The 72,089-nt window shown below is 45.8% G+C and overlaps 1 pseudogene; it reads right to left on the bottom strand.

The window, feature by feature from the left end:
* Positions 1-18,791: 18,791 nt before the first annotated feature.
* LOC129693882 (NACHT, LRR and PYD domains-containing protein 3-like) lies at positions 18,792-53,756 on the bottom strand (annotated as a pseudogene).
* Positions 53,757-72,089: the final 18,333 nt, after the last annotated feature.

Genomic DNA, 72,089 nt, shown 5'->3' with positions numbered 1-72,089 from the left:
GGCTTTGGAAGATGATTTTTAATTTACTATAGCAATTAAATAATCCAACAGTTTAAAAATAACTGCAGCGAACGAATGTCGCTGCGATTTTTCGTCAGCAACTAAGCAGGCTGAATAACATTGATTTCAATAGGGTGATTTCACCAAAGGTCAAATGAGCGTAGATCCCCCCTCACGTGACCGAAAATTCTGACTGGAGGACTTCTCTCAGTTTGGTACATGTAAGTGAATGGGGAAACGCGCACTTTCCCACCCGTTAAAAACATGGAAAACGGCCGATTTTTGAGCTGAAATTTTCTGTGCTAGTCGGGGTGACCCTGAAGCACAGCGACCTAAATTTTCAGGCAAAACAAAAGATAGAAAGTGAGGTAATTACAAGAGGGAACTGAAGGTAGAAAGCCGCGGAAATGAACAGCTGACAATTGCCGTGGTGATTTTAAGATCCAAAATATCGGGAATTATCGCATTTGCTCGCTGAATTTCATCAAAACTAAGGCATTATTAACGGGTGGGAAAGTGCGCGTTTCCCCATTCACTTACATGTACCAAACTGAGAGATGTCCTCCAGTCAGAATTTTCGGTCACGTGAGGGGGGATCTACGCTCATTTGACCTTTGGTGAAATCACCCTATAGCCTAGCGAAAACGGCGTTTTAAACCCGCCCCCCTCTCAAAGGCGCCAAAGTCGCGCACACGGGCAGTGACAGAACTGCAGTGCCGCTGAAGGTAAGTTTTGCAACATCCCTAAACATGGTGCCTTGCTGCAGCAGCACCAAGAGTATTAGATAACATTTATTAACATAAATAAGGAATAATATTGCATCAAGTTTCATCACACTGGTGTTGCCGTGTGTAGTGAGACCGATGCTCAGCCTCTGTTCTTTAATGTTTAGAGAAATGAGCGATGACCTGAATGAAATGTCCATAGATTGGATGTATGCCGGGTGTTATGTTATGCTGCATGCAAGCATTTAATTGTTCCATTCTACATGTGAGAATGTAACACTCTTGACTCCTGGTTTTTCCCCTGAGTGAAGAGTCCAGATCCAGGGGTCAGAATCTGTGACTGGGGTGGTGGTCGGAGTGTTTCTGGGGTGGCTTGTTTCTGACTCTGAGTAACGGTGGAACAATGCAGGGCTGCCCAGCTCCACCCAGTGTAAATGTGCTTGGGGTTCCAGTCTTCATCACTGTGTCTACGAGTGGTACCTCCAGCCCCCAGCTACTGTTGATCATTTGCGGTTTCAATACATTGAGGACAGAGGAAGCCAGTTATTTGACCCACAGTGTCTTTGCCGGTTGTGCAAGAGTTCATTGGCCAGATCCCACCTTCTGGTAACCAGTCTTCAAGCACATATTGTAGTGTATACGTTTCTTCACAGGTAATTTTAGCTGTGGAATTCTCTGCCACAGAAGGTAGTTGAGGCCACAGTTCATTGTTTATATTTAATAGGGAGTTAGATGTGGCCCTTGTGGCTAAAGGGATCAGGAGGTATGGAGAGAAGGCAGGGATGGAATACTGAGTTAGATGATCAGCCGTGATCATATTGAATGGTGGTGCAGGCTCGAAGGGCCGAATGGCCTTTACTCCTGCACCTATTTTCTATGTTTCTGTGAGTTCCAGATCTGTACTGATCCTGTGGTGGGGGAAACGTTTCACCAGGTCTACAACTTTCAGCTAATTCCTGTATCATTGTGCTAAACTGCTCCTCCTCCTTTCATCCCTCATCTCATTACTCTATACAGCTCAATTGATGCTCTCGTGAAATTTAGCCTTTCCAATAATTTATCAAAGTTCCAAATACAGTTAATAATTTCCAAACTTATTCCAATTAACCACCTAACAGCCGGTGACTTTGCCAATGTTAACCTTTCTTGGAATTAGAAATGTGTGGTAAATGTTTGAGTTGTGTTTACGTGTCGGAACAGCATTTGTTTTATTTGAGCAGAAGTTGTGAGCAGCCAATTCCACCCATGACGTGTGACATGTTCTGTTGGTGGAGAGAGTTCACCATTTGGACTCATCGATATTTTAAAGTAAAGGTGGTGTGCAACCTAAATGGGAACTTGAGGTTGTGTTATCCGGTTTGAGTTTAGACCTGCAGCATCTGTGGGTTTGATATTAGACCTGCAGCATCTGTGGGTTTGATATTAGACCTGCAGCATCTGTGGGTTTGATATTAGACCTGCAGCATCTGTGGGTTTGAGTTTAGACCTGCAGCATCTGTGGGTTTGTGTTTAGACCTGCAGCATCTGTGGGTTTGTGTTTAGACCTGCAGCATCTGTGGGTTTAGACCTGCAGCATCTGTAGGGTTTGTGTTTAGACCTGCAGCATCTGTGGGTTTGTGTTTAGACCTGCAGCATCTGTGGGTTTGATATTAGACCTGCAGCATCTGTGGGTTTGAGTTTAGACCTGCAGCATCTGTGGGTTTGATATTAGACCTGCAGCATCTGTGGGTTTGTGTTTAGACCTGCAGCATCTGTGGGTTTGATATTAGACCTGCAGCATCTGTGGGTTTGATATTAGACCTGCAGCATCTGTGGGTTTGTGTTTAGACCTGCAGCATCTGTGGGTTTGAGTTTAGACCTGCAGCATCTGTGGGTTTGTGTTTAGACCTGCAGCATCTGTGGGTTTTGCATCTGTGGGTTTGTTTAGACCTGCAGCATCTGTGGGACCTGCAGCATCTGTGGGTTTGATATTAGACCTGCAGCATCTGTGGGTTTGATATTAGACCTGCAGCATCTGTGGGTTTGATATTAGACCTGCAGCATCTGTGGGTTTGTTTGTTTAGACCTGCAGCATCTGTGGGTTTGATGTTTAGACCTGCAGCATCTGTGGGTTTGATATTAGACCTGCAGCATCTGTGGGTTTGTGTTTAGACCTGCAGCATCTGTGGGTTTGATATTAGACCTGCAGCATCTGTGGGTTTGTGTTTAGACCTGCAGCATCTGTAGGTCTTTATTTCACATTTGCAGCACTGGGGAGCGGCAGACAAAATACTCACAGATGGATGGATGGATGGATGGATGGATGGATGGATGGATGGATGGATGGATGGATGTCACTGCTGTCCTCCCTCCCCTGCCCTGAGTCTCCCCGCCCACCCAGACAGTGGGGCCCTGTTCCCCACAGCTTCTTGATGAACCTTTGGGTGGGTTTGATCCTGTAGACCTGCGGAGATTCTCCTGTGAAGTGGGACTGTGGTGGTACTGCATTTCAGACCATGGAGCAGATCTGTGGGTTCCTGATATTAGACCTGCAGCATCTGTGGGTTTTTATATTAAACCTGCAGCACATTATCTGTGGGTTCAACGACTTCCGACCAGTTGCACTTACCCCCATCATCACCAAGTGCTTCGAGAGGCTGGTCCTGGCACACCTCAAAAGCTGCCTACCCCCCACACTGGATCCCTATCAGTTTGCCTACCACAAGAACAGGAGTACGGAGGATGCCATCTGCAGCCTCTCCCGTGGGACACTTATGAGAATGCTTTAGACCTGCAGCATTCATTATTGGGTTTGATATTTGACCTGCAGCATCTGTGGGTTTGGACTTTTAGACTGCAGCATCTGTAGGTAGACTTTATTTCACATTTGCAGTCCTCAGGGCTGTGGGAGCTCTACTCCCTCTTCACATATGACTGCACACCTGTACATGGTACTAACACCATAATCAAGTATGCAGATGAAACAACGGTGATTGGCCTCATCAGCAACAACGATGAGCTGGCCTACAGGGAGGAGGTCCAGCACTTAGCAGCATGGTGCGCTGACAACAACCTGGCCCTTAACTCCAATGGGGAAGACCAAGGAGCTCATTGTAGACTTCAGGAAGTCCAGAGGCGGCACGCACACCCCCATCCACATTTACGGGACGGAGGTGGAACGTGTTTCTAGCTTCAGGTTCCTAGGAGTCAACATTGATGACCTCTCTTGGGTGGGATCAAGGGCTCAGCGTCTCTTCTTCCTGAGTAGAAGATCTGAGACTGGGATGATTCTCCTTACCAACTGCATGACAGTATGGTATGGCAACTGGTCTCCGACCGGAAGGCATTGCAGAGGGTGGTGAAAATTGCCCAAAGCATCACCGGTTCCACGTGGTGTCTGTACTGCATAGCATCGCCACTGCTCTCACCCCAACCATGGACTGTTTACCCTCCTACCATCCGGGAGGCGCTACAGGTCTCTCCGTTGCCGAACTGTTGTCGGTTTAGAAAATTCTTCTCCGGCCGCTGTCAATTCTGTTCAACGTACCTCGGTGACTGCCAATGTTACGGACACTTATTATTCCTACCGGCTAGAAAGGGTCAAAGGACATGCTAAATGCATTAAACGTACTTGACAATGACAATTAAAATACAGTGAATCTGAATCTGAATCTGAGAAGGTTGTCAAACAGGTTGGTCTTGGGTTCAGCAGCGAGACCGCTCCCTGTACTGAGGAATGTGAGGCTTGGAATCCACACTGCGGACAGGCAGCTGCTTGCATGCAGATACTGAGCACTGCACCCACAGAACTACAGCCGCACCTCGCAAATCAATATTCACCCGACTAGCTGCAACGAAGCAAGGAAGAAAGGCAATGCTACGCTTGTTATGGGAGATCTCAACATGTAGACTGGGAAAAACAGGTAGACTGGGAAAATCAGGTTGGGACTGGACCCCACGAAAGGGAGTTTGTGGAGTGCCTCCGTGATGGATTCTTAGAGCAGCTTGTATTGGAGCCTAGCAGGGAGAAGGCAATTCTGGATTTAGTGTTGTGTAACAAATCGGATTTGATAAAGGAACTTGAGGTTAAGGAGCCATTAGGAGCTAGTGACCATAAGATGGTCAGGTTTGATCTACAATTGGAGAGGGAGAAGGGTAGATTGGATGTGTCAGTGTTGCAGTTGAATAAAGGGGAGTATGGGGCCATGAGGGAGGAGCTGGCCAAAGTTGACTGGAAAGATACCCTAGCAGGGATGACAGTGGAACAACAATGGCAGGTATTTCTGGGTATAATAACCATATAACAATTACAGCACGGGAAACAGGCCATCTCGACCCTTCTAGTCCGTACTGAACACTTATTCTCCCCTAGTCCCATCTACCTGCACTCAGACCATAACCCTCCATTCCTTTTCCATCCATATACCTATCCAATTTATTTTTAAATGATAAAATCGAACCTGCCTCCACCACCTTCACTGGAAGCTCATTCCACACAGCTACCACTCTCTGAGTAAAGAAGTTACCCCTAAATTTCTGTCCCTTAATTCTCAAGTCATGTCCCCTTGTTTGAATCTTCCCTTCTCTCAGTGGGAAAAGCTTATCCACATCAACTCTGTCTGTCCCTCTCATCATTTTAAAGACCTCTATCAAGTTCCCCCTTAACCTTCTGCGCTCCAAAGAATAAAGCCCTAACTTGTTCAACCTTTCCCTGTAACTTATTGCAGAAACCCAGGCAACATTCTAGTAAATCTCCTCTGTACTCTCTCTATTTTGTTGACATCCTTCCTATAATTAGGCAACCAAAATTGTACACCATACTCCAGAATTGGCCTCACCAATGCTTGGTATAATTGTAACATTACATCCCAACTTCTATATTCAATGTCTGACGAAGGGTTTCGGCCCGAAACGTCACCTATTTCCTTCGCTCCATAGATGCTGCTGCAACCGCTGAGTTTCTCCAGCATTTTTTTGTGTACCTTCTATACTCAATGCTCTGATTTATAAAGGCCAGCACACCAAAAGCTCTCTTTACCACCCTATCTACATGAGATTCCACTTTCAGGGAACTGTGCACAGTTATTCCCAGATCCCACTGTTCAACTGCATTCTTCAATTCCCAACCATTTACCATGTACGTCCTATTTTGATTTGTCCTGCCAAGATGTAACACCTCACACTTATCAGCATTAAACTCCATCTGCCATCTTTCAGCCCACTCTTCCAACTGGCATAAATCTCTCTGTAGACTTTGAAAATCTACTTCATTATCCACAACCCCACCTATCTTAGTATCATCTGCATTCTTGCTAATCCATTTTACCAATCCATCATCCAAATCATTGATGTACATGACAAACAACAGTGGACCCAACACAGATCCCTGAGGCACCCCACTCGTCACTGGCCTCCAACCTGACTAACAACCATCCACCATTACTCTCTGGCATCTCCCATTCAGCCACTGTTGAATCCATCTTGCTACTCCACCATTAATACCCAACCATTGAACCTTCTTAACCAACCTTCCATGAGGAACCTTGTCATAGGCCTTACTGAAGTCCATATATACAACATCCACTGCTTTACCCTCATCAATTTCCTGAGGAACCTCTTCAAAAAATTCAAGATTAGTCAAACATGACCTTCCAGGCACAAATCCATGTTGACTGTTCCTAATCAGACCCTGTTTATCCAGATGCTTATATATATTATCTCTAAGTATCCTTTCCATTAATTTGCCCACCACTGACGTCAAACTAACAGGTCTATAATTGCTAGGTTTACTCTTAGACCCCTTTTTAAACAATGGAACAACATGCGCAGTACGCCAATCCTCCGGCACTATTCCCGTTTCTAATGACATTTGAAATATTTCTGTCATAGCCCCTGCTATTTCTACACTAACTTCCCTCAATGTCCGAGGGAATATCCTGTCTGGACCTGGAGACTTATCCACACTTTTATATTTCTCAAAAGTGCCAGTACTTCCTCTTCTTTGAATCTCATAGTTTCCATAGCTACTCTACTAGTTTCCCTTACCTCACGTAATTCAATATCCTTCTCCTTGGTGAATACCGAAGAAAAGAAATTGTTCAATATCTCCCCCATCTCTTTTCGCTCTGCAGATAGCTGTCCACTCTGACTCTAATGGACCAATTTTATCCCTCGTTATCATTTTACTATTAATAGAGCTGTAGAAACCCTTTGGATTTACTTTCACCTTACTTGCCAAAGCAACCTCATATCTTCTTTTAACTTTTCTAATTTCTTTCTTAAGATTCTTTTTACATTCTTTATACTCCTCAAGCACCTCAAGATTCAAGATTCAATTTAATTGTCATTTGGATCCCTTGAGGTCCAAACGAAATGCCGTTTCTGCAGCCATACATTACAAACAAATAGACCCAAGACACAACATAATTTACATAAACATTCCATCACATCGCTGTGATGGAAGGCCAAAAAAACGTATCTCTCCACTGCACTCTCCCCCCCCCCCCTCCCCCCCCGATGTCAGAGTCAAAGTCTCATTTACTCCATGCTGCCTATAAACATTGTAGATCTCTCTCTTTTTCCGAACCAAGTGTTCAATTTCCCTTGAAAACCATGGCTCTTTCCAATTTTTACTATTTCCTTTCAACCGAACAGGGACATAAAGATTCTGTACTCTTAAAATGTCACTTTTAAATGTCCTCCATTTCTCTTCCACTTCTTTCCCATAAAACAAACTGTCCCAATTTACTCCTTTTCAATCCTTTAATAATACAGAAGGTTCAAGATCAGTTCATTCCAAAGAGGAAGAAAGATTCCAAGGGGAGTAAGGGGTGACTGTGGCTGACAAGGGACGTCAGGTAAGTCATTTAGAACGGAGACGAGGAAACACATTTTCACACAGAGAGTGGTGAGCCTGTGGGACTCTCTGCCTCAGAGGGCGGTGGAGGCCGGTTCTCTGGAAGCTTTAAAGAGAGAGCTCGATAGGGCTCTTAAAGATAGCGGAGTCAGGGGATATGGGGAGAAGGTAGGAACAGGATACTGATTGTGGATGACCAGCCATGATCAGCACCCATCCCCCGCCCATGCATCCCATTGGCTGCCGGCGTCCCCGCGCGCTGCCTCTTCCCGCCAAGTCGGGTGGCCATTGAGAACGCGCACGCGCGGGGGTCGATTCTTGGCGCCATTTTGAATGGACTGCCTCGCGGCACTTCCTTCCATCCTGCCGACTGACCTGTTGCAGAGGCGGTGGATGAGGGAACTCAGGGCCGCTGTGGGGAGCGGGGCCAGACTGTCCGGGAACGGGGAGACTCGGGGTTGGGGAGCAAGGACATCGCTAAGTATTTTGTCCGCCGCTCCCCAGTGGACTCAACGGCTCCATTGAAGTCAATAGGGGTGAAGCCATAGGCGGCCATCTTAACTACTGGCAGTCTCCCATTGAAGTAAATGGGAGTGAAGCCATAGGCGGCCATCTTAAGTACTGGCAGTCTCCCATTGAAGTAGATGGGAGTGAAGCCATAGCCGGCCATCTTAACTACTGGCAGTTTCCCATTGAAGTCAATAGGGGTGAAGCCATAGGTGGCCATCTTAACTACTGGCAGTTTCCCATTGATGTCAATGCGAGTGAAGTCATAGGCAGCCATCTTAAATACTGGCAGTTTTCCATTGACGTCAATGTGAGTGAAGCCATAGGCGGCCATCTTAAATACTGGCAGTTCCCCATTAAAGTCAATAGGGGTGAAGCCATAGGCAGCCATCTTAAATACTGGCAGTTTCTCATTGAAGTCAATAGGAGTGAAGCCATAGGCGGCCATTTTGGGAACTGGCAGTCGTGTGGGGAGACTCGGGGCTGCTGTGGGGAGTGGGGCCCTACTATCCGGACGGGCGGGGAGACTCAGGGCTGGGGAGCGAGGACAGCAGATTGACATCCATCCATCCATCGGTGAGTATTTTGTCCGCCGCTCCCCAGTGGACGGCTCTAATCTTGGGGAGAGACTTGGGTTAAATTCCCCATTGAATGTGATTTGTTCTTGTCTGTCTGCAACACATTGAATTTATTGTTGTGAGTAAATGTGTCCCAGTGATAGTTTGAAGCAGAAAAGTCATGTTCAGCAACAGCTGCTGTGTTTTGTCATTGGATGTGTTGGTGTAGATTCATGCTGCACATCCATCACACACACTTGTACACACTTAAAGTTGTAACCAACACTTGATGTGTTGAATGAGCTGAGCAGTCTGCTGGAGTCAAAGCAAATGTCCCAGTTTGTTTTACACTTACTAAATGGTTCAGGGAACTATTTCATAATGAAACCGTCAGCTTGTTATTTCTGGTTTCAGATATTTTTGCTGATAAAACGTCCTCAATTACCAGAGTAAAGGCCTTTCTGAGCCTTCTGTACGGAGAGTTGCACATTTTTATCGCCATCTGGTCATGTCAAGTCAAGAGAGTTTATTGTCATTTGATCCAGATAGGACAATGAAATTCTTGCTTTGCTGCAGCACAACAGAATATTGTCAGCATAAATACAGATCAGTGTGTCCATATACCATAGATATATATATATATATATATATACACACATAAATAAACAGATAAATGCAATAGGTTGCGTTTTGCCATTGGATGTGTTGGTGGAGATTCATGTTGCACAATGACACAGATCTATACATTTGTAAAGTAAATGTTGGACTTTGTTTCAGTTACTAAATGGCTCAACGTTCACGGTAATTATTTATAATGATATTGGGGCGTCAGATGTTGAACCTGTTATTCCAGTTTTCATTTATTTTTGGCCAGCAACTTCCTCTTGCCAGAGTAAAGGAGTGTTGCTCGTTTTTATCAGCCTCTGGTCACAGCGGAGAGAGTGATCCCAGGAGACGAAGCAGCAGAATGGTAGCAAGAGGAAAATATACTTTGAGGATTTGTAGCATGGAAGGCATTTTGTACAGATTTGAATAATGAAATGAGAACTAACGAGTTGGGACGGTCTGTCTTACGGTCGGTCAAACTTAACCACCATCTCTTTGGTCTTGGTTTCAGTATAGGAGTAAAGAGGTTCTTCTGCAATTGTATAGGGCTCTGGTGAGACCAGATCTGGAGTATTGCATACAGTTTTGTGATTGAGGCAGTGCAGCATAGGTTCACGAGATTGATCCCTGGGATGGCGGGACTGTCATATGAGGAAAGATTGAAAAGACTAGGCTTGTATTTGCTGGAGTTTAGGATGAGGGGAGATCTTATAGAAACATATAAAATTATAAAAGGACTGGACAAGCTAGATGCAGGGAAAATGTTCCCAATGTTGGGCGAGTCCAGAACCAGGGGCCACAGTCTTAGAATAAAGGGGACGTCATTTAAGACTGAGATGAGGAGAAACTTTTCCACCCAGAGAGTTGTGAATTTGTGGAATTCCCTGCCACAGAGGGCAGTGGAGGCCAAGTCACTGGATGGATTTAAGAGAGAGTTTGATAAAGCTCTAGGGGCTAGTGGAATCAAGGGATATGGGGAGAAGGCAGGCACGGGTTATTGATAGGGGACGATCAGTCATGATCACAATGAATGGCGGTGCTGGCTCAAAGGGCCGAATGGCCTCCTCCTGCACCTATTTTCTATATTTCTATACAACATCTTCCCATGGTTTCAGAATGCCCCACTCTAACACTTCCTCAGAATGCCCCACCCCTTGCTACCTTACAAAAAGGCATATCAAACTCAAGAGGCCAAGTGTCATATTCCTGCTCCTAATTCATTGTTCCAAATAAAGCTAATTTCTAGAGCTAACCAGACTACAAGTTCCCCCATCTTATTTCCTGCAAAGATACTTTGCCATTAGTGCTGTCTCCAACGTATGTTTGTTCCATTGATTTAGGGGCTTTGATAAGATAAGCATGTGTTGGAGGGACTGAATCAGTCTGAAGAAGGGTCTTGACCTGAAACGTCACCCGTTTAAAAAAAACGCTTCTCTCCAGAGGTGCTGCTTGTCCCGCTGAGTTACTCCAGCATTTTGTGTCTATCTGCGATTTAAACCAACATCTGCAGTTCTTTGTTTTCAAGAAGGAACTGCAGATGCTGGAAAATCGAAGGTACACAAAATTGCTGGAGAAACTCAGCGGGTGCAGCAGACTGATGGTCTGAAGAAGGGTTTCGGCCCGAAACGTTGCCTATTTCCTTCGCTCCATAGATGCTGCTGCACCCGCTGAGTTTCTCCAGCAATTTTGTGTACCTCTGCAGTTCTTTCCTACACACTGTACAGCGTGTGATATCATCAGCTGAAAGTGTTGTCCTGCTCCTTGCAATTGTTGTCTAATACCGGCTTTGAATCTGTGTATTACAGAGCAGCGGGACGTGTGAACGGCAGTCACCACCATGACTGATGGAGCGGACCAGGGAGGAGATCCAGTGACCTCGACAACGAGGACAGACGACGGTGTGTTGCAGAATTACGCCAGATATAAATGCCATATTTCAATATTTCCCGCAAGTCCAGGCAGGTTCACCTGGCGGGCCAGGCAGAGTTGAGCTGGGTGTAGGGCTGTTTCTCCGTGCTGGCTGTGGGCCTGGGGGTACAGATCGTGTCTGACTGCCGACCTCTTTGGCCACCCGTGGGGGGGGGGGGGTTGGGCACTCGGGACAGCGCCGGAGACCCGGCTGGGATCGATCCTGCCTGCGGATGAGGTGCAGGTCTGTGCCACGTCTCCCTCCTCCAATCACCGTGCTCTATCCTCAGTCCCACCACAACTGCCTCACGGAAAGCGGCGATTTTAAAATCGGATCACAAAAACTTGGTGGGGATGTCCCCAACCTCTCAAAACATGGGGGGGGGGGGGGGGGGGGGGGGGGGGGCATGTTATCAGGGATGGGAAACTACTCCCAGTGAGTTGTTAGAGGTTTAATGGGGAAATGAGAGAGAACCAAGGAATTAGGAATGTCAAAATAGGCCTGAACCGGAAAGGATTGATTGTAGTTGGGGAGAGAATGCAGAAAGTGGTGGGAGCCTGGCATGGGAAAGTTGAATATGGATGAGGTGGTGAGGGGGGTGTTGATTGTCAGATGGTTAGAGATGAAACCAGGACTACAATGACACTCAAGAGAAAATGAGTCAGTCTTGTTACGCGGCAAGTTGTTTGTAAATTGCACGGCACGTGAAATGTAAAGCAAGTGGAGAGATTTGGGTGGAATGGCTGTGGAAATTTGCGGATGGGGAATAGGTTATATATTGGGATAAGGAGAGAAGGGAAGGGACTAGGAAGTATTGAAAGAGGATGGGGAATTCCATTTGAACTAGTACACTGCAGTACAAGAACAAACCCTTCATGCTGTCTGTGCCCAACATGATGCCGGGTTAAACTAATCTGCTCACGTGAAGTTTGCAGAATAAGTGGGGGATCGATCGATCGTCTCCGTGGAGTCAATAAACTGAATACCCTGTTTCTATTGTGTAACTTTCAAATCAATATTCCCAGATTCCCTGTATATCCATGGCCCTATCTCAAACTCTTCAATGCCATTCTCTCACCAGCATCCACCATCAGCCTTGACTGGGAGATGCCCTTCAGATTCTGGGCAGGTACATGGGAAAGAAAGGTTTGGAATGATAATGGCAAACATGGACAAATAGGGCTGGCTCAGATAGGGCAGGTTGGTCGACACATCTGGATGAAGCATCTCTGTCTGTGCGGTGTGACTTTGTCATTCTGCCATGTAGCGAGAGAGAAATAATCTGAAATGTCTACATTAGAAAGAAAGTTGAAAACAAACCGTTAAATATAATCACATTATATCATTACGATTACAGGATGCAAGAGATGTGTTTGAAGTAACAAGGCCAAATGGAAAATAATATTCTGTACGTATATCAACAAAGGTAGATAGAGCACAGTAATCTACAGCACAGGAAAGGTATTTACGGTCCACAATGTCCATGCGGACCAATGCCAAATGAAACTCATCTCCACTGCCTTCATACAATCCATATTTCTCCATTCCCTGCATATCAAAAAGCTTCAATACCACGATGGTATATGCCCCAACCACCACACCTGGCAGCGCGTTCCAGGCACCCACCATCCTCTGTGTATAAATAACTTCACCCGCACATCTCCTTTGAATTCCACCCCTTTCAGCTTAAAGCTGTGCACCCCAGTGTTGCCACAGACCCCCAGCCAGAAGAACAACCCTCTGTCTTCTCAGTAAACGGGTTCTGAATGTATAGAACCACGTTGCTGTGAATCTTGTGCATTCTTATTATGATGTTATCAGTCTACTGAAAGATCCTTCCATTGGTGAGTTGTGGCCTGTGTGGGGACACAGTCCTTATTTTTACCAACTATTTCATTGCGGACGTTGGATGTTTTCTCTGAAACTGTATCGCTACATGCTGAGAAAACTATATTCAGCACTCTCTTCACTCTACCTGCTGTACTTGTGCTTGGCTTGGCTGTATTTGTGTACAGTATTACCTGATTAGATTGGACAGCATGCAAACAAAATATTTTCACTGTTTCTCAGTACATGTGACAATAATAAGTGTGGGCACAGTAGTGCAGCTGGTAGAACCGCTGGCTCACAGCGCCGGAGACTCGGGTTCGATTCTATCCACGGCCACTGTTTGTGTGGAGTTTGCACGTTTTTCTTATGACAGCGTGTGTTTCCTCTCATATACCTAAGGCATACTGGCATGAACATCAATTGCCCTCTGTAAATGTGCTCCTAATATGCAGAATGGGAGATAACAAAACTAGTGTGAGCGGGTGATGGATTGATGCTTGGCATGGACTCGCTCGGCCGAAGGGCCTGTTTGCATACTGTACCTCTGAACTCTGAATGCTAAAGCTAAAGTGTGAGAATAAGTTGCGTTTAATGTCGCAACGGTGTATTCTGTCAAAATGTGTTGACATTGTGTCCATCCAGAATCAAGAAGAGAATGCACCCGTGGGATTGAACAGTGGGAGAGGAACAATTGTTGTGAGTTTGCGCATTGTTTAGATGCCGCAGGGAATAAGTTACATCAACTGCCTGGGGACCATTGTCAGGGCAAGTCGAGGATCACAGCCGGGTCTCCCTCCCTCCCTCTGTGCAGGGTGCAGGTAGATCCGGCTCGTGGCCTGACAGCAACCCGCTGATCGGGGCACCTCATCTCCATCATGTGGTCTGCCTTTTAGCAGAGTGGGTGGTGACAGCTATGGGTGGAGGAAAACAGACAACACTTGATAATTCCATTATTTTGATTCATCACAGCTCCTACAATGTCTTTGATGATGGAGCTCCTGGAAAGGTGTGATGATTCACAACTGCTGGATTTGACAAATCATTACCGTCAGAGGCTGGAAGCGGCGATTCAAGAGGCGTTGGAGAATGTCGTCTTCATTCTAGCATACGAGAGATATTTCAGTGAGCAAGAATACAAGAGTCCACGGGTGGTTTTAAACTGAATAAGGGGGGTGGGATGTCAAATGGGATAGTCGATGATGGAAGTAAAGGGAAAGTGTTTCTTAAATGTGTGAGCAGAGAGACAGAAGGGTGCAAAATGAGGGTAGAAGCAATAGGTAGCAAGGTGAAAAGTAAAAGTGGCAGGCAGACAAATCCAGGGCAAAGATCAAAAAGGGCCACTTTTCAAGATAATTGTATAAGGAGTAAGAGTGTTGTAAAAACAAGCCTGAAGGATTTGTGTCTCAATGCAAGGAGAATTTTTTAATTAGGTGGATGAGTTGAATGTGCAGATAGCTATTGACTATGATATAGTTGGGATCACGGAGACATGGCTCCAGGGTGACCAAGGCTGGGAGCTGAACATCCAGGGATATTCAATATTCAGGAGGGATAGACAGAAAGGAAAAGGAGGTGGGGTAGCATTGCTGGTTAGAGAGGAGATTAACGCAATAGAAAGAAAGGACATTAGCTTGGAGGATGTGGAATCGATATAGCTAGTGGGAGTTATGTACAGGCCACCTAACAGTAGTAGTGGAGTTGAGGACGGCATTAAACAGGAAATTAGAAATGCGTGCAACAAAGGTAAAACAGTTATAATGGGTGACTTCAATCTACATATAGATTGGGTGAATCAAATTGGCAGGGGTGCTGAGGAAGAGGATTTCTTGGAATGTATGCGGGATAGTTTTCTAAACCAACATGTAGAGGAACCAATGAGAGAGCAGGCTATTTTAGACTGGGTATTGAGTAATGAGGAAGGGTTAGTTAACAGTCTTGTTGTGCATGGCCCCTTGGGCAAGAGTGACCATAATATGGTTGAGTGCTTCATTATTAAATCAGAAACAAGGGTTCTGAACTAAAAGAAAGGTAACTTTGAGGGTATGAGACGTGAATTGGCAAAGATAGACTGGCAATTGATTCTTAAAGGGTTGACGGTGGATATGCAATGGAAGGCAATTAAAGACTGCATGGATGAACTACAACAATTGTTCATCCCAGTTTGGCAAAAGAAAAATCAGCGAAGGTAGTGCATCCGTGGATAACAAGGGAAATCAGGTATAGTATCAAAACAAAAGACGAAGCATACAAATTAGCCAGAAAAAGCAGCCTACCAGAGGACTGGGAGAAATTCAGAGCCCTGCAGAGGGGGACAAAGGGCTTAATTAGGAACGGGAAAATAGATTATGAAAGAAAACTGGCAGGGAAGATATAAACTGACTGCAAAAGTTTTTATAGATATGTGAAGAGAAAGAGATTAGTTAAAGCAAATGTAGGTCCCTTGCAGTCAGAAACAGGTGAATTGATCATGGAGAACAAGTACATGGCAGACCAATTGAATAACTACTTTGGTTCTGTCTTCACTAAGGAAGACATAAATAATCTGCCGGAAATAGCAGGGGACCTCAAATGAGATGGAGGAACTGAGTGAAATCCAGGTTAGCCGGGAAGTGGTGTTAGGTAAATTGAATGGATTAAAGGCCGATAAATCCCCAGGGCCAAATAGGTTGCATCCCAGAGTACTTAAGGAAGTAGCCCCAGAAATAGTGGATGCATTACTGATAATTTTTCAAAACTCTTTAGATTCTGGAGTAGTTCCTGAGGATAGGAGGGTAGCTAATGTAACCCCAATTTTTAAAATAGGGAGGGAGAGAGAAAACGGGGAATTACAGACCAGTTAGTCTAACATCTGTATTGGGGAAACTGCTAGAATCAGCTATTAAAGATGGGATAGCAGCACATTTGGAAAGTGGTGAAATCATTGGACAAAGTTAGCATGGATTTATGAAAGGTAAATCGTGTCTGACGAAATCTTATAGAATTTTTCGAGGATGTAACTAGTAGAGTGGATAAGGGAGAACCAGTGGATGTGTTATATCTGGACTTTCAGAAGGCTTTCGACAGCATCCACATAAGAGATTAGTATACAAACTGAAAGCACACGGTATTGGGGGTTCAGTATTGATGTGGATAGAGAACTGGCTGGCAGACAGGAAGCAAAGAGTAGGAGTAAACGGGTCCTTTCCAGAATGGCAGGCAGTGACTAGTGGGGTACCGCAAGGCTCAGTGCTGGGACCCCAGCTATTTACAATGTATATTAATGATTTGGACGAGGGAATTGAATGCATCATCTCCAAGTTTGCGGATGACACGAAGCTGGGGGACAGTGTTAGCTGTGAGGAGGATGTTAGGAGGCTGCAAGGTGACTTGAATATCTGGGTGAGAGGGAACATTCATGGTAGATGCAGTATAATGTGGATAAATGTGAGGTTGTCCACTTTGGTGGCAAAAACAGGAAAGTAGACTATTATCTGAATGGTGGCCGATTAGGAAAAGGGGAGATGCAATGAGACCTGGGTGTCATGGTACACCAGTCATTGAAAGTAGGCATGCAGGTGCAGCGGGCAGTGAAGAAAGCGAATGGTATGTTAGAATTCTTAGCAAAAGGATTTAAGTATAGGAGCAGGGAATTTCTACTGAAGTTGTACAGGGCCTTGGTAGAGACCACACCTTGAGTATTGCGTACAGTTTTGGTCTCCTAATCTGAGGAAAGACATCCTTGCCATAGAGGGAGTACAGAGAAGGTTCACCAGACTGATTCCTGGGATGTCAGGACTTTCATATGAAGAAAGACTGGATAGACTCGGCTTGTACTCGCTAGAATTTAGAAGATTGAGTGGGGATCTAATAGAAATTTACAAAATTCATAAGGGGTTGGACAGGCTAGATGCAGGAAGATTGTTCCCGATGTTGGGGAAGACCAGGACAAGGGGGTCACAGTTTAAGGATAAGGGGGAAATCTTTTAGGACCGTGATGAGGAAAACATTTTTCACACAGATAGTGGTGAATCTCTGGAATTCCCTGCCACAGAAGGTAGTTGAAGCCATATCATTGGCTATATTTAAGATGGAGTTAGATGTGGCCCTTGTGGCTAAAGGGATTAGGGGGTATGGAGAGAAGGCAGGTACATGATACTGAGTTGGATGATCAGCCATGATCATATTGAATGGCGGTGCAGGCTCCAAGGGCCGAATGGCCTACTCCTGCACCTATTGTCTATATTTCTATGTTACCAGGGTAGGGTAATGGATGAGTGGGTAACTTCAACTGATACACAAATGTGTTCATGCACAAATATTGTGGGCCAAAGGGTCCATTCTTGTGCTGTACTGCTTATATTGAGTCGAGTCGTACGCACGTCAAGGTACAACACATGTTTATTAATGTCCACTCACAGCATTCATCTGCATGGTGTTACAGTAACTAGCAGCTACTTACACTAATGACCAATACACATAATATGATATAATGTCCAAGCAAAGATACTATAAACATAGTAAACACAAATTGTTCCCCCGCAACCCTGATTACACTGCGAGAGGCATAACTGAAGTCGGGTCGGGCTTACTGAAATGGCGGAAGTTACACTCCGTTGGGTACTACACGTCAGTCCATTGGATTTTGCAGGAGTGGTCTATCTTGCTCCACTCTAGTATCTTTGCTAATTACTTAAGCAGACTTCTGATAATATAAAGCACATAGTAGGCGGAGCTTCTACTAACAAGCACTACAATTGGTTAGTAAGAAGTAACCAATCTACACTTCTCTCTATAATTACAGCGCAGTCACAAAGAATATCCCGTACAGTGGTGGTGAGTTTCTCAAACACGCCATTATATTTAGGATGTGGTGCAATACACTGACACAACTCAAAAGCATCTCAATGATTCACCCCCTTTCCCTGAAGATTGAGGACATCTCCGATGCCCTGGTCTGGAATCCACCAGAATCATGTTTAATCTTCTCCGCCAAATGGATACAGTTGTCGCCATCAACCCGCAGCAAGAGCGGGGACCGCTGATGATAAAGTCACATCCGGGATCCTGCAGGTCCCCCCCGCTGCAATTCCCCCGTTCCCTACTGGAGGGCAGGCAAACAGGCAGCACCAGATATCCGGCATCAGCAGCAGCACCACTTACCCGGGTCATGTGACAACATGCAGGGTTGCCTTTGACGTCACTGTCCGGCCGGCCCGGGCAGTGTCGGGGTTTAGTTCAATTTCAATTTTATTGTCACGTGTCCCTGACAGGACAATGAAATTCTTGCTTTGCTTCAGCACAACAGAACATAATAGGCATTGACTACAAAACACATGAATAAATAAACTGATAAAGTGCAAATAACAAATAATGGGTTATTAATGTTCTGAGTTTTGTCCGAGCCAGATTTAATAGCCTGATGGCTGTGGGGAAGTAGCTATTCCTGAACCTGGTCGTTGCAGTCTTCAGGCTCCTGTATCTTCTACCTGAAGGTGGCAGGGAGATGAGTGTGTGGCCAGGATGTTGTGGGTCTTTGATGATATTGCCAGCCTTTTTGAGGCAGCGACTTCGATAAATCGCCTCGATGGAAGGAAGGTCAGAGCCGATGATGGACTGGGCAGTGTTTACTACTTTTTGTAGTCTCTTCCTCTCCAGGGCGCTCAAATTGCCGAACCAAGCAACAATGCAACCGGTCAGCATGCTCTCCACTGTGCACCTGTAGAAATTAGAGAGAGTCCTCCTTGACATACCGACTCTCCGTAATCTTCACAGGAAGTAGAGGCGCTGATGTGCTTTCTTGATAATTGCATTAGTGTTCTCGGACCAGGAAAGAAGGGGAGGGCGGCCGTTTAAAGGGGAGGGTGGGGAATCGGCCAACAATATTCCAGTCCCCAGGGCGGTGACGTTTACACCCTGAGATGTTCACACGTCCACACTCAGTCCGGGTCTGGGTTCCTGCAGTGACCTCAGTTCCTTCTCCCCGGACTGAACTTATTCCCCTCCAGCCTGAAACAAGTCGAGGAATAAAGAGGAAATAAACAGATGAAACAACATTGTCAATAACGGACTGGGGTTAATACTTCATCAACATTTACAGAACAATATCACAGGAGAAAGAAGCCCGATGGATGGATGGATCCCCTGATATTTGATCACATTAAACATTAACACAAACACTCACATGATCTGCTTCACACTCGGATGGTTCAGTATGAGGTGGCGAAGAGTGGGAACAGATCGGTCTGTGAGGGAGTTGTCTACCAGGATCAGCTCCGTCAGTGAGTGGTTTGTACTGAGAGCGGAGGCGAGATCCTCGGCTCCAGAATCTGTGAGACCGACACTGTTCAGCCTGGAGATGAGAGAGAGTGAGGGTGAGGGACACAGAGAGACAGGAGACGGTGCAAATCCCCAGTGTTTATCAGTGACACAATTACTGATCATATTAATGTTCAGTGTCAGACACCCAGTGAGTGTAAACACAATCTCTCACAGTCTGGGACTTACCACAGTCTCTGTATTTTACAGTCCGGGTTCCTCAGAGCCGCAGACACCAGTTTCACTCCGGAATCTCCCAGTTTATTATCACTCAGGTCCAGCTCCGTCAGTGTGTGGTTTGTACTGAGAGCGGAGACGAGATCCTCGGCTCCAGAATCTGTGAGACCGACACTGTACAGCCTGGAGATGAGAGAGAGTGAGGGTGAGGGACACAGAGAGACAGGAGACGGTGCAAATCCCCAGTGTTTATCAGTGACACAATTACTGATCATATTAATGTTCAGTGTCAGACACCCAGTGAGTGTAAACACAATCTCTTACAGTCTGGGGCTTACCTCAGTCTCTGTATTTTACAGTCCGGGTTCCTCAGAGCCGCAGACACCAGTTTCACTCCAGAATCTCCCAGGTCGTTGCCTCCCAGTCTAAACACAAACAGACAGAGTAAGAAACAAACGGATACAAACCCCGGCGAGGCTGAGATAGACAACCTCTCCCAAACGGATATTTATGGAAACATCTCAGCACATTATTGAACAACACCAGTAGCATCTCAGTTTTTTTCTACTTTTTCGTTTTTTTAGTGTGCTTAAATGTATGTTTTTAACGTCTCTCTGTGTGTCTTGTGTGTGGGGGGGGGGGTTTAAGGAGAAAATCGTTTTGTCACCTCCTCCACGGAGAGGCAACTTTTAGCATGTCGCCTCCACCGTGGCCTAACATCGAGGATCGGTGCGGCCTTTCCCGGGGACGCGCCCGGGGCTTTAGCAGCGGGGACTCTCGGCGTGGAGCGGGCAAGCCCTCGCCGGGGGTCGCCAGAGGGGAGTGCTCTGTTCGCTTGCCCGCGGCAGCCTGATGCCGCAGTCTGTGGAGCTCCAGCTGGCACAGCGTCCGCAGCATGGGATCCCTCGTTGAGGACGCAGGAGAAGAAGAGCTCCGACCGCAGGCCTGCGGCCTAATTCTAACGCGGGCGCGGTGGGGCCTTACCATCAGGAGCGTGGTCCCTCACCGGGGATCCCTGGAGAGGAGCTTCGACCGCTGGCCCTGTGGTCTGCTGTGGCGCGGCGGGAACTTTAAATCTCTGACCGCCAGCCTGTGGCCTACACTAACCTGAAGCCACGGTCTCTGGTGGGGAAGCACCGATTCAGGACTTACCTGGACTTTACCTTGTCTGAAGGGGGGACCCCCCAGCTAACGGCAACCACTGGTGACTGGGGGAGGGTTGGGGGGAGGAGAATCCCCGGGGGAAAATGGGGGGGAGTCAACCACTGGCCAGGTGACCTGTGGGACGGAGTCCACCACTGTGATGAATGCTGTGGGGGGGCGGTTTGTGTTACATGGTTTTTATTGTGGGGGGTGGGGGACGTCAACCACTGGTGACTGGGGAAAATTCACGGAGTCAACCACTGGTCAAACTGGGGGGGGGGGGGACGGAGTCAACCACTGGTGACCTGGGGGAGGGGGGGGGGCGGAGTCAACCACTGGTGACCTGGGGGAGGGGGGGGGGCGGAGTCAACCACTGGTGACCTGGGGGAGGGTGTGGGACTGGTGGAGGAGGTTAAAATAGGAGGGGTGCCCCCCCCCCCCGAGCACAGTGACGGCCGCTCGGCCCCATAGAAGGGTTGCTGGACTTAGTAACAAAATAGTGGAACAATTTTACAGTTCAGTGTTAGCATCAAACGGACAGTTACCTCAAGTCCTGACACTTGTGCAGAGCCGGTCCCAGCCGCTGGAGACCTTCACACTGAATGCGGCAGCTCCCCAGATCGAGGTGTTTGATTGTATCACAGAGCCTGATGGCATGAGACAGGACCGCACAGTCAATCGGGGTCAGTCCCAGTCCACCACGGAATGAAAGTGTTTCCACAGATCCCAGTGTCTGCTGAGCCAGTGCAGGATTCTGAGACTCAAACAGGTAGTGCAGCGTGTTCAGGAGGCTCCGTTTATCAGCTTCACTCCCTGTGTTTCCAGCCCGGCGTTTAACCTCCTCCTTCACCCAGTCAATCACTCGGCAGATTGTTTGATGAGGGAATTTACCCAGAAACTCCTCCAGGATCCAAGCTGTCCGTGGGGAGGAGAGACCAGCGACAAAACGGAGAAATACTTCAAATCGCCCGTCTGTCGTGCTGTGGGCTTCAGACAGGAGTTTCACGATATTCCCGGGATCTACAGTCAGGAATTGTGCGAGTGCGGCTACAAACTCTTGGATGGTGAGGTGCGGGAAGGTGTACACCACGCTCCGGGCTGAATCCTCTCTCTCCAAAAGTTCCATCAGGAACCCGGACAGGAACTGGGAAGGCTGCAGATTGTATTTGATCAAATCTCCATCTGTGAACACAATTCTTCTTCTCAGCCACTCCAGTGAAGGCCATCTGACCAACCCTCAGTAACACCTCACGGAGGTTCTCAATCTCACGGCCGTGGTTTTTCAGGATGTTGTAAATAAAGTAGCAATATAGTTGTGTGATGGTCTTGGGAACTCGCTGCGGGTCCCGGTGTGTTTGTGTGAAGAAGGGGCCCAGTGCCAGGACAAGGATCCAGCAGTAGGAGGGGTTGTAGCTCATGGTGTACAGGATCTCGTTCTCCTTCACATGTTTGAAAACAGCTGCTGCCACCGTCTGATCTTCAAAATACCTGGTGAAATATTCCTTCCGTTCCTCACCAACAAATCCCAGGATTTCAGCCCAGACACTGATCTCTGCCTTTTCCAGTAAATGTAACGCAGTGGGGCGGGTGGTCACTAGCACTGAACACCCTGGGAGCAGCTTGTGCTGGATTAAACTGTACACAATGTCAGACACTTCACACCACCACTCGGGATCTGGACACTGGTGCTTAGGTTCTGTGTCTCTCCGACTGTCAGCAAAATCGATTCTGCCCTTGAATTCATCCAGACCGTCGAATATAAACAGCAATCCCTCTGGGTTCTTCCAGACCTCCCGCAGCATATTCCCAAAGTAAGGATACTGATCCAGAATCAGTTCCCTCAGGTTTATTCTGCAGTTAATAGTGTTCAAATCCCGGAATTTGAAACTGAAGACAAACTGGAATTGTTGGTATATTTTCCCTGTGGCCCAGTCATGAACAATCTTTTGCACCATTGTTGTTTTTCCGATCCCCGCGACTCCGGCCACTGTTGCTGAACTCCCAGATCGGGATTTACTCCGGGAAAAGCTGCTGTGGAACAATTGATCTGTCCTGATTTTTTCCAGTTTTCCCCGGAGACATTCCTCTCTCCACTCTTCATGGTCCCGGCCTCTTGCCAGCAGCTCATGTTCCACCAGTGTCCGATCTCGAACAGTGGAGATGATTGTGAGCTCAGCGTATCGATCAAGCAGCTGGAAATCCTTAACCTTCTCGTTCATCAGGATGGTGTTCACGCTCAGTGTTTCAGTCTGTGCTCGCAGAGTCTCCTTGTGTTTCTGTTGAACATCTTGCACGGGAAAAGGCAGATAATGGACACAATGTTAGGTGGCTCAACTCAAAACTCAACATTAAAATCTACAAGAATTAGTTCAATATCCTTCAATTAAATCAATTCACTGACTCTTTGGTTAGCAACCTCTTTGGTTACGCTCGGACTATCCTTGATTGGACTTTCCTCGTTTTCCCTTGCACTAAACGTTATTCCCTCATAGTTTATCTATACTGTAAATGGCTCGATTATAATCATGTATTGTCTTTCTGCTGACTGGATAACACGCAACAAAAGCTGTTCACCGTACCTCAGTACATGTGACAATACACTAAACTAAGCTAAACCTGAATCTACAGACAAAGAAGCAATCCATAGTGAATCCCCGTGTCAGTCTAACAATTGCTTAGCCTTTAATCTTCTGATTTCCCATTCTGCAAAGCTCTGAACAGTTTCAGTATTACATCAATTCTAACAAGTCATTGGTGTGAACTGTACATTTCAACACTCACCTTCCATATGAGAGGGTAATTCAGTTAAACCTCTGATGATGTTCATGTATTCTTGTGGATCAGGACCTGTTCAAATCAACGAGCATTCATTAAACCAGACTTGAATAACATTGTTAACTCCAGTGTTTCAATGTGATATTCAGTTCAGTGTGTTGATTTACCGTACCGAGCTCCTGGATTTCTTTCAGTATTTTGTTCAGCTTTGGTAATTCATTCTGCATTTTCACAAAGGATTCCCACATCACCCGCCGGGCACGGTTACCCTTCTCCATCACCAGACTGTGGAAGAGTATGGAACTGTCTCTGCGGTTTCCCTTTACCACCAGTTCAGCGACACTCTGTGAAGAACAACAATGAACATATTGAGAAGTGACTGAGACGATGCTAATGGGGAGGGAATTAGCTGTTCAGTGATGGGATATTCCTGTAGTTGTGAGCATAGTGACAGGCATTGATCTGCCTCTTCATACACCCATGACACTGTGCTGACAAACTGTGTACTCCCAGAGTCCTGACAGTGGGAATCTCGCTTCACACCTGGCAGTGTCCGAGAACACAGCAGAGTACAGCACGGGAACAGGCCATTCAGGCCAATGATGGCTGTGTTGAAATTGATGTGAAATTAATCCAATTCCTTTTTGTCCTCACATGGACTGTATCCCACTGGGAATGGACGGGTCCAGTCCAACCTGCATTTCTCCTGCTCTGCATTATGAAGCTATTATGGAACATCTCCAAGTTTGCGGATAACAGGAAGCTGGGGGGCAGTGTTAGGTGTGAGGAGGATGCTAGGAGGCTGCAAGGTGACTTGGATAGGTCGAGTGAGTGGGTAAATGCATGGCAGATGCAGTATAATATGGATAAATGTGAGGTTATCTACTTTGGTGGCAAAAACAGGAAAGTAGACTATTTTCTGAATGGTGGCCGATCAGGGAGATGCAACGAGACCTGGGTGTCATGGTACACAAGTCATTGAAAGTAAGCATGCAGGTATAGCAGGCTGTGAAGAAAGCGAATGGTATGTTAGAATTCATAGCAAAAGGATTTGAGTATAGGAGCAGGGAGGTTCTACTGCAGTTGTACAGGGTATTGGCGAGACCACACCTGGAGTATAGCGTACAATTTTGGTCACCTAATCTGAGGAAAGATATTCTTGCCATAGAGGGCGTGCAGAGAAGGAAGACCAGACTCGCTAGAATTTATAAGATTGAGGGGGGATTTTATAAAAACTTACAAAATTCTTAAGGGGTTTGACAGGCTAGATGCAGGAAGATTTTCCCTGATGTAGGGGAAATCAAGAACAAGGGGTCACAGTTTAAGGATAAGGGGGAAGTCTTTTAGGAACGAGATGAGAAAAACATTTTTCACACAGAGAGTGGTGAATCTGTGGAATTCGCTGCCACAGAAGGTAGTTGAGGCCAGTTCATTGGCTATATTTGAGAGGGAGTTAGATGTGGCCCTTGTGGCTAAAGGGATCAGGGGGTATGGAGAGAAGGCAGGTACGGGATGATCTGGCAGTCATGAGCCGGCAGTCACTCATTGACCAGATAACATTTTAATTTTTATACCTACCCCAGTTTTACCCGATCAAAGACATTCCTCTCTTGTATATTTCCTGCAGCTCACCCCCCCCCCCCCTTTCACTGCACATTAACTCAGCTTCTCTACCCACAGATGCGTAAATAACTGAAGTTGTTTACATTGTAGATTTTAGCCAATGTACTTTTGTTTATTTTATTTGGTTGAATTATAAGCGAACAGTTTAATATCTTTTAAGATCAGTGTATCTATTGCACTATTCAGTGCGAGGTGAACGGACTGTGTCAAAGTTAGTTTCTTCCAAAGCAGACAGCAACAAAAATTGTTAAAGGTAAACCATGGCAATCTTTAATTGATTCGTCAGACGGGAGTGGTAAGATCGACAATGATCACAAACGTTGCTCAGTGCTTCTCGGGCTCCACTCTCAGAACAAAGGAAAGTTAGCGCAATTATACATATTTCTTATCAGTAAAACCATATAACCATATAACAATTACAGCATGGAAACAAGCCATCTCGACCCTTCTAGTCCGTGCCAAACACGTATTCTCCCCTAGTCCCATATACCTGCGCTTAGACCATAACCCTCCATTCCTTTCCCGTACATATAACTATCCAATTTATTTTTAAATGATAAAAACGAACCTGCCTCCACCACCTTCATTGGAAACTCATTCCACACAGCCACCACTCTCTGAGTAAAGAAGTTCCCCCTCATGTTTCCCCTAAACTTCTGTCCCTTAATTCTCAAGTCATGTCCCCTTGTTTGAATCTTCCCTACTCTCAGTGGGAAAAGCTTATCCACGTCAACTCTGTCTATCCCTCTCATCATTTTAAAGACCTCTATCAAGTCCCCCCTTAACCCTCTGCGCTCCAAAGAATAAAGCCCTAACTTGTTCAAAACCCCTACCAAGTCTGAATATGGCATGACTGAAAGATTCTGCATCCTTTCAGAATATAGGAAAAGCTGGGTCCAAATCAAGCTCATCCAATACCAAGTTATAACTTATCTCTGGAGCGTCAGCTATTTTTTCAATCTTGGCTTCTTTAGTGGCCTTGAAAGAAGCACAGTTATTTCTGCAGGAGCAGATCTTAATGTCTTTATTGTTAAAAGAAAACCTGGCAATCTTTATTGTGTTCCATCAACCATATAACAATTACAGCACGGAAACAGGCCATCTCGGGCTCCCCTACAAGGAAAGTGCCGAACAATTATACATTTTCCCTTCAGTAAATCTGCCTGCACTCATACCTGAATATGGCATGACTGAAAGATTCATATGCCTATTCAGATTTATGGGAAAATGATACCAAATCAACCTGATCCAACTTAACAGTTGGAACTTATCTATGGACCGTCAGCTCTCTTTTTCAGAAGTTCCCTTCTTTATTACCCTTGAAACTTCACATGTTAATTACTGCAGGATCCTCATCTTGAATCTTCCCTATTTGAAAAAGGGAAAAGCTTGTCCTCCATAATATGGAAAGCTTGCCCCATATAAATTACAGTCATTCAGACTTGGCACCCAGCCATTCTTTTGTTCCACTAGACTTTTGTAGAAGAACGACTCAGATTTCAGATTTGACTATTAGTTTTGACTATTAACTCTTCCCCTCAATGCCGTCAGTTCTGTGACAGGAAACAAAAGTCACCGTGTTGCTTCCACTTACCCCGTGTTCTTGCTCACTGAAATATTCCTGCCATCTCATCATGAATCCGAGAATTTCAACCTTTTCTTCAATCGCCTGTTTCAGTCTCTCCCGATAGAATTTTGTCAGCTGGAACAATTGGTACTCGCTCCACTGTGTCAGGAGTTCAGAGAATGTAGGCTTTAGATCTGTGTACACAAAGAGAGAAACTAAACACCATCTGAATCGGCCCCCTTGGCTCCCGTTGCAACAGCAACCTTCATCCTGACAGTTCCTGCCCCCTAATTAGAATGATCAAAACCAAATATCGGAATAACACAACGTGCTGGAGGAACTCAGTGGGCCAACCATCATCTCTGGAGAACATGGATAGGTGACGTTTCAAATCTGGACCTTTCTTCAGGCTGATTGTGGTGGCGGTGAGTGGGGAGACGTGTGGACAAGAGGAGGGACAGGTCAAAGTCTGGTAAGTAAGGTGGATGCAGGTGAGGGGAGTTGTTGATAGGCTGATAATTGGACAAAGGCCAGATATGAAAAGACAGGTGTGAAACGTTGCAAATTGTGAAGTGAGATGCATTAATATATGTGGAAAGGGAGGGGAGAAGGGAGAAAAAATGGTTAGCAAGGAAAAAGCATAAGTGGTCGGCAAAACAGTCGCCGAGTCTATGCTTTGTCTCGCCAATGGCCAACCATTATAACTCTCTTCCCATTCCCATAGCAACCTCTCTGTCCTTGGACACATGCTCACTGGAGGAACAGCACCTCAAATTCCGCGTGGGTAGCCTACAATCCAATGGCATGAATAGTAAACTCCTATTTAATGTAACTATCCAAACCACCCACCCGCCTTATTTCCTCCCACTCTCTCCGCTGTCTCACACCCATTTCACCTCTTCCCATTTCCTGCCTCCTATATTCCTTTCTTTATTTCCATCATCTCCAACACTCAATCTTTCTGCCTAGCACCTTGATATTTCACTTTAGACTTTGTTCAACCAACTCCCGATCGAAAAAAACCTCCTCTATAATATCCATCACACTTGTCAGGCTTTATGTTGCCGTTCCTCTCTGCCAGCTTACGGCTGCATTCTACAATCAGTCTGAAGGATCGGGGAGGCCGAGGCAGCGGGAGAGCAGGGCAGGGTGGGATAACGTCTGGCCCCAGGGGGATGGGACAGTGTGTGTGACGCATGGAGCATGGGCCCCAGGGGGGTGGGACAGTGTGTGTGACCCAGGGGGATGGGTCCCAGGGGGATGGGCCCCAGGGAGATGGGACAGTGTGTGTGACGCATGGATCATGGGCCCCAGGGGGATGGAACAGTGTGTGTGACGCATGGAGCATGGGTCCCAGGGGGTGGGACAGTGTGTGTGACCCAGGGAGATGGGACAGTGTGTGTGACCCAGGGGGATGGGACAGTGTGTGTGACCCAGGGGGATGGGCCCCAGGGGGATGGGACAGTGTGTGTGCCCCAGGGGGATGGGCCCCAGGGGGATGGGACAGTGTGTGTGAGCATGGGCCCCAGGGGGGTGGGACAGTGTGTGTGACCCAGGGGGATGGGCCCCAGGGGGGTGGGACAGTGTGTGTGACCCAGGGGGATGGGACAGTGTGTGTGACCCAGGGGGATGGGCCCCAGGGGGGTGGGACAGTGTGTGTGACCCAGGGGGCATGGGCCCAGGGGGATGGGACAGTGTGTGGCCCGGGGAGGATGGGCGCTGGGGGAGTGTGATCATCTCCGTAGCCGGTGTTCAGACAGGGAACATATCACAGCAAAAACACAGTAGACAAACGCACTGATGAAGAGGTGCAGGTGCACTTATCACCTGAGGCAACACTGTAGGTGATGCCAGCTAATCTCCCTAGGATTATCTTCCACATGCATGAATCACCCAATTTACTTTTGGATAATGGAACACCTTGCAATTGCTCTCCTTCAACCAAGTCTGTCCCATCCACCACCATCACTCCCAGGCTTCAATGATACTTTGTCATGTGTACACAAGTTCAGTGACCATCCTCCTATACACGAGGATCAGGAGAGGAACAGATACACCATCTGTTATATATAATAGCAAGATTAAATGAGAATTTACCAGTCTGAAGTTTGATCTTTATTTTATGAGGTGTTACGATGAGGGATTACATGAAGAAGCCCGTTCAGCCACATGTGCGTCAATCTTCAAAGTAGCGGTGTGAAATCACAGATAATATTGTGACTGAAGTATGATAGTAAGATGAAAGAAGACTAGAACTTAATGAGGGCTGGGAGCGGAAGGCACGTAATCCCTCATCGTAACTCCTCATAAAATAAAGGTCAAACTTCAAACTGGTAAGCTCGTTTAATCTTACTATTTTACTTCGGAGTCACGAGAGTGACTACGTGAAGATTTCAAAGCTCTGTGATTTCATGCCGAGAGAAACAAGTCTACACAACCACAACTGCCCCATTGACAAATGAGGTAAAACATTAATAATGCATAGTCATGACATAGATTTAAACATGCTGATGCTGTTAAATAAGCAATAACAATAGTCACATCTCTCATCTGGATGGAACCTATAAGACAACATAAAATAAATTGAGAAATACCCCTGGTCTGGCAACGAATTATTATAACATGTTTGAAAATTTGTTCGTTTGACCACGCTACAGCCGTTAGGATGTGGTCCAGCGGAACGTAATTAGCCCTTGCTGTTGCTGTTATAGCAGCCCTGGTGGAGTGAGATCCGGATCAGTATCTACTCCTGCATAACTGAACTCAGTTTTAACACCTGCCAAGATCTGAGCAGATAGGTTCTTATAACGTATTTTGTAACTAACAATCGCAGTTAGCTCAGAGTCTCAAAGGCTCTTGGTGACCTTGACTTATTGTTGTATGTGTGTGTCCCCACACAACGAAAGGTCCCTGGGTATGTTTTGAGCTATTTTGAGACCTGACACACCTACTGCTCTGCTTAAATTAATTATAGCATAAAATACTATGCATATATTTGCAGATGTAATCATCCTCTCCTGTCTCAATAATATAGTGAGTGACCTGTTGCACTAACCAGCGCAAGGAGGATAACTACCTAATGATGTCCGATCAAAGCTAAGAATGTAGCTGGAACCCCCTGGTGAAATAGTGTTACACAACGTCAATCTCCCATACTTCTCCCACTTGCACAGCTGCGTCACATCTATTACATTGCCAGTTAGTCTAATGAATAGAAACTGCTTTATAACAACAAGGCTGTTCCAGGTTTCTAATGACTCCAATCTGTTGCCCAGGGCAAAGTCACAGGCCAACTAACCATATGATAACAACCTAATTTAACTGGATAGGAGAGAACAATTTCTCAAGTAGCTTGAGACTGAAACATTGGATTTTATCCAAATACAGCGTCAAAATATAATCCAGACAATACATCACAAGTGTTTTTGAACTCTGAGTAGTCCTTTGAATGATTTACTGTTATCATACTGTTAAATTGCCACATCATAGCAATGCCTTCAAATATCTCTGATGATCATCGTACATGGAAGCCCTATGAAATCTGTTTGATCACCCTTCTTTCATAATGAACAGGCCACGCCTGCCATAATTTCATGTCTGTCCTGAACGACATCTCTGGCCCGGTTCTGACAATTCTCACATGTCCCAAGACAACTCTTGCCATAATTCTGACCTTGCCTTGAAAGACCATTCCCCATATCTCCGAGCCGGTCTTGGAGGCAACCTGGCTAAAATACTGGACCTGGCTCAACACTCTACTGGCCAAATTCCAACCTTCTCGGAATACTAGTAATGTCCCGTTTACCTGGTTAAAATGCCTCTGAGTAAATGGCAATGTCTCAATCATTTGTGTATTGCACAACCAATTGTAAATCTTACCAACTTGTTCGTGGTCACTTAGTTGTAGAATAACTCTGGTCAGCTTTAATGCTGCTACCAGCTTCAGTGAACCGCTTCCCACCGATGAAGCCGTGGGGTGCGTTTTCCCCTAAACAATGAATCCTTACTCGTCATTGGCCTAATTGTTCGAACAGTTTATGCTTCGTCCTTCAGGTTTTGCCTGTAGAATAGGTCTTACCTGAATTGAAGATTTGGCGGGTGGCTCTAACGTCCCCTGATAGCGGTGTTCACTGCATCGTGTTTGGATGGCAACCTTGCTGCCAGGAAATGTGCCCTTCATCCATTGAGGTATGCTCCACGCTATACCCTCAGCCTCGGCATCAGATTTACACTGACCCGGCATGTTCTCCTCTTCCATATGGGAGACATTGAGCAGCCCTATTACAAGGCGCTGCTGGCATGACCTCTCCAACATGCCCACCCTTCAGGGTCAGAAAATGACCCGGTAAGCTCACCTCCTCCATGAGGGAGACATCATGCAGCCCTTCTACAGGTCCTGCTGCCATACATTTAAGCAGCCCTATTACAAGGCGCTGCTGACGTGGCCTAGAGCAATAGACTGGCACTGTCATAGATTCGTCATTCCCATTATGGAGCCCTGTTACAAGGCGCTGCTGGCAAGGAATTTCCCATCTGCCCAACACTGCCACATCTCCTGATGTTAGGGTGTATCTATCTTGAGCCTCCTCTCAATAAGGCTCCATCCTGGTCAACTTCCACGTTATTAATTTTACCGGAAGGGAACCCTCCCGGCACCAGGACTGACCACTTGGGTCGATTTACCCCATATCTTGGGGACCTCTGCGGTCTGGGCACCGCATAACCATATAATAACCATATAACAATGACAGCACGAAAACAGGCCATCTCGACCCTTCTAGTCCGTGCCGAACACGTATTCTCCCCTAGTCCCATATACCTGCGCTCAGACCATAACCCTCCATTCCTTTCTCGTCCATATAACTATCCAATTTATGTTTAAATGATAAAAAACGAACCTGCCTCCACCACCTTCACTGGAAACTCATTCCACACAGCCACCACTCTCTGAGTAAAGAAGTTCCCCCTCATGTTACCCCTAAACTTCTGTCCCTTAATTCTCAAGTCATGTCCCCTTGTTTGCATCTTCCCTACTCTCAGTGGGAAAAGCTTTTCCACGTCAACTCTGTCTATCCCTCTCATCATTTTAAAGACCTCTATCAAGTCCCCCCTTAACCTTCTGCACTCCAAAGAATAAAGCCCTAACTTGTTGAACCTTTCTCTGTAACTTAGTTGCTGAAACCCAGGCAACATTCTAGTAAATCTCCTCTGTGCTCTCTCTATTTTGTTGACATCCTTCCTATAATTAGGCGACCAAAATTCTACCCCATACTCCAGAATTGGCCTCACCAATGCCTTGTACAATTTTAACATTACATCCCAACTTCTATACTCAATGCTCTGATTTATAAAGGCCAGCACACCAAAAGCTTTCTTTACCACCCTATCTACATGAGATTCCACTTTCAGGGAACTGTGCAGTTATTCCCAGATCCCTCTGTTCACCTGCATTCTTCAATTCCCTACCATTTACCACGTACGTCCTATTTTGATTTGACCTGCCAAGATGTAGCACCTCACACTTATCAGCATTAAACTCTATCTTCCATCTTTCAGTCCATTCTTCCAACTGGCATACATCTCTCTGTAGACTTTGAAAATCTACTGCATAGCTGGTGGATTTCTCCTCCCCCAGGAATTCCAGCACCCTTTTATATTACCGGAGGGAAAACCCCTACCAGCACCAGGGCTGACCGTTCCGGTCCATTTAACCCCTTTCCTGGGGACCTCTGCGGTCTGAAACTAGTGGATTCCCCTACCCGGGAACTCCAGCCTCTGTATGGAAAATCATCCCGACACCCGGCAACTATATTTATATCAGAGGCAAAACCCTCCCGACACCCGGCATCTCTATGTAGGTATGTTGCAAAGCGTACCTGAAGCGTTGCTGAAAATCTGTCCCAGCCCGTGTGCGCGATTTTGGAGCCGTTTAGAGGGGGGCGGGTTTAAAACGCGATTTTCCCTAGGCTGTTCAAATCGAGGATGTTCAGCCTAGTTAATTATTAACGAAAAATCGCTGGAAGATTCCGTCGCTTTAGCTATTATTACTTTTAAGGGCTTTATCTAATTGTTATAGTAGTTGAAAAATTAACCTCTAAACCCGTGACCGCTGGCAACCGTCCGGATCTCATACAGGGGACAACAGAAGGTAGGCTGTTTATTTTTACATTTAAAAAGGCTTCTTAAGATCCCTTTATACAAAGTTTAAAGTTGCGAGTAGCTAATTTTGGCCCCATTATATCCCGCAGTATTTTTCTGGGCATTTGAAGGCACAAATCCACCGCAATGTGAACGTTCTAAACCAGCGCGTTCACAGGATCCCACTAGAAAGCTGATTTAAATGGACTTTAATTTACAGCAATTGTACACTAAATTCCTTCCATTTGGCCTATAAATTAACGTAAATGAATTTAAAAATCATGTTTTATTGTGAATTATTTGTGAATATTAATTGGACACTTAGGCTATTTAAAAATGTTAATCGTTTATTAAGAAATGGATAGATATTTAGATCTAGTAATTGAAGTTTGAAATTAGCTACAATTGGGTAACTAACTAATTATATGCTTTAATTTCAGGTCATCCAAGTAAAATTTCATTCAGTTCTCTTAATGTTTAAGAAAGTTATGGGCTTTTGACTGTCCACGATCACAGCTTTTTTGTTATGTCCATAGAAAATCAATAGGGAACAAGATGGTAATTTCCGAGTATGAAAATGGCCATAACTTTTTAAATACTTGAGATATGAAAGTGAATTAGGTGTCAAATTAAACTTCTTTTTATGCTTTATCTGATGGGATAAATTGCAGACTTGATTTTTACAATCTCAAAATTTGGTAACATTGCTACTATATGTATATTGGGAAAAATCCTCCCGACACCCGGTCTACGGGAGGTCCCCTCCCCGGGAACCCCAGCGTCTATATTTATATCGGAGGGAAAGCCCTCCTGGCACCCAGCCTACTGGAGGTCCCCTCCCCGGGAAACCCAGTGTCTATGTGCCTATCGGGGGGAAACCTTCTCGGCACCCGGAGCACCTAGAAGTCACTGACCCCCCCCCCCCGTCAGCGACCGACTTCGCTACACCCGACAACCCAGCTATCCACACCTGCGACAAGAACCGGGGTTTCCCCACAGCCCATAGCTGGTTCCCTCGTCGGGGCTCGCGAATCCTCCAGCAGGAAGCCTCTGGAACAAGAGGTTCCTTCAAGGAATAAACCAGGTAAGAAAAACCTGAAGTTTAAACTTTACCGCGCTGGAGGCGATCCTGCTGCTCTAGCCGGTTGCCTGCACCAATGCGTCTGTCATAATGACGCACGAGCGGCTGAACAGGCTTCTTCATGTAGTCCCTCAATTGACTCCGAAGTAAAATAGATGAATGCACAGAGGAGGAGGAGGAGAAGGATCAAGAAACAAATGACATAGGTTTCAGGTGGGGTCAGGGATTTTATGGTAAAATCAGTACATGAATTGGATAGATTTAGAGGGATGCAGGCTTGTGGGACTACAGTAGATCGGCTATGTTGTGTGACGTGTCCAAGGTGGGGCTGAAGAGCCGTGTTCCATGCCGTGTGTCATACTCTGAGGCACAACTTGGGCCATAATAACTCCAACAGCGCAGACTACACAGAGTCCGAACACAAGAGTCACCACATTTCATGCCACATCTTATACTCTTCACTTTTCCAGAAAGCCTCTCCCCAGCCACTGCATTAATGCACATCTGAATCTTCAATGAGGATGATTCATCGCCTCTACGATCACTCCCTCGGTCCTTTCAACTACTGCCTGCAGATGCTAACATCCTCTCATCTATGACCCATCTCACCCTGGCCACAAACTCTTTGAATCACTTCTCTCTGGAAGGCGACTCCAGATTGTCAAAGCTGCCACAGCCAGACACATAATCACTTTATATCCATGAGTAGTTGCTCTACTCAACAGCCAAACATCTGTAGCCTCCATTCGATCTGGTATTTTGTGGGTTCACATGCTTGATCAATGGTGTTTTATCATTAATGTTTTATTATTATTAATGTTTAGTGTTTTCTGAGTCATTCGTAACTGTCACTGTATGTCATGTTTTTACTTGTGGGCGGAGCACCAAGGCAAATCCCTTGTATGTGAATAATTGGCCAATAAACTTACGTAGTCCCTTTCTTAATCCCCTATCCTTCTGACCTGTGGACTGTGCATTAGGTGCAAACCAGATATCAAGGCAACATATATATCGTGAAGAATTCTGCAACACACCTGTGTCCGTCCTTGTTGTTGAGATCACTGGAGCCATAGTCCTGTTTCCAACTACAGCCATGGTGTGGATAGGTGTTACCATATTCTGCTGATCTGCAGTAATCCAAATAATAATAGTAGGATTAGACAATGATAAAGACAAGAAGGAAAAGATTACCCAGTGAACCGTGAACCACTATCCATCACGATCAATCTCCCGGTGTTGGGGGTGGGAGCGGGTAGGTTATGGGAGGTAAGGGGCATGGAATGTCAACATTGAACCAGAAACGAAACAATCAGCCATTTCCATCCTGTAGCCTGGTGGTTTAACAGTATTGAAATCTTGCACTGAGCCACTCGCTTCTTCACATTCAAACCTTTCCCCATGGACCACAAGGGACACATTAAGAGATGTTGCAGCTCCTACACCATCCAGGATAACACTGACCACTTGCCTGGCAACCCATTCACTTGGATACATGGGTCAATAACTAGACCGATGCTGCAAAGGCCAGTGCTGGGTCTCCATATTTTACAACCTACATTAATGACGCGGATAAAAGGACTTCACGTTATAGCAGGGCACTTGAAAATATGGCGTGCGGATTGTTTGGAGCATCAAAATAAGCTGATTGAGCAACTAATATAAAGGCAAGATAGAGAATTGACCATGAAAGGAAGCAGAAGGTGATGGACAGTTTCTCAGACTGCAGGTCTGTGACTAGTGGTGTTCCCCATGGATCGTTGCTGGCCCCATTGCTGTTTATGGTGTATATCAAAGATTTGGATGAGTACACAGGCATGATTTGTATGATGGTTATCAAGTGTTGCAAAGTGATCTTCATCCGCTGGGTTGAGAAGTGTTGAATGGAGTTTAAAACAGATAGGCACAAGGTGTTGCCTTTTGGAAAGTCAAAGCAGGACAGGACCTCAGTGAATGACGTCAATCAGAATATTGAGTGTACAAGTTGGAAAGTTATGTAACAGGTGTACAAGACTTTGGCGCGGTCAAAGTTAGAGTAGTGTGTTCAGTTCTACACCCCTGTTATAGCAAATATGTTACCAAACTGGAATGGGTACAGAGTTGATTGAAGAGCATGTTGCCAGGACTCAAGGGCCTGAGTTACATGGAGAGGTTGAGCACGCTGGCCCTTTTACTTGGAGCGTTGGAGGATGAGGGATGATCTTATTGAGGTGGATATGTTCGTGAGGGGAGTTGATAGTGTCTTCGACCCAGAGTAGGGGAATGAAGAACCAGATTTAAGGTGAGAAGAGAAAGATTTAATAGGAATCTGGGAGAGAACATTTTCACACAGAGCGTGTTTGACATATGGAACGAGCTACCAGAGGAGATAGTTGAGGCAGGTGATACCACGACATGTAAAATATATTTGCACAGGTGCTCGGATCGGAAGGTTTAGAAGGGTATGGGCCAAATGCAGGCAGGTGGGACCAGTACAGATGGGACATCTTGGGCCGAGGAGCCTGTTTCCTTGCTGTACAAGTCTATGACTTTATGATTTGGATTAACAAAGACAATCCGGAACATAGAACATAGAACATAGAACAGTGCAGCACCGGAACTGGCCCTTCGATGCCCCATATCTGCACCAGCAATATCATGCCAATTTGATCTAATCCCATCTACCTGATCATAGACTGGACCCCTCTGCTCCCTGACTGTGCCATTCATGTGTCAGTCTCAACAGCGTTTCCACTACCTCCTCATGCAGGACCTTCCAGGAACCGAACAAAGTCTGTGTACAAAGCTAGTCCAACCTGGCCCCTTTAAACATTCCTATCTCCAGTCAGAGACATCACCACCCTGGGAACAAGACTGACAATATCTGTGCCCCTTATATTCTATACTTCTATTAGGCCTCCACTCAGCCTTCATTACTCAGATCAAACAAACTAATCTTTGTCTGTCTGAACTCAGACCATATTTACAACTGATGTATTCTAGAGGATCATTTAACAGCTTTCCACTTGATCCACAATTCTGCAAATAGTTCAGTTGTTTTTAAACTTACTAACTCGACCACCTACGTTTTTGTCCAAATCATGAACAATGTTTAGAAATTGCTGTTGTTCCAGAACTGATCCTTGCAGAATACTGTTGGTCACGAACCTAGTCAGAATAACACTCCTCCACCATTATTGCTCTCTCCTGTTTCCCCTCGCTCTAACCCCTGTGTTTTTTTCTCTTCCCCGTCCCTACAGTCTTCACCATTCTGCAGCTCCACTCCACTCCAATTTCGCTCACCTGCCCCTTGGATGAGACTCGATGATTCCTTGTTTGGTGAATCTTGGTCATGCTGGATTTCACCACTTGGGTCAGTTCCAGGGCCGTGAACCACGTCTCCTATTCCTCTCTCTCGGGACTGACATTGTTCCCTTTTCTCATCGGCGGCTTCACATTCCATTGACGTTCTGCTCTCAATCCGACTTTGCTTTTCTGTCGTTGTTCCTGTGTTCTGGCCACCTTTCTTTGATTTGGTGCCTTGCCAAAGTATTTTGAGGACCTTGCCCGCTTGAGTAAATTTCCCACCTGAACAAAACATTAATTGCAGATTCCACGGCAATTTCATATTGAGAACATCATTGATTGGGAATAGCCGGTAGCAATCAGAGCTGACATTCTGGGGCAAGTGGGAGTTAATGGTCATATTAGATACAGAACAAAAAATAGGCACTTCGGTCCAATCTAACCAAAATACCCCATCAATCCACATTGACCTTAATATCTCTTAACCACACTGTACAAATGTCTTTTGGGGAAATTATTTAATAGGAATCTGAGGGGTCACTTTTTCACACAAAGGTTGGTGGGTGTATGGAACAAGCTTCCAGAGGAGGTAGTTGAAGCAGGGACTTTCCCAACGTTTAATAAACAGTTAGACAGGTACATGGATAGGACAGATTTGGCGGGGTATGTGCCAAACGCGGGCAGGTGGGACGAGTGCTGCTGGGACATGTTGGCCGGTGTGGGCAACTTGGGCAGAAGGGCCTGTTTCCACGCTGTATCACTCTATGACATGTTATTACTGTACCTGCTTCACTTGCCACACCGGACGGCTTGTTCCAGAAACCCACCACTCTGCGTGAAGATGTTAACCCCCAGGTTCCTATTAAATGGTTCCCCCTCACCTTAAGCCTCCGCATTTCAGATTATTCTACTTTGAGGAAAGAAATACCTGTGCATACACCATATCTATTTCCCCGCATGATTTTATACATCTTTATAAGATCGCCCTTCAATCACAATATTCAATGATACTTTATTTTCTCATGTACCGTGAAATGCTTTCTTTTGCACATAACCCTGTAAACGCATACAGCAGACCGCAGCTTGGCCATACACAAGAGTCGCCACGTTAATGGAACAGTTCTATCTGCAGCTCTCTACGGCGAACCAGCCTGCCACTGCAACAACGACAACCTCCCCCTCCCCCCCCCCCCCCCCCCCCCCCCCCCCCCACCGCTGGGTCCATTTCGTTCTCAGGGATCTCCGATGTGTCCCCCTTTGTTCTCGCAATCCCCTCTGGGCTGCCCTTTGTTATCCGTGACCTCCCCATGGTCCCCTGTTCTTGTTGGCCCTTTGTCGAGTCCCACCTTTGTCTTCTGCAACCTTCCCTTGCCCCTCCCCATATTTGTTCTCAGTGCCTCCCACCTCCCCCTTGCTGTGTCCCACATTTGTTCTCAGCGACCATTCCACCCAGTCGCTGCTCTCCTGTAGTCCTGGAATCTGCAACGTGCCAACAAGGGTAGTGAGTAAGGGGCGACCGTGGCTGACAAGGGAAGTCAGGGAGAGTTTAAATATAAAAGAGGAAATGTTAAATGTAGCATTTGATGAGCGGGAAGCAAGAGGATTGGGTAATGTTTAAAGAGCAACAGAAGATAACCAAAAAGACAATACGGGGGAAAAAGATGAGGTACGAGGGTAAGCTAGCCAAGAATATAAAGGAGGATTGTAAAAGCTTCTTTAGGTATTTGAAGAGGAAAAAAATAGTTAAGACCAAAGTTGGACCCTTGAAGATTGAAAAAGATAAATTCATTATGGGGAACAAGGAAATGACCAGGTTGAACAGGTACTTTGGATCCATCTTCACTAAGGAGGACACAAACAATCTCCCTGATGTACTAGTGGCCAGAGGATCTGGGGTGACAGAGGAACTGAAGGAAATCCAAATTAGGCAGGAAATGGTGTTGTGTAGACTGATGGGACTGAAGGCTGATGAATCCCCAGGGCCTGATGGTCTGCATCCCAGGGTACATAAGGAAGTGGCTCTAGAAATCGTGGATGCATTGGTGATAATTTTCCAATGTTCTATAGACTCAGGATCAGTTCCTATGGATTTGAGGGTAGCTAATGCTATCCTATATTTTAAGAAGGTTGGAGAGAGAGAACAGGGAATTATAGACCAGTTAGCCAGACATCGGTGGCGGAGAAGATGCTGGAGTCAATTATAAAAGATGAAATAGCGGCAAATTTGGATAGCGGTAACAGGATCGGTCCAAGCCAGCTTGGATTTACGAAGGGGAAATCATGCTTCACTAATCTTCTGGATTATTTTGAGGATGTAACTAGTGTAATGGACAAGGGAGAGCCAGTGGATGTAGTGTACCTGGACTTTCAGAGAGCATTTGATAAGGTCTCACATAGGAGATTAATGGGCAAAATTAGGGCACATGGTATTGGATGCAGAGTGCTGACATGGATAGAAAATTGGTTGGCAGACGGGGAACAAAGGGTATGGATTTACAGGTCCCTTTCAGAATGGCAGGCAGTGACTAATGGGGTACCGCAAGGACTCAATGCTGGGACCGCACCTATTTACAATATAAATTAATTATTTAGATGAAGGGATTCAAAGTAACATTAGCAATTTTTCAGTTGGCACAAAGTGAACAAAGTGGTAATGTGAACTGTGAGGAAGATGCCATGGGAATGCAGGATGACTTGGACAGGTTGGGTTAGTGGGTAGATGCATGGCAGATGCAGTTTATTATGGATAAATGTGAGGTTATCCACTTTGGTAGCAAAAACAGGAAGGCAGATTATTATGAAAATGGGAGTTGGTAAAATGGGAAGGATATGATGTCTGTAGTCCTTGTTCGTCATTCAATGAAAGTAAGCATGTAGGTACAGCATGCAGTAAAGAAAGCAAAAAGGAAAGAGGTCCTTCTGCAGTTGTATAGGGCACTAGTGAGACCACTGCTGGAGTATTGTCTGCAGTTCATTCCCCTAATTTGAGGAAGACATTCTTGATAGTGGGGGGAGTGCAGCGTAGGTTTACAAGGTTAATTCCCGGGTTTGGCGGTACTGTCATATGCTGAGAGAATGGAGCGGCTGGGCTTGTGCACTCTGGAATTTAGAAAGATGAGAGGGAATCTTACATAGAAACATAGAAACATAGAAATTAGGTGCAGGAGTAGGCCATTCGGCCCTTCGAGCCTGCACCGCCATTCAATATGATCATGGCTGATCATCCAACTGAGTATCCCGTACCTGCCTTCTCTCCATACCCCCTGATCCCCATAGCCACAAGGGCCACATCTAACTCCCTCTTAAATATAGCCAATGAACTGGCCTCAACTACCCTCTGTGGCAGAGAGTTCCAGAGATTCACCACTCTCTGTGTGAAAAAAGTTCTTCTCATCTCGGTTTTAAAGGATGTCCCCCTTATCCTTAAGCTGTGACCCCTTGTCCTGGACTTCCCTAACATCGGGAACAATCTTCCTGCATCTAGCCTGTCCAACCCCTTAAGAATTTTGTCAGTTTCTATAAGATCCCCTCTCAATCTCCTAAATTCTAGAGAGTATAAACCAAGTCTATCCAGTCTTTCTTCATAAGACAGTCCTGACATCCCAGGTATCAGTCTGGTGAACCTTCTCTGCACTCCCTCTAGGGCAATAATGTCCTTCCTCAGATTTGGAGACCAAAACTGTACGCAATACTCCAGGTGTGGTCTCATCTTATTGAAAAGGTTAAGATTATTAAGGGTTTGGTCACGCTAGAGGCAGGAAACATGTTCCCGATGTTGGGAGAGACCAGAACCAAGGGCCACAGTTTAAGAATAAGGGGTAAAGCATTTAGAACGGAGATGAGGAAACACTTTTTCACACAGAGAGTTGTGAGTCTGTGGAATTCTCTGCCTCAGAGGGCGGTGGAGACCGGTTCTGTGGATTCTTTCCTGAGAGAGTTTGATGGGGCTGTTAAAGATAGCGGAGTCAGGGGATATGGGGAGAAGGCAGGAACGAGGTACTGATTGTCGATGGTCAGCCATGATCACAGTGAATGGCGGTGCTGGCTCGAAGGGCCAAATGGCCTAGGCCTGCACCTATTGTGTATTGTCTATTGTCTATTCCCTCTTGGACACTTCAACTCAGCTGGGAGGACACATTTTGGACAGACCCAAGAGTACCACACTCCTGAAGAACAAAGATTAATGTCTCCTGCACACCAAAGAATAAAGTCTTAGCAGGCTCAACCTCTTTCTATAGTTCATGCCATCAGGAACTGGGCTCATCCCTATCAAACTTCCTAGCACAACCTTCCAGATCAATGGTATCTTTTCTGAAATAGGTTTACTAAACTGACAAAATACACGTGGGCCAATGTATTGTAACATAATGTCCCAACGTCTGTACTCAATTTCCAGAATGATGATGCTAAAAGCACCACTATACACTCGTGATGCCATGTGTTGGGACATAGGTAGTTTAATTAAGTTTACACATAATGGTCATAATGGTCCGCGTCAAGCCAGCGAAACCCTCACAATAGCACTATCCTACACACAACATGGGCATTTTTTTAACAAAGCAAATTAACCTACAAATCTGCACGTCTTTGGAGTGTGGGAGGGAACTGGAGCACCCGGAGAAAACCCGCGCAGGTGACAGGGAGAACCTAAATACTCCATGCAGACATTACCCGCAGTAAAGATCAAGCCCTGGACTCTAGCGCTGTGCATTCAAAGTTCTCCAGGGCGATACTCTCCAGGGTGCTAACGTTCAATGTGAAGGTCCTGTCCTAGTTCAACTTCTCAAACACACATGTTCAAACTTACTAAAGATACGTTGTGCATCCCCATTTAATTAATTTCTTCAGATCACAGTTAGCAGTGGGCCCAGCATGGACCCCAAGTTGGGCATCATTCACAGGCCTCCGATATGAAAAGCAATATTCACGCTGCATCCAGCTATCAAACAAATTCTGTGTCTAGTTAGACATCTCCCCTAGGACACCATACGATCTAACCTACCACAGGGAATCTTATCGGCTGAAATCTGTATGGACTCTGTCTCTGCCCCTGCCCTCATCAACGTTCTCAGTTACTTCATCAAAAGAGCCAATCAAATTTGTGAAAGACGACCTCCAAACCCAAAGCCATGCTGACTATCCCCAATACCTGTCTTTTCAAATACACATACATCTTTATATCCTCTCTTGTAACTGTCTTACCAAAAACATTAGGCTTACTAATCTATAGTTTTCATTCTTCTCGTGGTTCCCAGTCTTGAGTTATCTGTTTTATTTTCTTTGCAACATTTCTAAAACAGAAGTACAGCATTATCTACCCTCAAATGTTCAGCACTTCACCCAGAGTTAATGATGATTCACATCGCTCAGCCAGGGCTCCTGCAATTTATTCCCTAACTTTCAATAGTAGCCTGAGATACATCTAATCACAGGTCCCAGAGATTTACTTATCTTCATATGGTTAAGGACATCCAGCATCACCTCTACTGTAATGCAACTGCACTCACACGTAGATGACAACTGAGGACATCCTTTCACTCTCCAGTTACCACTTTTCCATTAATATAGTTGTAAAATCTATTTGGCTTCACCTTAATTATAAGTAGCACCACGTGCACCCTTTTGCCCTCCTAATATCCTTCTTAAGTATGCTCCTCAACCTCTCACCCTTGCCCCAGGAAAGCATTGATATGAGCAGCCTATCCCTAACCCATGTCTCCTTTTCCATAACCAGAGCTGCAATTTCTCTCATCATCCTGGGTTCCTTTTTGTACCTCACTAACAACATGCATATCTTGAAATCTCACTGTCACAATTTAAAACTTCCCCTTTCAGACGTCCCTTTACCCTCATACGACTTACTCCAATGTACGTTCCTATCTCATATTGACAAAGGTGGACTTCAACCATTCGATTTAGAATTTTACATTGAAGGCCAGAACTGTTGTTTTCCGCAAGGTTTCAAAGCTAATTAAAGAGTAGTCATAGGTCACATCGTGCTCGTCCACTGACATCTCAGTTTGAACTGTCTGAATGCTACTTTAGATTCTGTCCACCAGCCAATCAGTTTTAATCTTCCTTTGCATCACTTTCAAAACTGCCCACCAGGATGTTAGTCTCCTTCCAGTTCAGGTCACCTCGATCCCTGAAAAGATCCAAATTGTCCAAATATCTGAATCTCCGACCCTTGCACCAACTCCTCAGTCGTGCGTTAATTTTAACTGTACGTGCATTAAAAAACATGTACCAAAGTACTGTGAAAAGCTTGGTTTTGCATGTAATCCAAATCAGATATACAACACACATACATTCAGTTGAAACTGAAGAACAGATGGAGCAAATGTGGAGATACAGAGTGTAGAATGTAGTTCACTTCATTACAGCACAGCGGTTCCATAGAGAAAGTGCAATGTCATTGATGGGATATGTAGTGGCCATTTGGCCTGTTTTGCATGTCATTGAGGATGGCATATGCCTTTAAATTTTAGACAGCCCATTATATTGTGGATGGGATTTATAACATATTTTTTGGGTGTCTTTGGAGCTCAGATGCTTACTCAGAAGTTTAGTTTTTAGTGTATTTGGAGCGAGCAGGGAGGTCCCTTTGATCATGCGAGATCATGCGAGTTTAAAGGAGATCATGCCAGTGTTACGCAGACACGAGGAGTTTTCTAATGTTTAAAGTAATAAGCTGGAGTTCGACGAAGATTGCAGTAACGTCGGAAGAAGTTCTTACTCTTTTCTATCAACAATAAAGCATTTATTAATCAAAGCACTGTGTTTTGAAGACTTATATTAGCAATGTTACAAAATTTTGAGATTTAAAAAATCAAGTCTGTAATTTATCCCATCAGGTAAAGCATAAAAATAAGTTTAATTTGACACCTAATTCACTTTCATATCTCAAGTATTTAAAAAGTTATGGCCATTTTCATACTCGGAAATTAGCATCTTGTTCCCTATTGATTTTCTATGGACATAACAAAAAAGCTGTGATCATGGATAGTCAAAAGGCCATAACCTTCTTAAAAATGAAGAGAACTGAATGAAATTTTCAGTTATCGTAGATTGAACTATTCTGAAACAAATATAAAATAATCTTACTTGGATGACCTGAAATTAAAACATATAATTAGTTAGTTACCCAAGTGTAGCTAATTTCAAACTTCAATTACTAGATCTAAACACCTATCCATTTCTTAATAAATGATTAACATTTTTAAATAGCCCAAGTGTCCAAATAATATTCATAAATAATTCTCAATAAAACATGATTTTGAAATCTCATTTACATTAATTTATAGGCCAAATGGAAGGAATTTAGTGTTCAATTGCTGTACATTAAAGTCCATTTTAAATCGGCTTTCTAGTGGGTTCCTGTGAACGTGCTGGTTTAGAACGTTCACATTGCGCTAGATTTGTGCCTCAAATGCCCAGAAAAATACTGCGGGATATAAAGAGCCCAAAATGAGCTACTCGCAATAGTAACTTTGTATAAAGGGTTCTAAAGAAGCCCTTTTTAATGTAAAAATAAGGTACATACCTTTAATTGTTTGCTTTATAAAACCCTGGGGCTGCGAGAGGTCGCGGATTTAGAGAGTGATTTTTAAACTACTATAACTATTATACAAGGCCATAAAAACTAATAATACCTTTTGCGATGGGGTATTTCAGCGATTTTTCGTTAATGATTTACTAGGCTGAACATTTTCGAATGCAACAGCCTAGTAAAAATCGCGTTTTAAACCCGCCCCCTCTAAACAGCGCCAAAATCGTGCACACGGCCTGGGGCAGATTCTCAACGACGATTCAGGAAGGTTTTGCAACATACCTACTTATCTGTGAAGAAGCTCTGAAGGTGGCTGTGTGATGAGCTCGCATGCATTCCGAAGACACAGCCTTTAACCATGCTTATCCATTTAGCGGCTAGGGAATTAATTTCCCGAAATATATGAAAATCTGCTGCTACATTAAATCGAAGAGAACCACCGGCAGGGGGGTTAAATACTGGTCCCAGAAATGGGGACAGAAGATTAAGTCGAAGGAGACCTCCATCATAGGGGTGATACAAGTCCCAGAAATTGGGACAGGAGATTGGCTAAGATTCTCGGAGAGGTTTTAGCCAGTAGAAAGTGGTTCCAATCATGCAACTAAAGGAAAAATACTAGTCCCAGACATTGTCTAAGATCCTTGGAGAGGTTTTAGCCAGAGGAACTGAAAATAATAGATCTCAGCCAGAGGAGGCGATGAGGTTTATCGAGACTTATCTGAAGACGTATCACAGGATTTGTGAGTACAAATTGATTGTATTTCTTTGAATTGGTGGCTGCAAGCTTTAATTTTAAACGGCAAATGTAACAGAGGCTCAGAAAGTGTTTTTCCATTCTGTATGAAGATTCCAGCCAGACCAACCTTGGATTGTTTTGAATCTTTTGATGAGCGCATTCCATTTGAATTATCGTCATTTTTTAGCACCTGGGGTTAGGGAGATGTTATCAGTATGTTTTGGTTTTGATGGAAATGTTGATAAACGAAAGCCAGAGCTACTAGCAGAACACTTTGTTCGATTAATTTAAAGACTTGGAGTTCTGCCAAGACCTCTTTAAATTATGGAATCAGAAGATGAAGAAAGTTTCACGCCTGAGGGACCACGAGGTGGTGGTGAAAGACCTGTCAGCCAACTAAAAGAAATCCAAGAAAAGGAAAACTCGATATGGGAACAAGTTATCAAATCTACAGATAGCTACAGAGAACTCGTATATCGAGAAGAAACAGATAATACACTAACTGCCCACTTGAGAGAAACCGAGAATGAGATAAGCGAATTATGGAACCAGGTTACCTGATTAATTGAGAAACAAAAGAAACTAATGCAATCAGAACAGAACGTGATCAAGGTGAAATCTAATATGAGACAACTATGGAACCTCTACCAGGAGGTTTGCAAGAAACAAGATGTACTGCTGTGTTCAGTACTGTCTTGGGGACAATGCAGACGACATATTCAGTGGGATGAAGACAAGAGGAAGATATTCAATGGTTTCACGGTAAAGGCTGGTAAGTGGTTATCTGAAATTATCCACAACTTAGTAGCTGGAAGTGCGAAGCAACAAGGTGCCAGAATCGAAGATGAAAATTCAAGCAGTGTGGTGTCTCACAGTTCAGATGGTGAGTCTCTGCGAAACTCAAAGCACAACCAACTCCCAAAGTTCAGAATGAAAAAGCAGGCGTGACATAGATGAAACTAGCCGCAGGAGTGAGTAAAATGGCAATCAGTGACTTGTCAGATGACAACTCAGACTGTAGTAATGAAGAGGCAACCCTAAAACTTGCCACAACAATTGCACAGAGGAGAGCTGACCCCACACTGGCCAAGGTGGCTGCTGCCACTCAGAGGCCTGCGGCCAAGAAGGCCAGTACCAGCTTGGACAGCGAGTCCGATTCCTAAAGTACAGAAGAATCTTCACGCGATGGAGCCTCAGTTGAAGACTCCCAGAGCCCAACTGCGAATGCAAAGGCCAAGCCTTCATTACTGATATAAATCTGGTTCTTTAGCCAGTTCGGTATCTAGGGCTTCTGCTCGATTTAAAGCTGAAGAGTTAAAGCTGAGCTAGCTGCCCTCTCAATCGAAGCGGATGCCTTGAGAAAGAAACATGAGATCGAGGAAGAACACGAAGAGATGACGCAACAGCAAGAGATGCCGTGACAGCAAGAGATGACGTGACAGCAAGAAGTGATGACATGACAGCAAGAGATGACGTGACAGCAAGAGATGACGTGACAGCAAGAGATGACGTGACAGCAAGAGATGACGTGACAGCAAGAGATGACGCGACAGCAAGAGATGACGTGACAGCAAGAGATGACGTGACAGCAAGAGATGACGTGACAGCAAGAGATGACGTGACAGCAAGAGATGACGTGACAGCAAGAGATGACGTGACAGCAAGAGATGACGCGACAGCAAGAGATGACGTGACAGCAAGAGATGACGTGACAGCAAGAGATGACGTGACAGCAAGAGATGACAGCAAGAGATGACACGACAGCAAGAGATGACACGACAGCAAGAGATGACGTGACAGCAAGAGATGACACGACAGCAAGAAGAGATGACGCGACAGCAAGAAGTGATGACGTGACAGCAAGAGATGACACGACAGCAAGAAGAGATGAGGCGACAAAGAAGAGATGACACGACAGCAAGAAGAGATGACGCGACAGCAAGAAGTGATGACGTGACAGCAAGAAGAGATGACGTGACAGCAAGAAGAGATGACGCGACAGCAAGAAGAGATGACGTGACAGCAAGAAGGGATGACGTGACAGCAAGAAGAGATGACGTGACAGCAAGAAGAGATGACGCGACAGCAAGAGATGACGCGACAGCAAGAGATGACGTGACAGCAAGAGATGACGTGACAGCAAGAAGAGATGACGTGACAGCAAGAGATGACGTGACAGCAAGAGATGACGTGACAGCAAGAGATGACGTGACAGCAAGAGATGACGTGACAGCAAGAGATGACGTGACAGCAAGAAGTGATGACGTGACAGCAAGAGATGACGTGACAGCAAGAGATGACGTGACAGCAAGAGATGACACGACAGCAAGAAGAGATGATGAGGCGACAGATGACGCGACAGCAAGAGATGACACGACAGCGAAGCAAGAAGAGATGACGCGACAGAAAGAAGAGATGACACGACAGCAAGAGATGACGTGACAGCAAGAGATGACGTGACAGCAAGAGATGACGTGACAGCAAGAAGTGATGACGCAACAGCAAGAGATGACACGACAGCAAGAGATGACACGACAGCAAGAGATGACGTGACAGCAAGAGATGACGTGACAGCAAGAAGTGATGACACGACAGCAAGAGATGACACGACAGCAAGAAGAGATGACGTGACAGCAAGTGATGACGTGACAGCAAGAGATGACATGACAACAAGAAGAGATGACACGACAGCAAGAAGAGATGGCGTGACAGCAAGAGATGACGTGACAGCAAGAGATGACGTGACAGCAAGAAGTGATGATGCAACAGCAAGAGATGACACGACAGCAAGAGATGACGCGTGGTTGATAGAGGTTTTTAAAATGATGAGAGGGATAGACAGAGTTGACGTGGAAAAGCTTTTCCCACTGAGAGTAGGGAAGATTCAAACAAGGGGACATGACTTGAGAATTAAGGGACTGAAGTTTAGGCGTAACATGAGGGGGAACTTCTTTACTCAGAGAGTGGTAGCTGTGTGGAATGAGCTTCCAGTGAAGGTGGTGGAGGCAGGTTCGTTTTTATCATTTAAAAATAAATTGGATAGTTATATGGATGGGAATGGAATGGAGGGTTATGGTCTGAGCGCAGGTATATGGGACTAGGGGAGATTATGTGTTCGGCACGGACTAGAAGGGTCGAGATGGCCTGTTTCCGTGCTGTAAATTGTTATATGGTTAAATGGTTATATGGTTATAGCAAGAGATGACACAACAGCAAGAAGAGATGATGCAACAGCAAGAAATGACGTGACAGCAAGAGATGACGTGACAGCAAGAGATGACGTGACAGCAAGAGATGACGTGACAGCAAGAAGTGATGACGTGACAGCAAGAGATGACGTGACAGCAAGAAGTGATGACGCAACAGCAAGAGATGACGTGACAGCAAGAGATGACACGACAGCAAGAGATGACGTGACAGCAAGTGATGAACGCAACAGCAAGAGATGACGTGACAGCAAGAGATGACATGACAGCAAGAGATGACGTGACAGCAAGAGATGACGCAACAGCAAGAGATGACGTGACAGCAAGAGATGACATGACAGCAAGAGATGACGTGACAGCAAGAAGTGATGACGCAACAGCAAGAGATGACGTGACAGCAAGAGATGACGTGACAGCCAGAGATGACGTGACAGCAAGAGATGACACGACAGCAAGAGATGACGTGACAGCAAGAAGTGATGACGTGACAGCAAGAGATGACGTGACAGCAAGAAGTGATGACGCAACAGCAAGAGATGACGTGACAGCAAGAGATGACGCTACAGCAAGAAGTGTAACAGCAAGAGATGACGTGACAGCAAGAGATGACGCAACAGCAAGAGATGACACGACAGCAAGAGATGACGTGACAGCAAGAGATGATGACAGCAAGAGATGACGACAGCAAGAGATGACGCGACAGCAAGAGATGATGACAGCAAGAGATGACGTGACAGCAAGAGATGACGTGACAGCAAGAGATGACGTGACAGCAAGAGATGACGTGACAGCAAGAGATGACGTGACAGCAAGAGATGACGTGACAGCAAGAGATGACGTGACAGCAAGAGATGACGTGACAGCAAGAGATGACGTGACAGCAAGAGATGACGTGACAGCAAGAGATGACGTGACAGCAAGAGATGACGTGACAGCAAGAGATGACGTGACAGCAAGAGATGACGTGACAGCAAGAGATGACGTGACAGCAAGAGATGACACGACAGCAAGAGATGACGCGACAGCAAGAGTGATGACGTGACAGCAAGAGATGACGATGACACGACAGCAAGAGATGACGTGACAGCAAGAGATGACACGACAGCAAGAGATGACGCAACAGCAAGAGATGACGTGACAGCAAGAGATGACGTGACAGCAAGAGATGACACGACAGCAAGAGATGACGTGACAGCAAGAGATGACGGGACAGCAAGAGATGACACGACAGCGAGAGATGACGTGACAGCAAGAGATGACGGGACAGCAAGAGATGACACGACAGCGAGAGATGACGTGACAGCAAGAGATGACGCAACAGCAAGAGATGACGGGACAGCAAGAGATGACGTGACAGCAAGAGATGACACGACAGCGAGAGATGACGTGACAGCAAGAGATGACGAGACAGCAAGAGATGACACGACAGCGAGAGATGACGTGACAGCAAGAGATGACACGACAGCAAGAGATGACGCAACAGCAAGAGATGACACGACAGCAAGAGATGACACGACAGCAAGAGATGACGTGACAGCAAGAGATGACGGGACAGCAAGAGATGACACGACAGCGAGAGATGACGTGACAGCAAGAGATGACACGACAGCAAGAGATGACGCAACAGCAAGAGATGACGTGACAGCAAGAGATGACACGACAGCGAGAGATGACGTGACAGCAAGAGATGACGCAACAGCAAGAGATGACGGGACAGCAAGAGATGACGGGACAGCAAGAGATGACACGACAGCGAGAGATGACGTGACAGCAAGAGATGACACGACAGCAAGAGATGACGCAACAGCAAGAGATGACGTGACAGCAAGAGATGACATGACAGCGAGAGATGACGTGACAGCAAGAGATGACGGGACAGCAAGAGATGACGGGACAGCAAGAGATGACGTGACAGCAAAAGATGACGTGACAGCAAGAGATGACGTGACAGCAAGAGATGACGCAACAGCAAGAAGAGATGACGCAACAGCAAGAGATGATGTGACAGCAAGAGATGACGTGACAGCAAGAGATGACGTGACAGCAAGAAGAAAGCATTCTAGAAAGCATGTGAAAGCATTCCACTAGATGACAGAGCCAAAGAAACCAGAGAGTTGGATATGGACAAAGACTATCTGCCAATGGAAAGAGCATTGGGAGTTACTAATGTTGTACAATTGAAATATGTTAACACTTAAGAAAATTCTGCGAATGAGGTTTCCAGAGAACCGTTTCTTAAGCGATAAGAGAAGCGGTAAGCCAGACAGAGAATGATCAAGGCTTGAGCTGGGATTTGAAATCTCTGCTAATGATCTAGACATTAAATCAAACCTAACAGTGAACTTTATTAGTGAAGATCCTGTTAATGTTTTGAAGGATTTTCACACTTCACATTACTGGGACTACAACACATTATGAGTCGGCACGGACTACATGGAGGAAAACGTTTCATGCTGTAAATTGTTATTGGACTATATGGTTTAGCAACGAGATACTGGTTATCAGCCTGATTTTAAGGGTTTGTTGCACACAAAAGATGACTGAACAAAACCACTGTTGTAATAGCAAGAAGTTATGCGTGCTTCTAGAAGAGGCGAAAGTGAAGATGGACAGTCGATGAAGAATTCTGATTGTGGATATATAATGCATGCTATTTTATCCTTGTTCGTTTAATGATTAGTATCCCCACCTGTCAAGTGGTAGACCGGGGTACAAATTCCCGACGAGGAGCCACCGGGGTTTAATTCCCTGACTTTTTGCTAAGTCATATAGTCATAACATATTAAGCCTTTATGGCCACTTTTTAATGCTTAATAGTAATTGCCTCATTATGTATTCGGAACAATTTGGGGCTGGTATTTTGTGGCCATTGGCCGGTTTTGCATGTAATTGTGGATGGCATGTGTCTTTAAATTTTTTATGCTGCCTGTTATATTGTGGGTGGGATTTATGAAGTGTTTTTTGGGTGTCTTTGGAGCTCAGATGCTTATGCAGAAGTTTAGTTTTTAGTGTATTTGGAGTGAGCAGGGAGAAGGTGCTTCGATCATGCGAGTTTTAAAGGAGATCATGCCCGTGTTACGGAGACACGACGAGTTTTCTAATGTTTCAAGTAATAATCAGGAGTTCGATGAAGATTGCCTTAACGTCGGAAGAAGTTTGGATGTATCTTACTGTTTTCTATCAACAATAAAGCATTTATTAATCAAAGGACTGGGTTGTTGAAGACTTATCCGAGAAGCAGCTCTGAATATCCCCGTGTGATGAGCTCGCATGTGTTTCGAAGACCATGCTTATCCATTTGGTGACTAGGGAATTAATTTCTCGAAAGATATGAAAATCTGCCGCTACAGGGAAGACGTAAATAGGTAAAAAGGTAAATTGGGAGAACAGGAACATATTTCTTGCTTCTGAGGGGTTCATTCACGAATTCGATAAGAGCGAGGAAGAAGCTGCCCTTGAAACGTGTTATGTTATCTCCAGATATCCAATATCAAATTTGGAAGCTTATTACTTTGATATAATCTGATAATTTTGTTTCAAGTAGTCCCGATTTTGGCCTTTCAGATACCTGCCAAAATTGGGATCACTTGACTGTGCAATTTATACCCCCGGAACTGGATTGTGACCAGTTTTTTGTGGAGGAATAGTCAACATGTTAGGCGGAAAAATCACATTTCAAATGTAACCCTGATAAGGGCAAGTGAACACATGCTGAAGGGATAAATACACCAGGATATTCACCATGAATGACAATGGCCTGGCGACCACTAAGAAACACCCGTACAAATCCATAGATCCCTAAAGTCAGCAGCACACACAAAGACAACATTTAGCATTCTTGTCATTAGCTAGAGCATAGAATGCAAATGCTGGGCAGCCTGGATACAAATTCATAGGGAGTTGAATAAGCCTTAAGTTGGAGGAAAAATGCCTTTGCACTGGAGAAGATGCAGAGGCAATTATTCAGGATATTGCTTGGAAATCAAGATTTAAATTGTCAGCTGATGGCAACAAATACTTTTGAATTGTATGGATAGTATGCAACAAACCTAGGACTGCTGGGAAATGGAATTAATTTAGTTTAATTTATTGTTGTCACGTGTACCAAGCGACAGTGTAAAGCTTTTTTTTTGCCGCATACTGACCAGAGAAAATGCTATACATTGCAATCGTCAGCCACTAGGTTCTGAACAAGAAAATGGGAATGGGATTCAGTGTATGCTAAATTCCAGTAAAGTGTGATTAAAGATAGTCCGATGGTCCTCAATTGAGCGGATGGAACCACTAGATATCTAGTGAGAGGATGGTTCAGTTGCATGATAATAGCTTGGAAGAAACTGTCCCTGAATCTGGAGGTACGCGTTTCCACACCTAAAACCCTTGTCTGGTGGGAGATGGGAGAAGAGAGGATGATCGGTGTGAGACTCATCATTGATTGCGCAGGTAGCATTGCCAAGGCAGCGGGAAGTGTAGATTGAGTCAATAGTATTGATGTTGGTTTATCTGATCTTCTAGTTGCATTCACAATTTGCTGCAACTTATTGAGGACTTGAATGGAGCTCTTACAAAACCATAGAGGGACACAAAGTGTTGGAGTAACTCAGCGGGACAGGCAGTATCTTTGGTGGGATGGGATGGGTGACGCTTTGGGTCGAGACCATTCTTCTCGATCCGAAACATCACCCATTCCTTCTCTTCCGAGATGCTGCCTGTCCCGCTGAGTTACTCCAGCACTTTGTCTATCTTCAGTTTAAACCAGAATCTGCAGTTCCTTATTACAAAACCATGCTGTGATGCACCTTGATAAAATGCTTACTAGGGTGCATCTGCAGATATTGGTGAGAGTGAGACTGGCTGCTGGCAGACCCACTGTGGGTCCAATACCCATTTCTGCGCAGTAAAACCCTTGATTCTGAACATTGATATTCTGACAACTTTTGTCATGACACAAACCAATATGCAGCGTTTTATCACACAGTTCCTGCATCCGTCCACATCTGACTGTGCGGTCCTTGAAGATGTAAATTGTCTCTGCTCAGCCCCTTCCCTATTTCCACTTCTTTTGTTAACCTCAGTATTTGCACCAATTCCACGCCCATTGTCACGACAACATTTATATTTCACAGAATGCTCTACAAACCTTTCTGTTTACTTGATGTATGTGTCAGTGCATCCCTTCCACAATCGCCACCTTCAGCCATGATGATGACAAGCGTTTCAAACTTCTGTGGTTCTGGAATGAACAATATTAAGATATCTGTCAAGCAACAGTTGAATGCGAAGGAAACCGCTACCTCGTGAACCAACAGACGCAATATCAAAGTATCAAATGTATTTTATTAGTCACATACACACTAGGTGTAGTGAAATGCTTATTGCCATTTTGCAGCACATAAAGAAAGAACAGACATAACATTAATAAGAGTTTTAGAACATAAAGAACATCCCCCCACAATGGTTCCCATTATGAGGGAAGGCACAGTGTCCAGTCCCCAACCCCAGTTCACCCATAGTCGGGCCTATTGAGGCCTCCACAGTTGCCTCTACGGAGGCCCGATGTTCTAGGCCGTTCTCGCCGGGTGATGTTGCTCCGGCGTCGGGAGAATCCTCTCAGTGGCTTGGGAACCCTGGAACGGCCACTTCCGTACTGGAGGCCGTGGCTTCCGAAGCCAACAAGGCCGCACCGGTTGGAGCTCCACAACTGGCGATCTCATCTAGAGATCCCAGGCTCCCGATGTTAAAGTCAGCGCCGCCGCCCACAGCTGGTCGCTCCACAGTCCCACAGCTCCGCGATGTCCACCTGCGGTCTTCAGCTCGCTGGAGCTCCAGCGCGGCGGCCCAGGTAAGGCATCGCCCGCTCCGCGGTAGCGCTCCAGCACTGTGCCGCTGCCGAAGCAGAGGTTCTGGGCGGTCCCCGACAGGAAACGCCACTCCAGGCCCCGCTGGTAGGCCGCGAGGACGGGTCGACGGTGCAGCCCGGAGAAAAGCTGCCTCTCTGACCGGGTAGGGACCCTGAAAGGTAGTTTCCCCCCACCCCCCACATAAACAAAGTCTAGACCTCCAAACAAAACACTTTAACTAATAAAAAATAAAAATAAAACGATGAAAAGACAGACAGCCATACACAGGACAGCACCCCCTCTGATCCAATCAAACCGTCCTCCCAAGGTCATCGACTATCTGATCTCAAACAATGTCCGATAAACCATCTGAAAGTCCAGATTCAACGCATTAACTAATTCCCGCTTTTCTATTCTATCTCCTCAGAGAACTGGAAGATGATTGCATCCTTTTGCCTGAATGCCGACGAAAGTGGTTGTTTAATTCTTCTACCAATTACTCACGGAGCTTTCTAAACTCTTCATTGTCTGTCTGCTTTACGTGATGTTAGACAGATCCTGGTTTTAGTCTGGATCGGGAAGTTACTGTGAGGAAGTGGCAAAATAATGTAATTATCGGATGTCTTCAGAAGTGGAAAAATGAAGTGAGTTCTGCATCTACTTTGGATCCTTAACCTTCCTTAACCCTCGAGCTGTCTCCTCCCATCCCCCCGCCCTCGGGCTCCTCCTCCTCCCTTTTTTCCTTTCTCCCACCCCCTATCAGTCTGAACAAGGGTTTTGGCCCGAAACGTCACCTATTTCCTTCGCTCCATAGATGCTGCTGCACCCGCTGAGTTTCTCCAGCATTTTTGTCTACCACCAAAGATCTTAGCTGTCCAGAACAAAGTGGATTCTAACCCGCACATTCCTCACATCAGGGAGCGGTCTCGCTGCTGAAACCAAGACCAACCGGTTTGACAATCTACTACTGTGAATAAAGTTGTTTTTATTTCCTGTTAACTCTTTCTGCTGATAGCGATACAGTAACATGGATATGATTTGAATATAACCTAGAGGAATTGTGTCTGCGGCATTCCTGGAAAAGTCTCTGCCGCCCTCCTGCAGGCTGTCACTCACTATGGTTATTTATTAGTTATTAAATAAAGACTGGTGACAGAACTCTCCTCTCCAGAGCTCAGTTCACATGTCTCCACCCCCGTGAGGGATTATTTCAATATGGATACAATTTAAGCGAACAGGAATATTTTTGATGTTCTCTTCACCGTGAGTCTATGGCGCTTCCCTTCTCTTACCCTGTTCACGTCTGATACCAGCTAAAGCCGCATCCAACAACTGTTCTGGTGAATCGGAGAACACGTTTGTCTTTGTGGGCTGTTTTAGTTTCGCTCGGGTGATCTCGGGCTGCTTCTCGGGAGCGGAATGGAGACGGACAATCGCCCAGTGTAGCGTGTTCATCCGGCAATGAGCTGAAGAGTTCACTCTCCACTCATCGTCCAGGAACTGTTGGAACCGGATCAAAAACCCGCTCAGTTGGGATTACAGTGGAAGTGAATTAGAATGGGTTCCAGTGAGCCAAGTGGCACGGTACCCAGTGACTGCTCAATAATGTGTGTGGGAACGACCAACACCCGGACCAACAGCGGGCAAAACGACTGCGACAAAAGTTGCATTGGGTGCCGCAGACATAATTCCTGTAGGTGATGTTAAAATCCGGATCACTTCCTGCATTGCCAGCAGCAGGAAGGGTTAACTAGAATTGACTCGGGCCCGAGGTGAAGGTGGATTGCCGCAGTCCCGGTTGCACCCATCCTCACAGGGCGAGCGGACCAGTGGTCCAGGCCAGATGATAAAGCGGCAAGAAGGAGAGGGGGCCAAATGGAGGAGCCATTGGCAGCAAACCTTACCTCACCGTCGCAATGATTTTCTGCTTGGATTTCCGTGTAGATCTCACAACTTTTGCCTTTACTATTCTATTCGGACCAATGGGGAGGGTGATTTTTGTTTTAATTCAACGAATCCCAAGCTGTGAATCTGATCATCTCCATTTGATTGGGAGGTTCTCAGCTCCGCCCTGTGTGTGAAAGATGCTGCCTAAAGATGACAGAGCCGATTCGCTCTTTGATCCTTGGTCAAAACGTGGCGCTGAAGCAAAGCCGAAGAGACAGACGTCAGTCAGAGCCGTGATAGTCGGGGACTACATCATGAGGGGGGGCAGACAGGGGTTTTTGCGGCAAAAGGTGGGAGTCAAGGATGATGTGTTGCCTCCCTGGTGCCAGGATCCAGGACGTCATGGACCTATTGTAGAGCATCCTCAAGGGTGAAGGTGAGCAGCCGGAAGTGGTACCGCATGTCGGCAGAATAACATTGGGAAGAAGAGGAAAGATATTCTACAGCGTGACTTTATCTAAATGGGATCGTTGGGAAAAGATGAAGTACAACGGGCTCTGGGGGTCCTTGTACATCAGACTATGAAAGTAAGCATGCAGGTTCAGCAGGCAGTGAAGAAAGTTGGCCTTTATCACAAGAGGAATCGAATATAGGAGCAGAGAGGTTCTTCTGCAGTTGTAGAGACTCCTAGTGAGACCACATCTGGAGTATTGTGTACAGTTTTGGTGCCCTAATTCGAGGAAGGACATTCTTGCTATTGAGGAAGTGCAGCGTAGGTTTACAAGGTTAATTCCAGGGATGGCGGGACTGTCATATGCTGAGAGAATATCAAAATAGGAACATACAAACATAGAAAATAGGCGCAGTAGTAGGCCATTCGGCCCTTTGAACCAGCGCCGCCAATATCAACATGGCTGATCATTCAAAATCAGTACTCTGTTCCTGCTTTTTCACCCATCTCACTTGATTCTGTTAGTCCAAAGAGCTTTATCTAACACTCTCTAGATAACATCTGGTGAATTGGTCTTCCCCTGCCTTCTGTGGCAGAAAATTCCACAGATTTACAACTGTTTGGGTGAAAAAGGTTTTCCTCATCTCAGTCCTAAATGGCTGACCACTTATTCTTAAACTGTGGCCTCTGGTTCTGGACATTTTTCCTGCATCTAGACTGTCCAATCCAGCAAGAACTTTATATGTATCTATAAGATCCCCTCTCATCCTAAATTCAGTGAATATAAGCCCAGTTGATCCATTATTTTATCATATGTCAGTCCCGCCATCCTGGGAATTAAGCTGGCGAACTAACGCTGCAATCTCTCAATAGCGAGAATGTCCTTCCTCAAATTAGGAGACCAAAACAGCACACAATACTCCAGGTGTGGTCTCACTAGGTCCCTGCGCAACTACAGTAGGACCTCTTTGCTCCTAAACTGAAATCATCTTGATGAAAGAATGGATCAAATGGACTTATAGTCACTGGAATTTAGATGGATGAGAGGGGATCTTACAGATATATATAGCATTGTTAAGGGATCGAACAGGCTAGATACATGAATAATGTTCCAAATGTTGGGGGTGTCCGGAACCAGGGTACAGTTTAACAAAAAGGGGTCGGCCATTTAGGACTGAGGTGAGGAAAAACGTTTTCACAGAGTGTTGTGAATCTGTGGAATTCTCTGCCACAGAAGGCAGTGGAGGCAAAGTCTCTGGATGTTTTCAAGAGAGAGTTAGATATAGCTCTTAGGGCCAATGGTATTAAGGGATATGGGGACAAAGCAGGAACGGGATACTGATTGAGGATGTTCAGCCATGATCATAGTGAATGGCGGTGCTGTTCCACGTCACTCATTCGCTCGCAGTCTCCCCACCCTCGCGTTCTCTCGTTCACACCCAGTCTCTGCTCACCCTACCCGGAGGACCATCGGCACTCGGCCCATCCCGCCTGGCCTGGAGGACCATCAGTGATCCGCTCGCCCGCCTGGAGGACCGCTGGCTCCCATTACAGAGCGATATCGCTCTGTATCATCCCGTTTCCTTCACTCTCCCCCATCCCTCCCTCTCACTTCCCCCCTCCCCCTCATTCCTCCCCTCTCTCTCTCCCTCCTCCCCTCCCTTTCCCTCCCCACCCCCCATCTATCTCCACCCTCCCTCTCTCTCTTCCTCTCCCTCCCAGCTGTCCCCTACCCTCTCTCTCTCTCTCTCTCAAACCTCCTCACCTCCTTCACTCCTTCCCTCTCCATCCCCAAACCTGTTCCCTCAATCCCTCTCATCCTTCTCCTCCACCTGTCCGCACACTCCTCCTTCCCCCCTCACTCCCCCTCCCACCCCTTCCTCCACCCCCCTCACTCCCTTCCTGTCTCTCTTCCCCTCTCCCTTCAAGCTCTGTCCCCTCCTCGCTCTCTCCCTGCCTCTCTCTCTTCCCCTCTCCCTCTGCCCCCTCCTCTCTCTCTCTTCCCCTCTCCCTCCTCTCTCTATCTCAAACCCGGTGCTTATGAGAGGGGGGTGCAGGAGGTACTTCATACCTGGGCCAGGGGTCCAAAGGGGGCCTGGGAGCCAAAGGAGGGGACCCGGGAATTTCCTGAAATCTCAGAAAATGGTTGCACATATTTTCTTAAGACTAGAATTCACATTTTGTGTGAGCCGACATTGTTTTACATATCGTAATTCGTAGTCGGAGTCGGAGCAGATGAAGGGCTGCTCACAGCTGTGCACCCGCCGATAGATCTTCAGGTACCCTGCCCTCTTCAAGCCCTTGCCGCACTCTGGCAGTCGAAGGGGTGTACTCCCGTGTGCACCCGCTGGTGGGCTTTCAGCTGGCTCGGACTCTGCCAGGCCTTACCACACACCTCATACTCATAACGCTTCTCCTTTTTGTGCTCCGCCATGTGGTCCTCCACTGAAGCTCAGCCCCTTGAAACTCAGCCCGCACACCGAGCAGATGGGGGGGGGAGGGGGAAGAGGGAGGGCTCACCGGCACCCTGGCCGCCCTCAATGGCCGCTCATGTCCCTGTCTCTCCGTCCACAGCAACAGCTCCTAAACCCTGCAGGAGGGGAACACAGAGGGTCAACAAGCTGGTAAACAGGACATTACCAACGTGTGTGAACGCTACTAGTGCTTGGGGGGGGGGGGGGGGGGGGGAGGTGGAATGGGGGGGGGGGGGATTGGGAAGTGAGCGAAGGTGATGGGATAGTGAGAGGTGTGATATGAGGGGGGGGAGGAGGAGGGGAGAGGTGGTGAGGAGTCAAAGGGGGAAATGGGGACGGGGATGAGGATGGTGGAAGTGAGGGGAGGGGGAGAAGGGTCGGGGGTTGTGAGGAGATAGGAGGGGGTGAGGAGGCATGTGGGTCGGGCAGCGTCTGTGGAGAGAAGGAATTTGACGTTTTAGGTTGATACCCTTCTTCAGTGATGGGAGGTACAGAGATAAGGAAGTGTAAGGAGTGAAAACAGCATTGGAGTTCAAGGAAAATGTGGAATAGATCAGCTAGTTGGGAGAAGGTAACATAGACAATAGGGGGGTTTCACGGAAGGTCACTGGGTCATAGGGCTCGACGCACGGAGCCGCTAAATCCAACTGGAAGACATCCGTCACTTCCGGTATAATGCTAGAAACGCGTACTTTCCCACTTGTTAAAAACCGCCAAAATGTTGAATTTATGCGCTGAAAAAAAATTGTGGGAGTCGGGATAAGTGTGAGAGAGATGTACCCAACGTTAGAATTCCAAAAGTGAAGCGAAATGAAGGTATAAAGAAGCGAGAACTGAAGGGATAACAGCAGCAAAAGTGTTTGGTAAACATTGAAAATATTGGGAATTATCGTGTTTGCTCACTGCATTTCATCAAGTAAGGCATTATTTGTGTTTTTTCTTGATTTCTTTGGTATCTAAAAAGTCTCAGAAGGGATCAATCTGGCTGTAAATTTTTCTTCAGATGCGTTTTCATTTTTAATGTAAAAACCCACGAGAGCCATGGGCGATGAAAAAGAATTACAGCCACTTCTGAAACTTTTTAGATGCCAAAGGAATCAAGAAAAACACAAATAATGCCTTACTTGATGAAATGCAGTGAGTAAACGGCCAATGTTCGCCAAGCACTCTGGCTGTTGTTGTCCTTTCAGCTCTCAATTCTATCTACCGTCATTTCTCCTCACTTTTGGAATTGTGAAGTTGGCTAAATGTCTCACATGCTTATCCCCATTTCCATAATTATTTACAGCACAAAAATGGACAATTTCAGCGGTGGGGTTTTAACGGGCCCGCTACGCTGGAAACAATGGTCAGTGCCTACCTGCAGTTCATCGCGTGTACTCCAGATGGAGTATCGTAGCAACAGTACGGGTCATGGGTCGTGACCTGATTGTCATGAAATCTACCTATAGGTGCAGGAGCAGGTCATTCGACCCTTCAAGCCTGCACCGCCATTCAATATGATCATGGCTGATCATCCACAGTCAGTACCCTGATAGAGATAGAGAAAGACAGAGAGATAGAGGGAGAGAGAGAGATAGAGAGATAAAGAGATCAAGAGATAGAGGGAGAGATAGAGAGAGAGAGATAGAGAGATAGAAGAGATAGAGGGAGAGAGAGAGGGAGATAGAGGGAGAGAGAGAGAGATAAAGAGATAGAGGGAGAGGTAGAGATAGAGAGATAGAGAGATAAAGAGATCAAGAGAGGGAGAGAGAACGATAGAGAGATCAAGAGATAGAGGGAGAATGAGAGATAGATAGAGAGATAGATAGATCAAGAGATAGAGGGAGAGGTAGAGAGAGAGATAGAGATAGAGGGAGAGAGTGATAGAGAGATCAAGAGATAGAGGGAGAAAGAGGGATTTTAAGGGGAGTTGGTCGGCTGATTAGACGCCGAGTGACCGCATGATGTGATTGGACGCCGAGTGACCGCATGATGTGATTGGACGCGAGTCCCCGTGGAGACAGCGTCTGATTGGCTGCGTAAAGGGTGGGAGGTGCGAGGAATCGGTTTCAGAAACCATTTGGATTCGAACGTGGGAGAGAGATGGAGATGGAAAGTGATAAATAATATGTTGGGGAAGGATTTCTCTCTCTCTCTCTACCCCGGCTGCACTTTCCACCGGGGCCGCCCGCTCACCCCTCTGGAGGACCATCTGTCATCCGCTCGCTCACCCCCTGGAGGACCGCTAGCTCCCATCACGGAGTGATATCGCTCTGCATCGTCCCGTCTCCTTATCTATCTCCCCCTGAAGCCCAACATCCAACCAAATCTGCTTAAACTTACCCAGTGCCTCGAGGATATAAAGTGTTGGATGGCCCAGAACTTCCTCCAACTAAACGAGAGTAAGTCTGAGGTCATCCTACTCAGCCCCTCGGACTCAATCAAAATGATAGCAGGCAGCCTTGGAAGCCTTACCCCACTTCTCAAACCTCACGTCAAAAACCTTGGCGTCATATTTGACTCCTCGTTGAAATTTGAAAAACAAGTCAATGCCGTGGTAAAAGCTAGCTTCTTCCAGCTTCGAACGATAGCAGAAATAAAACCTTTCCTCCAATATAACGACCTCGAAAAGATCATCCACTCATTTATCTCCTCCCACCTCTATTACTGCAACTCCCTTTACACTGGCATCAGTCAATCTTCCCTGTCCCGCCTGCAACTGGTCCAAAACGCCGCAGCGAGACTCCTGATGGGCACCCGAAAAAGGGACCACATCACCCTGATCCTGGCCTCTCTCCACTGGCTCCCTGTGCGGTACCGAATCAATTTCAAGCTCTTTCTTTTTGTTTACAAAGCACTTACCGGGCTCGGCCCCACCTACATCAAAAATCTGCTCACCCACCACACAACCTCCAGGTCCCTCAGATCGGCCGACTTGGGGTTACTGACTATCCCGCGGTCTAGGCATAAGCTCAGGGGTAATAAGATAATTAAGATAAGATACATTTATTGTCATTTGGACCCCTTGAGGTCCAAACGAAATGCCGTTTCTGCAGCCATACATACAAACACATAGACCCAAGACACAACATCATTTACATAAACATCCATCACATTGCTGTGATGGATGGCCAAATAAACTTATTTCTCCACTGCACTCTCCCCCCCCCCCCCCCCGATGTCAGAGTCAAAGTCAAAGCCCCCGGCTGGCGATGGCAACGAGAGCCCTGAAAAGCGGTCTCCCTCCAGGGAGCCGCGGGCTCCCGGTGCCGCCGTCCACAGACCTGTCGTTGGAGCCTCCGACTCTCTGGTCGGGCCGCAGCAGCAGCAGCAGCAGCAGCAGCAGCGCTCCTCCACCGCTCCACCCGCTCCGGACTCGGCCAGCCCCGCGACGGCGACGGTGAGTTGTAGCACCAGAGTCCCCGGCTTCTTCCTGTTGGAGGCCGTTCCTCGTTGCGGCCCCAACGACAACGGAAACCCGACGAGAAAAGGTCGGGTCTCCAGTGCAGGGAGAGATTTAAAAAAGTTTCCCCCCCCCGTCCCACCCCACCCCCCACCCCCCACACACACACACCCCAACAAAAAGTAACAAAAACTACATTAAAACACAGACAGAAAAAAATAAAACGCGGACAGACTGCAGAGGCCGCTGCTGGCCAGAGCCGCGCCGCCCACCGGGTAGACCGCACTTTTGTGGTTGCAGCACCTAGTCTATGGAACAGCATCCCTCTTCCCATCAGAACTGTCCCCTCCATCGACTCCTTTAATTCTAGACTTGAAACCTATTTCTGCTCTCAAGGCTTTCTTGAGGTCGTTGAGGGAGCGCTGTATGTATTTATATATGTATTGTTGATCTATGTACCACTGTTTGTAACAGGTTTGTACCTGCACTAATGTAAAGCACTTTGGTCAACAAGAGTTGTTTTGAAATGTGCTATAGAAATAAAATTGACTTGAATGCATCCACGATTTCTAGAGCCACTTCCTTAAGTACCCTGGGATGTAGACCATCAGGCACTGGGAATTTATCAGCCCTCAGTCCCATCAGTCTACTCAACACCATGTCCTGCCTAATGTGGATTTCCTTTATTTCCTCCATCTGCCCACTAGTACATCTGGGAGATTGTTTGTGTTTTCCTTAGTGAAGACGGATCCAAAGTACCTGTTTGACTCGTCTGCCATTTCCTTGTTCCCCATAATAAATTCACCTGTTTCTGTCAAGAGACGCACATTTGTCCTAACTAATTTTTTCCTCTTCACATACCTAAAGAAGCTTTTACAATCCTTCTTTATATTCTTAGCTAGCTTACCTTCGTACCCCATCTTTTCTCCTCGTATTGCCCTTTTAGTTATCTTCTGTTGCTCTTTAAACCTTACCCAATCCTCTTGCTTCCCGCTCATCTTTGCTACGTTGTACTTCTTCTCTTTTATTTGTATACTGTCCCTGAAGTCCCTTGTCAGCCACGGTCGCCCCTTACTGCCCTTGGAATATTTATTTCTCCTTGGAATGAACTGATCCTGAACCGTCTGAATTATTCCCAGAAATACCTGCCATTGTTGTTCCACTGATGTCCCTGCTAGTGTATCTTTCCATGTCAACTTTGTCCAGCTCTTCCCTCATGGCTCCATAATCCCTTTTGCTCAACTGTAATATTGACACTTCCGATTTACCCTTCTCCCTCTCCAATTGTAAATTAAACTTGACCATATTATGGTCACTACCTCCTAATGGCTCCTGTACCTCGAGTTCCCCTATCAAATCCGGTTCATTACATAATACTAAATCCAGAATGCCTTCTCCCTGGTAGGCTCCAATACAAGCTGCTCTAAGAATCCATCACAGAGGTACTCCACAAACTCCCTTTCTTGGGGTCCAGTACCAACCTGATTTTCCCAGTCTACCTGCATGTTGAAATCTCCCATAACAACCACAGCAATAGACAATAGGTGCAGGGGCAGGCCATTCGGCCCTTCGAGCCAGCACCGCCATTCAATGTGATCATGGCTGATCATCCCCAATCAGTACCCCGTTCCTGCCTTCTCCCCATATCCTCTGACTCCGCTATTTTTAGGAACTCTATCTAGCTCTCTCTTGAAAGCATCCAGAGAACCTACCTGAGGCAGATCATACTTGTCAATTTCTAACTGAGCCTCAAGCTCGTCCACTTTATTATTTATAATTCGTGCAATCATTACTCCTCTCACCTTTCACTTTGATTCCGATTTCACTTGGCGATGCTTTCCAACCCCTTCCTCAGCTTTCTGCCCCGTTAATTTTGGTGTCTTTATTAACTTTTCCTGTATTCGCTTTCCCTTTAACTCCATCCTTGTACCGCGGTCTCCGGCATCCAGGAGGCGCTACTGTTGGATGACCAGAACAGCTGCACCGTGGACTCTCGCTACCAGGAGGCGCTACAGACGGGCACCCAGACCCAAAGATTATAGAGCGTTCAAGAAGGAACCGCAGATGCTGGAAAATCGAAGGTGGACAAAAGTGCTGGAGAAACTCAGCGAGTGCATCAGCATCTATGGAGCGAAGGAAATAGGCAACGTTTCGGGCCGAAACCCTTCTTCAGACTGAAGAGCAGAGCTCTATAATCTTTGCTTTTAACCAACACTGTGCCTTCCTTTGTTACTTCAGTGGCTCCTCACAAATCTCTTTTGCCCCCCCCTGTATATGACGTGACCTATGATGAGTAATTGTGTTGAAACTGTGATTCATAAGGTCACAAATAAATAGATTTTACTTCTTCTCGATTATTTCTTCCATCGCATTATTAACTGCGATACTCGACTCAACTACTAATAAAAGCAGTAACAGCCTTGTGTGCAATATTTCAGTGAGCTATCACCTTTCACACTCTACTCTGAAATGAACTTTGACATTGTCAGCAAATGTGGGAACAATTGTCTCTCAACAATAAAAATATATTTGGAAATTCTGGATATATCTAATGTCGTTGAATTTGAAATAAGCAAAATATCACAATAGTAAAAATTAGTAAAAATTTGTACTTAATGAATAACACATTTGGAAAAATATATTAAATTTAACAAATATTCCACCACTCAAAAGATAAGAATAAAATCACCCTTACAACAGATTCCATAGGCTAATGGCCACATTGATTAGAATCAATTATATTTGAAAAAAACTGCATTTAATATTTCAAACAGATTTAAATTACGTTGTGGATTTTTTGTCAGAAGTTTAGGTGTCCAATCCTCATCTGACTCGCTGGATTCGTATACTTGGATTGGACGCCTTCTGCTCCGATTGGTCATAAATTCTGCGTTCTGGATAACAATTTTAGTCAACGATTTTATTACCACCTCTAAACTGGATTTTATGTTTTTAACTGAAACATGGCTAGAACAAAATAACCGTGCAACCATTCTGACCGAGACAGCTCCTCCCAACTATAACTTTTTTGATGTATGTAGATCTGGAAAAAGAGGTGGAGGGGTTGCTGCTATATTTTAAAATGTATTTCAGGGGAAACAGATGTCACTTGGTGATTTTCCATCATTCGAATACCTTTGTGCTATATTGAAATGTTCCCCCAGAGTTCTCCTATTAATTATTTACAGGCCTCCTAAATATTATGCTAATTTTTTCAATGACTTTACAGAATTATTGTCTAGCATCTCCTCTGACTTTGACTGTCGAGTTATAACTGGTGATTTTAATTTTCATACTGATGATTTGAATGACAAGGGTGAAAAATAATATTTTACTATTTTAGACACATTTGAACTGTCTCAACGTGTGAAAGAGACTACTCATTGTAAGGGGCACACCCTGGACTTGATTATCACAATGGGTCTCAATGTTTCTGATATTTTCGTGACTGATCCTTCATTGTCTGACCACTTCTGTGTTTTCTTTAATATATCTTTTATTCCCGACATACAGACAAAATCAAATACTGTCAAAAAACGGTATATAAATGAACATTCTAATGTACTCTATAAAAATGCCATCTCCTTGTTACCACCTCTAAACCCATGTTCTGCTGATGATCTTGTAGATAACTTTAATTCCAAAATTGTGAAAGTTATAGATGTCATTGCACCTGTTACAGTGAAAACGATTTCTGGTAAGCAAAAGGCACCCTGGAGAAAAGCTGCTTTTGCAACGGCCCAGAAAAGAGAATGCTGGAAAGCTGAACGCATCTGGCGGAAAACAAAACTTCATATTCACCATGACATCTATAAAGAGAGCCTCCGTGCCTACAATTTAGACTTTAAAAGTGCTAGAGAAACATTTTTCTCCAATATCATTAACAACAACACTAATAAGGCAAAAACCCTATTTGCAACTGTTGACAGACTGACTAACCCCCCAACACAAATACCACCTGAACTCCATTCCACGCAGAAATGCAATGAGTTTGCATTTTTTTATACAGAAAAAATTTAAGGCATCAGACGTGCCATCAATATCATCGCTTCAAACACAAATGTTGGATCACCACCCTGTTTAGGCAAATGTAACGTGGCAATGATGACATGCTTTAATGTCATAGACTCTAAAACGCTTGTGGAAACGGTGACACAACTAAGGCCATCCACCTGCTGCCTTGATGCTTTATCTACCAACTTCTTTAAGAATGTTTTTGACTGCCTAGCAATAGACATACTGCAAATAGTTAACAGCTCTCTTCAATCAGGCAATTTCCCAAAAGCCTTGAAAACTGCAGTTATTAAACCCCTTTTGCGAAGCCTAGATGCCTCTATTATTAACAACTATAGACCTATATCAAACCTATCTTTCATAAGTAAAATCATTGAGAAAGTTGTCCTCCAGCAACTTAATCACTTCCTGGCTTCAACTGGCTGCTACGACAACTTCCAGTCAGCATTTCGACCTCTTCATAGCACCGAGACCGCCCTTATTAAAGTTGTAAACAACATCCGTCTTAACACAGACTCTGGCAAAGTTTCAATATTAATGCTATTAGACCTCAGTGCTGCATTCGACACTGTTGATCACTCAATACTTTTGGACAGGTTGGAAAAATGGGTGGGGCTTTCAGGCACAGTCTTAAGTTGGTTCAGGTCATATCTACAAGATAGGAACTATTTTGTTTCCATTGGCGACTTTGTATCAGAACCAACCAACGTGACGTGTGGAGTCCCGCAAGGTTCGATCTTAGGGCCCTCTTTATTCAACATCTACATGCTCCCACTAGGGCAAATCATGCGAAATAATAATATTGACCACCACTGCTATGCCGATGACACTCAAATCTATGTAGCGCTATCACCAAATGACTATCGCCCCATAGATCTGCTGTGCCAGTGCATTGAGCAAGTCAAAGACTGGATGTGCCAACATTTCCTCCAACTAAATAAGGACAAAACGGAGATAATTGTTTTTGGTGCTAAAAAAGAAAGGCTTAAAGTAACCCAACACCTTCACTCTCTGTCCCTGAAAACTTCAAACAAAGCCAGAAATCTCGGGGTTATTATGGATTCAGATTTACATATCGACAGTCACATCAAATCAGTAACAAAATCGGCCTACTATCACCTCAAAAACGTAGCAAGACTAAGAGGACTCATGTCAGCTCAAGACTTAGAAAAACTTGTACATGCCTTTATTACTAGTAGGCTAGATTATTGTAACGGTCTCCTTGCAGGTCTTCCGAAAAAAACTGTCAGGCAGCTACAGCTTGTTCAGAACGTTGTTGCTAGAGTTCTAACAAAGACCAAAAAATTTGAACACATTACACCAATTCTTAAATCCTTACATTGGCTCCCTGTATGTCAGAGAATTGATTTCAAAATCCTGCTGCTCACCTGATAAATCACTACATGGTTTAGGACCAAAGTATATCACTGACATGCTTCCACTATATAAGCCTTCTAGACCGCTAAGATCTTCTGAAACCAATCTGTTAGTGATTCCCAGAGTAAATACAAAACATGGGAAAGCAGGATTTAGTTACTATGCAACAAATAGCTGGAATAAACTTCCTGACGATTTAAGACTTGCCTCAACTTTGACCACTTTTAAAATAAGACTGAAAACTTTTATGTTCAAGAAGGAACTGCAGATGCTGGAAGATCGAAAGTACTGATGAGGGATCAGTCTGAAGAAGAGTTTCAGCCCGAAATGTCGCCTATTTCCTTCGCTCCATAGATGCTGCTGCATCCGCTAAGTTTCTCCAGCATTTTTGTTTACCTTCTGAAAACTTTTATGTTTACTTTAGCTGTCAGCTAAATCTTAACTACATTGCACTTTTAACTTTTGCACTTTTTATAATGCATTTTTAATTTTGCTTTTATTTTCTTTTAATTCTTCTATTTTATTTCATTTTATTATTTCATTTTATTGTATGACATGTTTTTAAGTGAAACACGTTGAGTCTGCCTCGTGTATGAAATGTGCTATATAAATAAAGTTGCCTTGCCTTACCCTTCTGTCCCTCTTCCACCACTCCCCGTACCCCTCCCTCCCCACTCTTCCACTTCTCCCCCCTTACCCCACCACTCTTCATCTCCCTCCCCCACCTCTTCTTTCTCCCCCACCCATCTCTCTCTCCCCTCGCTTCCCCCTCCCTCCCCTCTCTCCACCCATCTTTTCCTACCCCTCTGTCCCTCTTCTCCCCAATCCCTCTCCCCTTACTACTTCCCCACTCTTCCATTTCTATCCCCCTCCCCCTCCCACTCTTCCTCCCCATCCCCCTCTCCCCCTCCCCACCTCTCTCTCTCCCCCTCTCCACCCGTCCACCAATCCTCTCTCCTCCCCCTCTCCATCTTCCGTCCTCCTCCCACCCCCACCCCCTCTTCCCCCACACCTTTCCCCCTCCCTCCACAACCTTCCCCCTCCCTCTCCTACCCCAACTCCCTCCCCCCCCCATCCCCCCACACCTCTCTCTCCCCTCCCCCATCCCTCTATCCTCTCCTCTCCTCCTCCTCCTCTCCATCTCCCTCCTCACCCCTGTCCTGCTCCTCCCATCCCATCCCTCTCTCCCCCCCCCCCTTCTTCCTCCCCACTCTCCCCCTCCCTCCACACTCTTCCCCCCTCTCTCCCATACCCCATCTGCCTCCTCCCCCCTACACACCTCTCTCCCCCTCCCCTCCCCCGCCCCTCTATTCTCCCCGCTCTCCCTCTCCTCTCCACCTCCTCCCAACCTCATCCCTCTCCACACCCACTTCTCCGTTGCCACTCTTACCCCTCACTCCACTCTTCCCCCCCTCTCTCCCCTACCCCATCTCCCTCCCACGCCTCCCTCCCCCCTCCCCACACCACTCTACTCTACCCCTCCCCTCTTTCCACCCTCCTCTCTATCTCCCTCTCCTCACCCCCTCTCCCTCTCCTCCCCTCCCCTACTCCTCCCTCCCACCCCATCCCTCTCTCCCCCACCCCCTTCCCTCTCTCTCTACCCCACCCCTTTCCCTCTTTCCCTCGCACCATTCCTCCTACCCTTCTGTCCCTCTTCCACCACTTTCCTACCTTCCCACTCTTCCACCTCTCCCCCTTACCCCACCGCTCTTCCTCCACCACCCCTCTCTCCCCCCTCCCTTCCCCTTCCCTCCCCTCTCTATCCCCACCCCTTCGTCCTACTACCCCTCTGATCATCTTCCACCACTCCCCCTAACTCTCTCCCCTCCCTCCCCACTCTTCCACTTCTCTCCCCCCTCTCCCCCTCCCACTCACCCTCCCCTCTCTCCCTCCCTCCACACTCTTCCCCCTCCCTCTCCTACCCCATCTCCCTCCTCCCCTCCCTCCACTTACCCCCCACATCTCCCTTCCCCTCCCAATCCCTATCTCCTCCCCTTCCCAATCCCCACTCTCCTCCGCCTCCCCGTCCCCCCTCTCTCTCCACCTACACAGCTCTCCTTTCCCTCCCAAATCTCGTTTTCCTCCTCCCTCTCTCCCCCTCCCCTCTCCACACCCCGTATCCCTCCCCCCCCCCCCCACTTGTGTGTGTTGGGGGGTGGTTAGTGTTAGTGTGATGCCGCAGCCCCCCCCCCCCCCCCCCCCCCCCCGCAAACGCGCGCGTTGGGGAAACAGACACAACGGGTCTGCACTAGTATGACAATAAAACTCTCTTGACGTACAGGTTTATAGTTTAAGTGGCCTTGTTGTAAATGTAAATTGTCCCTCGTGTGTGTAGGATAGTTCTAATGTGTCAGCGCGGACTCGGTGGGCCGAAGGGCCTGTTTCTCTAAACTAGATTTTAGAGTCAAGAGTGATTTGTTGCCATATGCCAATGTAGGGGAGAAAGAAGAAAAAGATAATAAACAGAGTTTCTTAAATGTGTATATTTTAATGCTAGGAGCATTGTAAGAAAGGTGGATGAGCTTAGAGCCTGGATAGACACCTGGAAGTATGATGTTGTGGCGATCAGTGAAACAAGGTTGCAGGAGGGCTGTGATTGGAAACTAAATGTTCCAGGATTTCGTTGATTCGTGTGTGATAGAATTGGAGGGGCAAGAGGTGGAGCATTGCATTGCTTGTCAGGGAAGATATTACAGCAGTGCTTTTTCAGGATAGATTAGAGGGCTCGTCTAGGGAGGCTATTTGGGTGGAACTGAGAAATGGGAAGGGTGTAGCAACACTTATAGGGGTGTATCATAGACCGCCTAATGGGGAGCAAGAATTGGAAGAGCAAATATGTAAGGAGATTGCAGGTATTAGTAGTAAGCACAAGGTAGTGATTGTGGGAGATTTCAATTTTCCACACATAGACTGGAAAACACATTCTGTAAATGGGCTGGATGGTTTGGAGTTTGTAAAATGTGTGAAGGATAGTTTTTTGCAGCAATACATAGAGGTACCTACTAGAGGAGGGGCAGTGCTGGACCTCCTGTTAGGAAATGAGACGGGACAGGTGGCAGAGGTATGTGTTGGGGAACAGTTCGGGTCCAGTGATCACAATACCATTAGTTTCAATATAATTATGGAGAGGGTCAAAACTGGACCTAGGGTTGAGATTTTAGATTGGAGAAAGGCTAACTTTGAGGAGATGCGAAAGGATTTAAAAGGTGTAAATTGGGACATTTTGTTTGATCGGAAGGATGTGGATGGGAAATGGAGGACACTTAAAGATGACATTTTAAGAGTACAGAATCTTTATGTCCCTGTTCGTTTGAAAGGAAAGGAAAAATTGGAAAGAGCCCTGGTGTTCAAGGGAAATTGGACAATTGGTTCGGAAAAAGAGAGACACATACAATAATTATAGGCATCATGGAATAAATGAGGTGCTTGAAGAGTATAAATAATGTAAAAATAATCTTAGGAACGAAAATAGAAAAGCTAAAAGAAGATATGAGGTTGCTTTGGCAAGTAAGGTAAAAGTCAATCCAAAGTGTTTCTAGCAATTATAGACCTGTTACTTTGACGTCAGTGGTGGGCAAATTAATGGAAAGGATACTTAGAGATAATATTTATAAGCATTTGGATAAACAGGGTCTGAACAGTCAACATGGATTTCTGCCTGGAAGGTCATGTTTGACTAATATTCTTGATTTCTTTGAAGAGGTTACTCGGGAAATTGATGAGGGTAAAGCAGTGGATGTTGTCTATATGCACTTCAGAAAGGCCTTTGAAAAGGTTCCTCATGGAAAGTTGGTTAAGAAGGTTCAATGGTTGGGTATTAATGGTGGAGTAGCAAGATGGATTCAACAGTGGCTGAATGGGAGATGCCAGAGAGTAATGGTGGATGCTTGTTTATCAGGTTGGAGGCTGGTGACTAGTGGGGTGCCACAGGGATCTGTGTTGGGTCCACTGTTGTTTGTCATGTACATCAATGATCTGGATGATGGTGTGGTAAATTGGATTAGTAAGTATGTAGATGATACTAAGATAGGTGGTGTTGTGGATAATGAAGTAGATTTTCAAAGGCTACAGAGATTTAGGCCATTTGGAAGAGTGGGCTGACAGATGACAGATGGAGTTTA

Source organism: Leucoraja erinacea, unplaced genomic scaffold (genome assembly GCF_028641065.1).
Source record: "Leucoraja erinacea ecotype New England unplaced genomic scaffold, Leri_hhj_1 Leri_458S, whole genome shotgun sequence".
Classification (NCBI taxonomy): domain Eukaryota; kingdom Metazoa; phylum Chordata; class Chondrichthyes; order Rajiformes; family Rajidae; genus Leucoraja; species Leucoraja erinaceus.
This window is presented reverse-complemented; position numbering and strand designations above follow the sequence as displayed.